This window comes from Cyrtonyx montezumae, unplaced genomic scaffold (genome assembly GCF_038088225.1).
Source record: "Cyrtonyx montezumae isolate F1298 unplaced genomic scaffold, pur_monq_1.0 scaffold_29, whole genome shotgun sequence".
NCBI classification, from domain to species: Eukaryota; Metazoa; Chordata; class Aves; order Galliformes; family Odontophoridae; genus Cyrtonyx; species Cyrtonyx montezumae.
The window spans coordinates 9379998-9452086 of NW_027072033.1; the positions used below are offsets into that span (position 1 = coordinate 9379998).

A 72089-nucleotide genomic window follows, 5' to 3' on the forward strand; every position below is an offset into this window, starting at 1 on the left:
AGTTTTGTCCAGATAATTATTTCTTCGTTGTTTGATCTGCAGACTACTGACATTGTTTACACAGGCCTGAGTTCTGCCAACAACTTTTTGAGATTGTTCCCACCTATCCCTGTCTTTGACCTCCCTCTTCCATCCAGACCACACAGTCAGTGTTCAAATCATCTCATGAATTCTCTCAGATGTTGTTTCTTTGCTAGTTCTTATGCCAATCTCTGACCAATCCAGTTGGATAGCATTTGAACCTTGTGCTTGTACATGATGTTTTCTGTGGCAGGCAGGAATCTTTGTCATCTCCCTTCAGTAAATTCCCAAATCCCTGTTTAAAATTAAGAACTTTAACCACTCTTAGTCGTTTACCACCATTATCTATAAACAAGCAGTGCAACACAACAACTGCTTTCAGGATTACAGGTTTGCTTTTCTCCTGCTGCTGTTCCCAGTTGACAGTACTCTGTAGCACTGAAACAGGCTGCCTGTAGGTGGTGGAATCTCCTCTGGAGATACTAAAAATCTGCCTGGATGTGATCCTGTGTGATGTATTCTGAGTGACTCTTATTGACCAGGAGGTTGAACTAGACGATCTCCAGAGGTCCCTTCCAACCTTAGTCATTCTCCCTGTGTATGTCTTATTTTTGTCCTGCAGAATCAGCTACAAAATATGGTTAGACTGGCCTTCACATAATAAATAACTACTTTGCAATGCTGCATTTGATCTAGCTCACACTCTCACCTAATCAACGAGTCTAAAAAATGTTCTGCTGCTTCCACTTCTTCCTTATGGACCTGACACTTGCCTGTCAATCGGATGAAAAACCAACAAGGTTGTCTGTGCAGAAGAAATAATGCCAGTGTGTGGGAAGAATTGCCCCATCTGTCAAGATGGTCACTGTGCTTGGGATGGGCTAGAGGGCAGCTTGCAGTGAAGGGAAACTACTTTTCCTTCCTTTTTGTATCAGGGATCTAATTCTAATTCTGTAGCTGTTACTCAAGACCCCAGGCACAGAAACGCAGAATCACAGAATTGTAGGGGTTGGAAGAGACCTCTAGAGATCATCAAGTCCAACCCCCTGCCAAAGCAGTCTCTCTATGCACAGCTAAGCGTCTAGGCAGGTCTTGTACATCTCCAGAGAAGGAGACTCCACAACCTCTCTGTGCAGCCTGTGCCAGTGCTCCATCACCCTCACTGTGAAGAAGTTCTAATGCTCATTTGTGTGAAACTTCCTATCCTTCAGTTTGTGGCCATTTCCTCTCATTTCATCACCACGCACCACTAAAAAGAGTCCAGCCTCTTCCCTTTGCCTCCCACACCTTAAATCAGATTCCCAATGAGTCTTCTTTTTTCAAGGCTGAGTACAACCTTGTCACTCAGGTCACTCAGCCTTTCCTCATAAGAGAGGTGCTCTAGGCCCTTTATTACCTTTGTGGCCCTTGCTGGACTCCTTCCAGGAGATCCCTGTCTATTTTTTTTTTTTTTTACTGGGGAGCCCAGAAATAAATTTGTTATGTAGAACACAATTCTGATGTAGCCTTTTCAGACTTGACAGCTATCATGCTGCAGAAACACTCACATTAGCACATTAAAGAAAACTCTAGCCACTGTGAAATCAGGTTAGAATTTACAGTGTACATAACAAAGAGAATATTCAGATAATGCAGGTAATTAGATAACATAGGAAGAACAAACTGCATGCTTTTAAAAAGGAAAGATCCCTTTGTTGTAAATAGAATACAAAGCCTTTAAAACATCTTCCTATAAATAACTACTAAGGACTTGATTTCCCTTGTCAAATCATCCATGCTTGATTCTTGAGATTGTAACAGTAACTCCTGCTAGGTTCCCTACAAAGTTTAATCATATGGAATTTACCATTTTCAGCATTTGAGTGCACAAGACAGTCAAAGCAATGGTTCAAGAGAAAGCTGTCAGTTTGCAGTCTGAGCAGATTTAGTTTGGCATCAGTTGCATTTAGTCTCTATTTAATGTACAGCAGAATTTCTCCTTCAACAGAAAACATGTTACACCAAACTGATGTGCTTTGTGTAGAAGTTTCTTTGAAAAATAGCAGATTTCATTTTCAGCATCCACCAAGCATTTTGTTTTGAATAAGGAGGTACGTTAAAAAAATTGTCATCCCAAGAACATGCATTTCCTTAGCACACTGACAAGAATATGAGAAAAAAAAAAAGAAGCATTAAAAAGTGGCCTTAATTGTACTGCTGCTAACAAATTGGATAAAAGCTGCAACAATTTTACAACTCATTTCTGAAGGCTAAAGGTTATTTATGCAGAAGGTAACACCAAGGGACTCATGGTCTGCCAGCTCCTCTTCATGCTGTGGGTTGGAACCAAAAGTGGCAAAGGACTACTTAAGAAAATATACAATTACACAATTAAAGAAAATATTTTTGTGAGCAACAGAATTAATAAGCTGTGGATGTCTTTATAATTTGATTCATTTCAAGTTCTTGATTGAAGATTTTCTTGCATTTGGTTACATTGATGCTCCCTGTCTGTTACATCCTTCTACAGGCACAGATGTAACTGTCCCTATGCAAGACTCACAGAATTCCTGTGGTGGGAAGAGGCCTCTAGAGATCATCGAGTCCAACCCCCTGCCAAAGCAGCTCCCTAGCCCAGGTTGCACAGGTAGGTGTCCAGGTGGGTCTTGTACATCTCCAGAGAAGGAGACTCCACCACCTCTCTGTGCAGCCTGTGCCAGTGCTCCATCACTGCACTGTGAAGAAGTTCCCGCATATATCTGTGTGGAACTTCCTGTGCTTCAGTTTGTGGCCATTTCCCCTTGTCCTAACACCATACACTGCAGAGGAGAGTCCAGCCTCTTCCCTTTGCCTCCCACTCCTTAGATATTTATAGACATGGATCAGATCCCCTCTGAGTCTTCTTTTGTTAAGGCTGAACAAGACCTAGGTCTCTCAGCCTTTCCTCATAAGGGAGGTGATTCACTGGTATTTAGTTCATGTTGGAATATTTTTTTAACTGAGGTACTTACAGTACATTTCCTCCCCTAGTTTTATTTTAGTTTAACAGCTAGTAATTTTACTGCCTTTAAGATGCTTTTCCTGCAATAAATGTGCCATAGTCTTCCAATAGGGTCAAAACTTTTGAAAGCTACAAAGGAAGAGGCAAGGTAACAGTGTTCATTTAACTACAACCTCCGCAAGAAAGAATGTAGCTCTACGAAGAATTGTTGAGGCCCTTAAAAAACGAACCCCCCCTCAAAAACAAAGCAAAACAAAAAATTGCAATAAATCCTCTGTGGAAGCAGCTGCTTATTTTAGGTACATCTACAGAGGTAAATAGATGGATAGATCGATCGATAGATATATCGATAGATAGATAGACAGACAGACAGACAGAAATGATCTATTTTGAAAGCAGTGCTGTGGATTTCAAGGGACAATATCCTGAGTACATATAGGCTGCCAACAGCTGTAGTTGCTGGAAAAGGTGTTGAAGTTATGCCATTGTGTGTATGCAGAGAAACATTTTTAGCTTTAAATACAAAACTTCATGTGAAAGACAAAACTAAAACATTAGCCTGTGTAATTAACCACCTAAGTAAGGGAGTATGGGAAATTGCCCTGTTTTTGCCCAGGCTTTAGGCACAAATATTATACAGGCAACCTCTGTATTTCCTCCTGAGGTTGTAAGACAGATGCTTCACCAATCCCACACCTGAACTCTCTTCTGCACATTTTAGCAAGTCTGGTGAAGTCTTCAAACCTCTAGAGTCCTGTAAGCTCCACAGCTACATAGCTCCATGTCCTCTTGCAGTGTAGCATATCTGTCTGAACACAATTGGTGACTTCCTGCTGCATCAAAGGCACTCAGCTGTCTGCCTGACACTTGTAATACACATAGATCAGGTCTCTGTTCTTATCACCAGAAAAACAAATCAGAACAAAGAAGGCTGTTTAAAAGCTGAAATATCTCAAACATTGCTCAGGGAAAGCTGGTCTTCAAAGATGGGAAAGAGGTGAACTTGCTAGTAATCATATTTTACCCCAGTGAAAAGAGCCAGCTAAAATGTTGCTGAATGCAGGCTGCCAAACAAAGGTGAAATATGTCATTGCATGCACTGTAAGGATATATTTAGGGCTAAAAACACTTAAATAAATGTTTATTCTGTATCTTTAAAAAGATTTTGAGGTAGTTGTTGGATTAAGGACAGACAAAAGTACTTACTTGTACCACTAGAACCATAACCAAAACCTGTGTTTTGTAGTGAGAAGGTTCTGTAACTTTTGGACACATTTTTAATATATTTCAGAAATTCTTTCCAATTCTAACAGATCTAGCAAAACTGGAGTTTCAGTTATAACTCCGCTCTAGATGTTCTTCCGTCAGTTATACTGAAGTTCTTATTCACCTAATATCAGACAGGTGTGAATAAGCACCATGAAATTACCTCTGAACCTAACTTTATCCATATGAATGTATCCTTTTGAAAATTGATTTTAATGGGAACTTTCAGATATGGAAATTTCTGCTCATAAGCAGGACCTCATTCTGACTTGTCAGCGTCATTGAGATGTGTCATAATTAAGGATTAGAAAATGAAGAATGGTGAAAGAGAATGATGAGGAGCTCAAAAAAGTCACTCAGGCCTCTCTGCAGTCTGTGTGTGGTGCTGTGTAAGATCCCAGCACCACTGAGTCAGCTCTGCAGATATTAATGCTTTTTTAATACATCTAAATATATGTTAGACAGGTTCAGCTTAGGACAGAAACCTCTGGGATGTTTCAAGCTGTTAGAAGCTTTGCTGGTTTAGTAAGTTCATAAAAAAGGGTTTCTTTTTTTGACAAGGATGAGTAGTTGCTATGTCTTGCTTCAAGGAGTGTCATTCAAGGAGAGCCCAGCATCAGTTCTATGAATTCCAGTGTGAAATGTAAGATATAAGCCAGCTGCTCCATGGGTTGTACCAGGTCTAGCACTGCCAGGAAGGTGGTGACCCGGTCTACTCTGCACTGCTGCAGTCTCACTTCAACTCTACTCTGCACTGCTGCAGTCTCACTACACTGAAGGGTCTGCAGTGCAAGATGTGCGAGTAGTAACTGATGCCCATCAGCATGCTCAGCACTGAGCAGGGCAGGCTGAGGGGAGGCCTGATGGCGGCTGCAGCTCTCACAGGGAACAGGGGGCAACGCTGAGCTCTGCTCTGTGTGACAGCGACAGGGCCCGAGGGAACGGCATGGAGCTGTGACAGGGGAGCTGCGGGTTAGGGACAGGGTCTGCACCACAGGGCTGTGGGCATAGTACGGGCTGCCCAGGGCAGTGAGCATGGACCCGAGCTGCTGGAGCTTTACGAGTGTTTGGACGCTGTTCTCAGACATAGGGCTTAAGTTTTGCGTGGTGTTTCTTCCCCGAAGCAACATTTCCAGCACCAAAAAAGCCGCAGATGATACTTTTATCAGTAAGGTAGCGGGGTGAGGCGGGCAGCAGGGATACAGCAAACAGTCGTGTGTCCGTCCCCCCCCCCCCCCCCAACGAAGGCCTTCAGGCGTGCGCCACCGAACTCAGCGCAAGCCTGCAGCCGCCTCAAGCCACGCCTGGGCCCCGGCAGTTCCGCTTTTGCCGCGGCTCTGCGCTGTGCCTCGCTCAGGCAGGGCCGCGGCCCTGGCGGGGCGGAGCGCTGTGTGAGGGAGGAGCGGGCGGAGCCGCGCGGCCCGGCCCGGGCAGGAAGCGCTTGCGGCGACTGTGCCTTGAGGAGGCAGCTGTGTGGCCGGCCCAAACCGTGCGGGGAGCATGTGCCGGCGGGAGGAGGACGACTGAAGAAGGGTCGCGCCTCTTCGCCTCCTCCGTTGCTGGGCTGTGCTGTCGGAGCTGCGAGAGGAGCCGTGAGGAAGATGGAGCCGTTCCCCAGTGGTGAGTGCGGCCGCCATCCCCGCGAGGGGATGTCTTCGTACTTAGCCTTAGTAGAAGGCCATTCAACTTCAGCTAATTATTATCACAGAGTGGTGACATGTGCTCTGTATTCACTGTAAAGAAACTACGTCTGTAATTGTAATCTTTGTTTAAGTCATCCTGGGGAGCCTTCTCATGTTAGGAGAGGCAGCCGCTGTGCTTGCTGTCACTTCAGCAGTGGTTTGAAATAATGCTTGGTCTGTGTTGTGCAACAAGACATTGAAACTTCTGCTCCTCGTGTGTGAAACTGGAAGAAGTGATGCTGAGGCCCCGGTATGCAATCAGGGCACTTTCTGTTGCTTCTGACCCAGATCCCTGCAGTGAAAACCAGTGCCAGGGGTGGTGGTGAGATGGCTGGGGGAAAGCAGACTTCCTGCAGGAGGGACTGCTCAAGACTGTGTGGAGACCAAAGCAGAGTTATTGCTCCTCTGGTGATCTTCAGGTGTCTCGTACCCAGCTGCTAAAACCTGAAGTGAATTGCAGGCTTGCAGTGTCGGTTTTTAAGTAGAATGTTTCCTGGCTGGTGGTCTGGAAGTGAGTGTCATCTTCATATCTCAAATAAACTGTGTTCCACAGTAACAGTGGTTTTTGGTTTTCACTTATATGGTGGTAATGACTTCTGTTTGTGAATCTGTAGGCTGGTTTCCTGTGCAAGGAGCTGTTTGAGCTCAGAAGATGGCTATCACAGGAAGCTCAGAATAATCTCAAGCTCTCTGGGGCTCTTCCCCATGTAAAACAGAGGGATCAGATTGAATATTAAGGTTTTCAGAGAGTATTTTAGTTGGATTCAGAATGCTGATGCATGTGTGTCAAAGTGATTAGAAGTCTGTTTCTGCTTTTACTTTACAGATGTTGAGCTGTTTTGAGAAGGGCTGCCTATCTTAAAATAGTATTTTAAGGTGGCAGATGCGCTGAAGTGGAAATGATAGATCACTGCTTTCCTAATCCATATATTCTCATTTTTTCCTTCTGTAGTAGTAAAGAAAAACACAGCCATGATTCATCTTAAAAGTAAAGGCAACCCTTGGTCCTTTTGTCTAAATGCTTACAAGATATGCTGAATTTCTCTCATACTGACAGTCTCCCTTGTGGACATACTCAAACAACTTAAAGAAGATACCTGAAGTATTTTTATTTGGATTCACCATGCCGCAGCATTCCACTGGAGACTTATGTCCAGTGCTCTCCAGAGTGGCTGCTCCCTTCCTTCCCTGTTTGCACGAGCTCTGACGTGGGCACGTTGGGATCTGTGGTGCTGGAGGAGCAGTTAAGCATGGATCTGTTCGTGGGCTTGGAATAGCTGAATTGTTTCAGAAATGTTAGAAATTTTCTGAAATTTCAGAAATATTCTGAAATGTATCAGAAGTTGCTGCTAATGGAACTTTATTTTTGAGGCAAATTCTTCTGTTTTACATAACTGTTAAATCTTTGCCAGAAATATGAGTAGTGTTAAAAGTGCAGATAAGACCTATTGTAAGTTTTAGAATTTCTAAGTGCATGATCTCAAATCCCCCCGAATTTGGAGCTGCAAATTAGCTACCAGAATTAGTTAATTCTAACTAGTTATTTGTTACCTAGAATTTTCTCATTCTCGGTGAAAAAATGAAATATTTGCAGTGATAACAAAGGAAATTTTGACTGACGGGAATATGCTATATAATTTGTGGTATGTTCTGAACAATATTTTGCAAGTTTTTGCTTTTACTTTTAGATGGTGTGTATGGTGTTTAGATGGTGTGTGGAAGATCATTTCGCAATTTCCTGTTTAATACAGAGAGCATTAAGCTTCTTTTTTTTTTGCCCATTTGATGTGCAAGGAAAATGCAGAAATGAGTGACTGCAGTGTTTCACACTTGAGACAGGTGATGTGCAAAAACAAGGAAGTGCAGAAGGAATAATCTGATGGTATGTGAAAAGGCAAATAACAATTCCTCTCATTTACTTTTTTGAGTTATTGGAGGCCTTTTTTATGCAGCTCATAGAAGCTCTGAAGTGAAATCTAGTTGCACGGCTGGACTGATAGTGAAAAAAATAAAAAGTTTTTTTTGTTTGTTTGTTTTACTAGTGTAGGTCTAGAAGTGCAGTGAAGAGAATTGCAGCAGCAGCTTCTATGGACATAGCCCAAGTGTGGGGTGTGTGATACTTCCCCTTAACTGTCAGAATCACATCCCCCTTATGTCATTAACTCAGTTGGTTTTTGTGTGTTTTCATCTGCCTTATTTGGTCCTAAACAACTGAGTGAGCAATATTTGGTAGTAGGATGGTGGTTAGTAAAAATCTAAGAGGTTTGTTTTTGGTGTTTGTTTTTTTTCCCGTTTTACATATCCCAACATTTTGCTTTAGTCAAGTATTACTGACAAAAATTTGCTAATTCTGTTTTAAACTTGAATCTTACATTGTCAAAAATGTGTGTTGCTAGATGGTATTTTTCCATGAAGCAGTGTTGTAACATCTGTGGCTTTTGTTTCTGTGTCAACGGTGCTAAACAATAACCTTTTCTCAATGGGATGTGTTTGTTTGCTTTTGCTGCACTTCTGCGAACTCTGTCTAGCACTGAATGCTTTGAAACATGTGCAGTCTGTATAGCAGGGAGAGATCATCCCTGCATCTGTGTATGTACACGAAGACTTGCATGCTCTTTTCTGCAGGGAACATACACTACAAGCTTGGAACAGGATGTACTGTATTAGCAACATAACCTGAACAGACTGTTCCATCACCTGTTACAGGTAGAAAGGTGATGCTGTGGTCAGAATAGCAAGGGGAAGAGAAAGAATTTAATCTGCTTGAAGTGTTCCTTGAAAACAGACATTGCTCCCTGCAAAGTGGCTGCAAGACTCATGCCCTGTTAGTGTCAGAAGATCAGAGTGTAAATGTTCGTTATGGGTCCTGCCAGTACTTTTCCACTGAGGAGATGGGTTCCACTTACAGGATGAATGAAGCCACTAAGCATCTGTGGGATACACCCTGAGACAGAAGTGCTGAAAACTTACTGACCTGTTGTCTGGAAAAGGACTCTCTTCTTGTCTCTTACTAGTGAGATGGTGCATCTGGTGAGATGGTACATGGTGCAGCAGCCTTGTTTGGTCCTTGAGAAGCTGTGTGCGTGTTCACTTGATGAAATCCTTTAATGATAGCTACTGAAAATGTTGAAACTTATGAAAGCTAGAATAAAGCCTGATAATGAACTAAACAAACAGCTTTAAATAAAACCCGTTGATTAGCTAAACAAGCAGCTAATCAGCTTTTTTCGTATTAAATGGCATTATTATAACAAGTATTGACTAAGAAGCCAAATTTACCTCAATTTAGTGCATGTCTGTTTTTCTGTAGTGATGAAGTGAGCTGTATTCAGCGAACCAAAGTTTTCCTCCTTCACACAGCGATCTGAGTGAAGGAAGTTTAGTGAATTTCTACTCTACTGGACAGTAATTTTCTTTATTACGTACAATAGCAGAGATCATATCAAACAAAAATGTTAAGATTTCTTTGAGTAGAAGCAATATTATTCCTCTGGCTGTGAGAGGAATTTGTAAGCAGCTACATAGCATAGACTTCTGTCCAGCAGTACTTTAAAATAAAATAGTAACTTATAAAATGCGAGGATTTTTTGTGATCTGGGATTTATGTATCTCAGAATGGGTTTTAAGAGTTGTATTTAGATGCTAATAGCTGCATTTTTGAGTATTTTTGCTACTGCTTTAAATAGTAGAGGTCTGCTGACCTTAAGCTGTAAGAATTGCAGAAAGATTTTGTTCCTTGTAGCCAGGAAGGATGGAAGAAGGCAGTGGGGAGGGAGCAGCCCTGGAGATGTCATCCATTTTGCCACAGAGGTAGGAATTTCAGAGCATTGCTCTGCCCACCTCCTGGGGCACTGCCAGGGCTGCAGGCCCTGCTGAGCTTTGTCTCAGCCAAGAGGTTCGAATAAGATCTCAGTGCTGCTGCTGCTGGGTAGTTCAGACTTTGTGGTCATATACTGCTTCCCTGGCCTTCACCACAGCCGGGGAGATGATAGCCTGAGTTCAACAGAGATCTGAACTGTTTTTGCTGTTTTTTTTACTGTTTTGCTTGTCACTGGGGAGATGGGGTGTTATATGGTTTTTTGAGTGTTCTTTTTTTTTTTCTCCAAAAAGCTCCGCTGTTCACAGGATTTCGCTCTACTCCAGTGATTGTAATTGCATGCAGAGTTGTTGCTGGGACATTGTTGCTAATTCTTGCTGCAGGAGTTGGTTCTGCAAACACTCTAGCCCATGTATGACATTTCCTTCAGTGCCACTGCCTGCAAAGGGAACCTCTTGTGCTGAACACTAAGAATGTAGCTCATTTACTGACTGTTGTGGGGTCAGATGCTGGGTTCTGCTGAGCCTTTTGTCTGTGTAAAATCTGACACTTGAAAACAATTTCTTTTCTGTTGTAATCATGAATTGTTAATGTATCAACAATTACTTCTGACTGTTTTTCATGTACATGAAGCAGTCTTTCCAGAACAGCCAGGCTTGTATTTGTGGGAGTCCTAAAGCTTCAGAATACTTGAAAGACTTGCTTCAGAGCTGTGAGCTTTGACTGATAAAGACAAAAAAGTAGTTCTCCAGAAAATGGAACTGTGAATATAGAATGTATGAGCTGTCAGTTTTATTACACAATTTTGTCACTGACAGGCATATTAATGAGGCCTTGGTACATGTGAATCTCTTGAATGTACAGATGTGTGTGAGTTCTGTTCTACAAACAGCTGGCAAATAATTGGGAATACTAAAAATAAAAGGGAACACTACAAAATATGCACTGTAGATATTAAAAATAGAAGTGGAAGTAAGAATAGTAATGTTGTTCTGAGTTTGCAAAACTACTAAATAGTGGGAAAAGAAGCAAAACAATTTGAGGAAACAAATCTTCCTTCCTATCTGTCTTCTGTGGTTATGGTGTTGTGATGCTCTTTAACAGTGATCTGCATTGCAGTGCTGGGAAAGCCGTTTTGTTCTGCATTATGTGCCCTGATGGAGCTAGCTCCATCACAGCATCTGACTTGTTGATAACTGCTGGTGGATTTGGCAAAAGTTCAGTTATTGGTATGCTGTGGGTTGGTGCCTGCAATATTGAAGGCTGTCCTAAGTATCAGTATCCAGTATTTTTAAGGATATTTTTACCCATCTGTGTGATTTTTTTTTTCTTTTTTTGTGTATGTGCAAAGCAGAAACAGCCATTAATGTGCAGTATCTGAAAGATATATATATATATATATATATATATCTGAATTGCCAAACATGGACAATTCTCAAAAAAAAAAAAAATAGCAGGCAATAGTATGGTAACATTTCATGTGCAAAAACAGTGGTTGTCTAAGGTCAGTGAAAGGGAAACTTGTAGATCAGAACTGAAATGTTCTTGTAAGTGGATGCATCAATGGCAGAGCTGTGATTTACAGAAATTCTAAATAAAAATGATGATTTAAAGTGTGTTTTTGTCTATAGAGGAACCAAAGATAATCTGTTTTTTTTCTTTTCTCCTCCCTGCCTCCAATTCTTCCTGTCGTGTCTTTCATCTTTCTGTTGGCAGTGGTTTACGTATTTTGAAATGTGTTACGTCCAGTAGTGATGCAGCCAGCAATATTGGTATTTCTGGTCAGAGTAACCCAGAGCAGTAACAAGAGCAGTGTGCCTCCTGGAGGCAGACTGTTGGTTGGAGCACCGGCAGGGCTGGCTGTGGAATGACCTCGCTGATATTTCTGTAGAGACCTTCCACAGACCCTGCAGGCATGCTTACCAGACATGCTGCGCAGTCAGCAGCTCTCCACCTGCTCGATCGACAGAGTTGATTCCTGGTACCTTCACGAAAGTGCCTGACACTGGGGCTGCCCCTCCCCAGCTGTCATGAGACTGATGTTAACCTGATGTGAGTATGTGACAGCTGTGTGACGCTTTGGAGCATTTTAGATCTCAGAATTTCTTGAGCTGCTGTGCGAGCACATGGCCATTTTTTTTTTTTTTGTCTGTTGGAGTGCTTTGTTTCGTGTTAAAATGAGTCTGAAAGAAATTTACTTGCTTATGACTTTAGTACATATACTATGTATTTTAGGAGTTATCAAATGTGTATTAAGTATAAATTGTAAGATGTATATGGTTGTTTTTCTAGAAATTGCTCTAAACCAAGATGATGGTTTAAATGTATTACTTGAAGCCAAAGAACACATAACACAGCAAAAACAAATGAAAGGCACATCAGGTTGTATTCATTCTTAGAATATGCCTAACAATCCATGAGAAGGTTTTCAGAGTTCTCTTAACTGCTGTTCATCAGAACTGATGCTAGCAGAGGAATCTACTGTATCTTTAGCTATGACCAGCCAGGTGTTCATCAGCAATGGCTGCACAGCTGCAGTGTAGGAGGGAGACAGCAGTTCTGACTGGGAGCTTCAGGGGCTCAGGGTATTGTAGGCAACTTCCAATGAGTCTCCAAGACCTGATGCCTTTTTGTTAGATCCCCGTGGTTATATCTTTTTTTTTTCTTGTTGTTTAATTTCAAAATATATGCTTGACTATGTGGAAACAGGAAACTAGGGTTTTATCTTATAAAATTAATGTTTGGTGCTCTCTTTCCCACTGTTTTCCTGAGTTATGTCCAGTCAGTGACTTGAGGATAGTATGCTGACTTGATACTACTGGATTTGTGTAGGATTTTCTCCCTCAGTAGTGCCTAAAGAGCAGTGTCATTTGAAAACACCTCCACATCTTCCCTCACCCCTTCATTGTTGAGTCCTAACTCTTACAGAAATCCAGAAACGTTCAACAAAGTGTGAATGAGCATGAGCATGATAATGCCTATGTTCTATATCAAATTCCAGACCAAGCTTGTACTACAGAGCCTTAAATTCTCTAGTAATCCCCACTGACCTCCAGGGAAAGTTATGAAAAAAGTAACTTAGGGTTCTTCCAGGTTAATAATAGTCAGTGTTCAGTGATAGCCACTCTGTATCTTTCATAACGTTTTATTTTTATTGATGGTGTTGAAATAATAATTTGAAATGACATGCCAGTAATAGTATGTCAGTCCACTTAGATCTTTGTATTGGTAGATGTTGAATTGTAATTGAACCATGTGATTCTTCAGCCTGAAAGCTTGCCAAAGACATTTGTGCTTTCCTTAAAAGCCAGGAAAAGAGTTTGAGGAAACCTTTTAGAAGCACCCAAGACTAATAAACAGTGGCTTAAATAAGATTATACTCTTAGCTCTTGTTTCTTATGGCAATTTAAGATAAGAGAGGGTTTGAAAATATGCAACCATGTATTGTTTTCATTTTCAGCATCCAGCCTTGTTGGCAGAATTTTGCTTAAGGTACGTGCAGGACCTTGCTGTTGAAATATTTGATCTCATATTCCTAAGTGGAATAATAATAATCATACTTTTTGCAGCTTTTTATTCTTCCTTCCAGTACATGCAGGAAGTCCAATAGAGAGAGACCTTGTATGGCTTGGATCTTATGTTCCCTTGCTTATTTTGGTTTGGAAAGTAGCATTTGTCCTCCTTTACAGTACAGGAAAAACAGTTTAAGTTAGTGTGGGTCAAAAACTATGACTTCTGTTTAGAGCTTTTTTTTCTTTTTTTTTTTCATTGTTGCAGGCTGTGAGCCAGCAGTGTGCCCTTGTGGCCAAGAAGGCCAGTGGTATCTTGGGGTGCATTAAAAAGAAGCATAGCCAGCGGGTCAAGGGAAGTGATCCTCTGCTCTGCCCTGGTGAGGACACATCTGGAGTACTGTATTCAGTTATGGGCTCCCCAGATGAAAAAAGGTAGGGATCTCCTAGGAGTCCAGCACAGGGCCACAAAGGTGGCCTGGAGCATCTCCCATGTATGGAAAGACCTCGTTCTCTTTGGCCTGGGGAAGACTGAGGGGATATCTGATTAATGTTAATAAATATCTGAAGGGAGGTGGGAGGCAAACATATGTAGCTTGGCTCTTCTCAGAGCTGTGTAGAGATAGGACAAGAAGCAGTGGCCTAAAACATGAACAGAGCAAATTCCATACTCAAATGCAGAAGGACTTCCTTACAGTAGCGGTGACAGAGCACTGAAACAGGTGGCCCAGAGCAGTTGTGGAGATATTCTATGGAGATATTCAAGATATATCTGGATGCCTACATATGCAACCTATAGTAGGGAACCTGCTTTGGCTGGGGGTTGGACTCAGTGATCACTTCAAGTCCCTACCAACCCTGTGATTGCCTTGTGACCTAATTGAGGCAACAGGAGCATATGTGTAACTGTATATTTTTGTAAGTCTCTGCCAGTTTGATTGTCTCGGAAGCCTTACTTGTCTACCAAAATAAATCCTTTTCACAGTGGCAGTGCTGGGATATACTACCCGTGCTGTGGTCTTGGATAGATTTCCTGTAACACATGTCTTTTGGCAAAAGTCGGCAATAGAATTGTTGGTACTTCAGTTATGGTGCAGCAAAAAGCAACTGAGCCTGTTTCGTTTTTTGTGATTTTGCAAAATGGAAACATCTTTATGTGTGTGAGTGAAGTGTGGTGAAAAATGCTGTGGCAGAAAAATGCTCACATGTCTTCGGAGAAGTTAATTTTATTTTAGTTTTTTACTGTTACTTCTGTCTGTTTGTGTGTGCCATTTTTTTTCCTGTACTCAGTAATTTCAGAAGGACTGCTAAGTATTTTTCTAGGCTCAAAACACAAGTGGCTTTGTTTCTTTTTCTTAAATGACTGTGTTCACTATGTAAAAGTACATACGCTTATGTTTTTCAGCTGTTTGTTTTTGGTGCATTAAATGTATATAGATGTACTCTTGTAGCATCATGGGAGGTAAGGACATGCTGTTAGCCAACATTGCTTCTGTTCAGTCTCCAAAAAGCAGCCAAGGCATATGGATGATACTGGAATTTCTGTAGCAGTACAGTATATTTCCTAATGCTTTATTGCTCTGCTGTCTTATGTTGGACTATTCCCCTCTGCCCTCTGAATTCATTAATCTATGAGGGAAAATAGCCTCACTGGACCTGTAGCAGCCTATCTTGTTTTCATTTCTTTTTTAAGAAAGGTTTTTCTCCTGAAAATAAAATTTAACATATCTAAAATAACTTCAAGTGTATTTTTTTTTACTTAATGCATTGAAATATTTGTAGTTTTCCTTCTTTAGAACTGAAGAATATTTGCCCTATATGTTTTACAAGCAGATAGAAATTCTTCCTAGTGTCTTCCTGCTGTGGTCTGACCTCTCAGGCAGCAAGGCTGCATTTGGCAGTGAGGAACACCCTTCCCACGGTGTGGGCAGCTTGCTGGATGAAGCAGAGCTGCCTGTGCAAGCAGAGCAGAAGGAGGAACTCATTCGCTGCTTCCTTTCAGCAGGCTGGACGTCGGGGTTCATTGTGCAGCATGGTTCCTTGGGAAGATGAATGCCATTGCTCTGAACTATAGAATCATTTAATATCATAAGCTGGAAGGGACTCCATAAGTCCAAGTCCAGCTCCGAGCTTCATACAGCGCCACCCAAAAATACAATGATATGTCTGAGTGCATTGTCCAGAAACTTCTTATACTCTGGTAATGTGCCCCTTTCCTCCTTTACCCCAGCTTTATTGCTGAGTGGTGTGGGACTTCCCCTTGTCCTGGTCATCTGTCATAGCTCTGTTCCCTCCCAGCTCCTTGTGCCCCCGAGCTCCCCCTGCTGACCATGCACTACAAGATGCTGAGATACCGGAACATCCTTGGCTCTGAGCAGCACTGCTCAGCTACAGCTAAAACCTCGGTGTGCTGTCACTGCTGTTGTGCTTCTAAACATGGTCATGGATATAATGAAGAAAACTAATTAAATCCGAGCCAAAACTTTTGCATTTCCAAAATGAAGCTTGCTTCAGAACAGAACAATTTGAAACTGAAAGACTGTTAGGTGGAAGCAGTTGCAAGTTTGCAGTGTAAAATAGTTGCTTTCTCAAGGAGAGTTAAGACTTGAGATTGTGTATGTATGCTGTAACAACCATCAGGGTTACTCCTTAGAGTACTTATTGCATATAGCTCTGACTTCATGGCTTCTGTGTAGGTGCGTAGTAACATGGGGGAGAAGGATCTCTTCCAAATATTGATTAAATCTCTCCTTCTGTAGGCTTTGTCAGTTATGCAAATTTAAGAGAAAAATAAATTACGAACATAACAGTGTGTATGTGAGCTCTCTATTTGGTTGTTCCTGTTCATTGCCAGTTGCTTCTGAGCTGTGCCTGCTGAAAACAAAGAACTTGCTATGCTATTTATGAAGGTTACATTAGTGTCATGTTAAATCTGAGACTGGATTTCAAATGTCAGGAAATTCAGATATGATCTGTTAGGAGTAGTAATGTCATCACTTTTCACTCTGTTGGTGTGTACTCTTTCTCTCTTCTTTTCTCCTTAAATAAAACATAACACGATGTGCAGAGTTTACACTGATGTTCTTTATATTGCTGTGGTACATACTTCTGTCATTCTCAGTGCTCCTTCATTTGTGTTTGGTTTCATACTGACTTTTGACGTTTTTTGTCTCTGATGCTGAAAGCAACATGAAGCAAATCGGTGTGTCTCACAAACTGCTGCAGAACTTTGTTGTTGTTCTGCTAGGAAACTCAGTAAAAAATGCATTAAGTCCTTAAGTGGGAATTCTGTGTGCAGCTGTCATCAGAAGAGACCCCAGAACTGTGAACATCTTCGGTGGGATCTAAAACTTTGCAGCAGTAAAACACATTGTGTTTCAGTTTTGTTTGCTTATTTAACTTTCAGGGTTTTTTAGCAGACTGTCTTGGTGTGACTGTTGGATATTTGTGGTCTTTCTTCCAGAGAGAAGAAATGCTTATTTTGTAGTGGCTTTCAGGAGACTTCATTACGTAGACACAGACCAGTAGGTACATTTGGGCACTCGGCCTGCTATTCTGATACTGGATTTCTGTGGGTCTATCTTATATTACTGTTTTCAGGAGGAACTTGCATTTGTGCTTTGTTGTTTGAACTTTGCACTGTAACTGAACCAATCAGTTTTTGTTGGCTTGGCAGCTCTTAATTGTAGGTATTATTTGCTTTGGAGCCAACTGAAATACTCACGAGAGTCTGGAAAATCATGTAAGGCCCTGTTTTTAGTGAGTAAAATCCATAATCCGTTTTTGAAATGATTCAAGCTCATTCTCCCATGTCCAGTTCTGAATGCTTCCTGTGTCTCTTGCTTCACTGTGCCATGACTGAAAACAACATGGAGCTTGAAAATTCAGAACAGGGCACGTAATGTTTCCATAGATATTTCCATCCAAAGCAAATGTTTACAGTCATGCCTTAGTTCTATTTATAATGAAAAAGCTGGCACGAACCTTTAATAAGCACATGCAGTCTCATGCACAGCACTGGTGCTGATCGTGTTTCTGTCTGAGGATAATTCATCGTTTCTGAAGGAGCTTCAGTTCATGATTTTCTTCCCGCAAGTTGGAAGATGGGAATATAAACCTGCATCCAGGTGAAGAATTGCTGCAAAGCTAGGATATCCATCAGGCATTATCCTGTTCTTTGTGAAGGGGCTGTGGGTTTGGTTTTAGGAACTTGCATATCTGGAGAAAGGTGCTTCACCTAAACTCTAGTTGTGCAGCTGCTGAGCCCTCCAGTTGTACTTGTGGAGCTCTTGGAGGTGCTGGGGACTTCAGCTGCTCTGTGCATGTGAGTGCATGGGGGATATCCGAGTGCTTCTTTTCACACGAACAACTAGTAATGCTGGGAACTGCAATTTTTTGACAGATTGGATTTTCTGATGTGACCTGTATATTTTGGACTGGTTGATTCTGGTTGCGCAAGGTTCTCAGCTGTGCTGTACTGCATGTGATCATGTGATTTTTCTTTTTAAAAAGACTTCATTCTCTTTGCTCTGACTCCAGAGTGGTAGGTGGAATTAATGATGGTGTTATTACAACAAAATGATTTCAAGTAGGATTTCCGATTTTCCCAAATCCCATCACCTCTTTGTCTTGTTTCTAAGCTGCATGACTGTTGTAAGTATATGTTTTCTCACTGTAGAATGTTGATTTCAATTTACATGAATGACATTGTGTGTTTTCCTGTTTTAGTAACAGCAAATAATTGCTCCATATAGCATTAAATTTAAATTCTCCTTGAGCAAAAGATTACAAAGCATGTAACAGTTCCTTAAAAAGGAGGAAAACTTTGGTGAGAATCTAATGTTTGTTGATGCCAGCTGTGTTTGTTGAACAAGCTAGTTTGAAAAGGTCTATTGAACTTCTCCTCTTTGTTTTTGTTTTGTTTTCCATAAACGACAAACACATAATATATATTTAATAGACCAGTTGGAGACAGCTCGAAGCATACAGTGCAGGAGATAGCTTTCATTTTGGAGGAAGCACTAAACTGATGTGATCAGAAGCAATGATAATAAACTGAGATGTAGCTGGTTTGAAGAAGGTTTTAAGGGTTTTACTTCCTGAGAGTGAAGGTGCATTCAGTGTGCCACTGTTAAGGTTTCATTATTTCTTTGTTAGATTAGTGTTACGAGCATGTGGCTATTTTATTTTTATTCATGATCAGTAATAGGAAATTCATCAATAGTTGTCAATGGAGAGATTTCTTTGAAACTGGAATCATAATAGAAATGGCAAAGATTACATCTGTGTTATGATCAAATAATACCACGTATATGACTTCATTTTTCTTTCATAAAAAAGTACTGCAAGACAAAATTGTTTGCTGTATTCCCTGGAAAACCCTATGTATTTAAAAAAGTTTCTTTTTTGAATTGTATTACTTTTTATACTTGATTGATATTTATCCACTAGAAGAAATAATATAATGCAGTATTCAAGTGATGGTGAGAAGTGCCCTTAAGTACTGTTCTTTTGGTGTTCTACACTGAAGCAAGAGAATGGAAAGTGAGTGACTTAATTTTTCACTTGTGCACCACTCCAGTGGTGAAGAATATTGTGTATTTTAAAGTGCAGATTTCATAACAATTATTTTGGTTCATTTCGTGCGTCCGTGCACTCGTTAATATGTACACACAGGGTTCTGGATGTCTTCAGTCTAGGAAGTTACACTTGTCATGTACAGAATGCATACTGCTTAGCACTTCATAGAGCTCTTTGGTACATGTCAGGGCTAGAAATCTCAAGATGGGGAATTAACTTCTGTGCAGGCTGCGAAGATCACCTTTCCTTTTCGGTTGGGGGTTAATCCAGAAATACTATTGCTTGCCTGAGCTACTGAAGCAAGAGGTTTTTGCTAGGATTTTGCATAGATTTCCCATACAACATGATCGTTGCTTGAGAACTTCAGAAGTTGTTCCAGTACCCTTCTCCTGGTGAGCAGCTGTGTCCCAGAGCTGTGTCTGCATTGCACTAGGAATAGCAGCAGGGATTGTTTGCTTACTCTGCTGCAAATCAGTTGTCTGTGGGTCAAATTCAAGAAGTCTTGTACAGCTTTTGTTGGGTGATATTTTAGAAGCAGAAGGAAGCATTCATTCTTTTTTTTTAATTTTAATATGGTTCAAATATATATGTTTTTCTACTTAAACCTTTTTTATTTCTCCCTTTGGAGCCTTGAGGCCTTTATTTCCCCCCTGGGTTTCTCCTAGTAAGAGTTTACATTTCAGTGCTGTCCTGAAGAAAGCACTCTGTTCTTGGTAGTTTCTTTTCCCTGTTTAACAACAACTTCATTACTGACATTCATGCATTTGACAATATAGCATTTTCAGGTAGCACTCAAGGCACCCCACTCCTGATTGATCATTTTTATTTGGTCTAAGAATTTTAATTTGATTCTATATTGGGGGGGGGGGGGGCTATCAGAGGCTATGGTTTTGTTTCACATGTAAATTCAGGTTTACTGACTGTGTTAATACAGCTGAGTTTTTGCTTCTTCCGGTGAGTTGACCAGTGCTATAACTAATAATTGTATGCGTTATGGAATTGTGCAGAAAACACTGAAGGTCTGTTTTGGGGAAATGGACGATGAATTACATTTATCATAGTATTTACTGAACGCTCTGGCAAAACTGGAGCTCCATTGTGTCAGACACGTGTAAGAACCAGCATAACCATGGCCATGCTCTGAGGAGAGGGACCTGTGTGTCCTGGTTGGCCATGAGCCAGCAGTGTGCCCTCGTGGTCAAGACAGTGGCCAAGACAGCCAGGGGGATCTTGAGGTGCAATGCGGACAGCAGGTCAAGGGAAGTGATTCTCCCCCTCTAATCTGCCCTGGTGAGGCCTCATCTGGAGTACTGTGTCCTGTTCTGGGCTTCCCGATACAAAAAAGACAGGGATCTCCTGGAAAGTGTCCAGCAGGACACAAAGATAATAAAGGGCATGGAACACCTCCCTTATGAGGAAAGGCTGAGGGACTTGGGTCTGTTCAGCCTTGAAAAAAGAAGACTCAGAGGGGACCTGATCCACATCTATAAATATCTAAGGAGCAGGAGGCAAAGGGATGAGGCTGAACTCTTCTCAGCAGTGTGGCAATCAGACAAGGGGAAGTGGCCAGAAATTGAAGCACAGGAAGTTCCACACAGATACATGTGGGAACTTCTTCACAGTGCAGTGACGGAGCACTGGCACAGGCTGCACGGAGAGGTGGTGGAGTCTCCTTCTCTGGAGATGTACAAGACCCACCTGGACGCCTACCTGTGCAACCTGGGCTAGGGAGCTGCTTTGGCAGGGGGGTTGGACTCAATGATCTCTAGAGGTCCCTTCCAACTCCTACAATTCTGTGGTTCTGTGTGTAATTGGCTCACAGCTTTGCACTTCTCAGTGTGCAATAGTCTTAGGAGAGTGTGGGCAAAAACCATAGACACAGAGGAACTATATTCCAAACTAGCCGATATGTACGCTGTTTTCCTCTGGATTAGAGTTAATTTTCTTTGTAGTCTTGGGAGTGCCAGTGTGATTTGTGTTTACACATGATGAGAACAGTGATGATATCACAGTGATATTTCAGCTGGATGTTTCAGCTTCTTGTACTTTCCTGCCGTCAAGGAGCTTTTGGGGGGCACTAGGAGCTTTGAGGGGGTGGAGCCAGGAGAGCTGGACAAGGGGATGTTCTGTACCATACAGCGTCATGCAAAAACAAAACAAAAGCCAACTGTGTGTAGTTGGCAGGAAGGGGGGGGACAGCTGTTGGTTGGGACCTAACTGGTTGTTGATTGACAAGTGGTGAGTAACTATATTGTGCATCACTTGTTGTGTTAATATGTATATATATTGTGACTATTATTTTGCTTCCCATTTGGTCTTACTAATCTTGATCTGAATTCACATGTTCTACTTTGTTTTGCTTTCCAAGTTTTTCTCCCCCATCCCACTGGGGAATCAGTGAGTGAGCATGGTGCTGACCTGTTACTGGGTTAAACCACAGCGTTACAGAAAGGAGATTAGAGTCTTTGACTAGCATCCTTTCTATTGGGCCTTTCTGCCTTGTGCTAGCTGTTGGAATTCTTGGAAGCTCTTGAAATGTAGAACTTGTGAGAGAGAAAAGGAAGAAAGTTTCTGACTAAATTTAATAATTCCTTTATTTGATATGAGATTACAGTATCAGTTTTTATACTTGCTCTAATGTTTACATTTGCAAGCATTGTAATTACTGGGAACGCTTTCGTAACAAGGTGTTCGCTATGGTGTGTTTGTATTGCAGGTAGGTATCTCTGAAAGTAATGCCTCCTATTTATTTCCATGGAAACTATAACTGATGCAGAGAGCACATTAGCACTGTTGAGTAGAGCAAATTCTCAACTACAGAACACTGTTCTTCAAAATAGGCACAACCATTAGCTATTCATTTCCACAAGAGCCTACATACTGTAGCTGTAACAATCAGCACCAGTGGAGGTGACCGTCACTGCTGCTGCTGAAATGCACCATATGCTGTTTGGTCTCCAGAAATTTTCAGCAAATGTTAATGAATGTCAGTGGGTGCCTTTTTATCCATGTGGAGGGATTCAGCTACACATTTGTTTCATCTGCACTTCTACTTCAGACACCACTCTGTCAAAGTGCCCCTCTAGTGCCATCAGTTGCATGGCAACAGCATGTAACAGGATATTGGTGGGAAGGTTCAACCCCTACTGAGGTACCACCAACATCTGCCTCTGATGGCATGGGCCAACATCATGTAATAGGAGACACTATTACTTTTGAAGCAGTCCTTGTATATTGAATATATTATTAACAACAGTATCTAAAACGTACAGAAGTCTGTTTAAGAAAAAATAATAGTCTCCACCTAGTCCAAGGACTTTCTTTAGCCCTGTGGTTATTTCTGAAGGGCTTTGAAGCCTTTGGCTTCTCTAGTGACAAGCTTAGGTGACCTTGCAGAGACAGAGCTGAGAGCTAGAGGAGAGGGTTTAGAAGTAAAGGGAAACTCTGCTTAGAAACTAAGGCAAGAGCTAGTTCACTAGTAAGGCAAGAGCTAGTAACTCTTTAACTCCCAATGCACTACATGATGTTGTGATGTGAAATAGTAATACCAAAAATCATAAAACCGTGACATGTGAACAAGCCCTTCAATTGTAGTGCTTCTTTGTTCCCTGGAGGAACCTGATGGGACATATTGATAGATTTGTCCTTGCTATTTCTGCACAGCACTGTGTCTGCACCCTCTCTCCTGTTACTTAAAATGTACCTGAAATGGTTTACCTTCTATGGGTATCAACTTCTGCTCCAGCTGTTAGACCAACTTTGCACAGAGCCATTGGTTTGGTTGTGGGTTTTGCCACAGCTGCCAGTCTGCGACAACAAGCTACCCACTTGTTCGGCATCCAGGTTGTCCAGGATGATGGGAAGTTTCCTTTACTTAACTCTGTGGTAGGAGTTTGGTTTCTGCAAAGTGCCAGGTGTTACTGCCACCATGTTTGAAGTCAGAATATTTATGGTGCATTTCAGTAACTCAGGTCATTGCTTCCTTAGCTGTGAACTACAGTGATCACGTAGGCCATTTTGCTCTTGCAGCCTCTGGTGTGGCAATAGTAGTTTGCTGGATCTGTGTTCCTTCTGTATAAATGAAACTTTTATTTTCCCGCATTGTAACTAGAAACTGAATAAATCTTTTTGTGCCTCTGAATTTGTGCATCTAGTATCTTTTGCAGTTGGAATTTTTACCTTTTGACTATACTTTTAAATAAGGCAGTGGTGAGTGTGATGGTTAAAATATTGTTCTTCAGTCTTCTGCTTACTCTTTATGGATTGTTGTAGATTTTTTATTCTTCTTGTGGGCCTTTTAGCTCAGCATAGTAGCTCGTGAGTTTAAAAGGAAAGGTTATTGATAACTCAGCTATTTTGTTATAAATCCAAGTGAACCGGAACTCAGTGGTTTCCTGAGCATAAGTAGCATGTTTGTCATGGTTCCTCTTCAAAAGAGTAGACTGACCTGTATGCTTCTGTGAGTATGTATGTCAGCATAAGTAACTCTGGTAACCTTCTGATAGTATATTTTGTTTGCCAGCTTTCAAGTAGAGAACAGTAGTCTGGCTACTTCATTACAGTTCTCATATCATAGCCTGTGATCAAGCTGATCGTGCATCATTTTTTATCTCTGCAGAACATCAAGGTTTTGATTTGAATTTTTGCAAAAAACTCCTTAGAAATTGAATTTACTATTGTTTTCCCTAGAAATTATCTCAACTGTTGAAGCTGTGAATTCCTAGTTTTTCTTAGTTTCTCTTTCATATTTTTCATATTTTTGGTCTCAAGAGTTACTAGAACTTGCATGCAACTTTGAAAGTATTAGGGTAGTTGACTTTAAAGGGAACCTGTTGGAAAATAAGCTCTTTAAAAAGCAGAGTTGATGAAGCCTACTCTCTGCTAGATTTATGTTCTGTGTCTTTCTCCTCCTTCCCTCTGCATTGCCTCCCCTGTCCTCTATTTCTCTTGCTGGCCATGCAGCATCTCATGCCATGGCTGAGATTGGAGCAGTTCTCTGAGTGGCTGCTACCTTTGGGACTGGTTAAGATGTGAGTCCTAATACTTGCCTTTCCTATTTAGCAGATGTTAATTTGGGTGTCTTCTGTTAGCAGCTGGATGTTTTGGGACAGGGTTGGGTTGGGACTTGGAGGAATTTGAATATGCTTCAGTCTCATTTCAGATATGATTGAAGATATCCAGATTTGTAAAGTAACAAAAAACTTTGCGAGAAGTAGATTGTGGAGTTCTTGATGAGCTCTCTTCATGTGGAAAAACTCTGAAAGAGCTTCCATTACACAATACTTTTCCATCCACCTTTTCTTTTCCACAGATTTGCCTGTGTTCTCTCAAAGTCTAGCCTTCTGTGCTCTGTGAGTATACAGACTTCAGCACAGGAACAGTAGTGTTGGGCTGCTGAAGTGAACCAAGATGTTGAAGGCTTGAACATGAGTATTATAATGAGAAGTGCTATGAGCTACCTTTGCCTAGAGGTTAGAGCAGATGACCTCGTGAGGTCCCTTCCCGCCTCATTTGTCCTGTGCCCTTGTGATCTTATTCATAGTCAGGACAACACATTTGCACTGGGGTGAAGTATGAGCAGGTGTATCTGAACTCTGACAAACTCTCTGCTTTCATCCATCTCCATATTGCTTGTTAAGCTGACCAATATGCATTCCTCTTATTGGTTTATATGAGGTAGTATTTTCCCCCCAACAGCCCTAACCCTTCTCAATTTTTTTTATAGCCTTTTCAGTCAATTTCTGAAGCTGTTACTTATTTTCAAGGTATCTGAATAGTTTGTCAGTTAAATACTGAAAGAAGCATCAGAAAAGTATAGAGTCACAGAAATAATCACCTCTTCTGTGAAGAAAGGCTGAAAGATTTGGGGTTCGTCATTGCAGAAGAGAAGGCTTGGGGGAGATGTCATTGTAGCCTTCCAGTATTAAGAGTGAGTTACAAGAAAGTGAGAGACATTTTACCATCACCTGTAGTGTCAGGACAAGCTGAAGGAGAGTAGATTCAGATTCGGGTATTAATAAGAAATTTTTTACTTGGAGTGTGATTAAGCACTGGCACAGGCTGCTCAGAGAAGCTATGGGTGCCCTATTCCTGGAGACATTCAAGACCAAGTTGGATGGCGCCTTGGGCAGCCTAATCTGGTGGACAGGAGCCCTGCCCATGGCAAAATCCCTTCCAACCCAAGCTATCTATGATTAACTGCAAATATTGAACAGGACCTTACCAACATACATCAAAACTGTAATGTATTGCAGGTATGCTGATATTCTGGCTATGTATGTATCAGCAATGAGTATATTCTTGACAGAAAGTAGTAGAAGTTAACCTACTTTTTTTTTTTTTTTATGTTTATGGATTCGAAGAAGATCATCTTACTCATTCTAAAAGCAGTCTGGGGGATAGAGATGTGACTGTTTGTTCAACCAGCTGTAGACCCTCATATGTGAAGCCTTAGAGTTTGACAGTTTTGCTTAGTCTCTTTGAAGCTGTGAATGGGGACTAATTAATATTAACTGGATTGCAAGGACCTGAAAAGTTAATGGGTTTTCTTGCACATTCTGTATGAGAAATCTCCACACAGGAGTCTTTCCCAATTGAAGTGTTTTGTTTTCCAGACAGCTTTGCAATGCCCTAAGAGAAAAAAACAAATGATCAACTCCCTTCTGGGTTGCTTATAATATTCTAGATGAAACATATTATGGAAAAACAAAACAAAACAAACTTGCTGATATAGCAACTTTTGTGTCTCTGTATGCAACATCCTGTATACACTTCTTCCCATCACTGTTTCTAACTTCTCCATTCTTCACTATGTAGGTTAGCTGAGAGATAACTTTTTACATGAGATAACATTTTACAGACATAATCAAAAGTTTGATTAAAATAAAACTATATGTGAAATATGAAGGTATCTGATACTAGTAAAACTTGAAGTTGATTTGAATTTTTGGTTTATATTCTGTGACCTTTTAGGTCTTGTGGAAAAAAAAAATATGGATGCAAACTGTCTTATTGGCTCTGATTTAACTTCTTGCCTACTCAGACAGTTTCAAGGGTTGTATGAGCTAGATATTAAATTGTCAATTTGAATGGTCATATTTCCATTGCCATGTAAGAAATACAAGGTGTGTATAAGAAATTAATTCTGAAAGTGTAAAATGGATTTGTGTAGTTGCTAATATATCAGCAGGTCTTCTCTGAGAAGAATTTAGTAACTAGAATCCTAGAAACACCATTAGAACTGTTCTGGTTGCCTGTTCTTCATCCTGCAACATAGAGACTATTCCATCTTACCTAATCTAGCTGAATAAAAGGGGAATTATTCAGGTAGAGGAAATGCAACCAAGACAAGTATATCAGTGAGCTGGAAGTACTATTCAGAGATGTGGCTGATCCCTGGTTACGATACAAGATTTGAATGAGTATGCATGACAGAAGCATCTCTTGAAATTCAGAAAGGGGGAAGATACTGAAGCAAGAACTACAGGAGGCAGAAAAACATAGCTATGTTTAGTGAAAACAAATTAGGAAAATAGTATGTGTCGTGAAAGCTTTTCCTGTTCCTCAGTAATCTGTCCTTTGAAGTATTATGTCTTGTCTGTTGTTTATGATGTAAAATATACTGTTTTCTTTTTCAGATCAGATTCAGTTACCCAGAAACATGATTGAGAACAGTATGTTTGAGGAAGAGCCTGATGTGGTGGACTTGGCAAAAGAGCCTTGTTTACACCCCCTGGAACCTGATGAAGTTGAATATGAACCAAGAAGTTCACGGCTCTTGGTGCGTGGCCTTGGGGAGCATGAAATGGATGATGATGAAGAGGATTATGAGTCATCTGCAAAACTGCTGGGGATGTCCTTCATTAACAGAAGCTCAGGTTTCCGGAATAACATGTCTGCCTATAGACAAAGTCCTGATGGTTCTTGCTCAGTGCCCTCTATGAAGACCATGCTTGTTTGCACTGTTGTTCTTGTGATTGCAGTTTCAGTGATAATGGTGATTTATCTTCTTCCCAAATGTACTTTTACCAAAGAAGGCTGCCATAAAAAAAATCGTACGATGGAACTAATATACCCTTTGGCTACCAATGGAAAGCTGTTTCCATGGGCAAAAATAAGACTTCCTTCCGATGTTGTACCACTGCATTATGATCTTGACTTGCAGCCAAACCTAACTACTCTGAAATTTACAGGCTCTGTAAAGATAGTGGTTAATGTCACCCAGGTAACTCAGAAGATCGTTCTCCACAGCTCAGGACTAAATATCACCAAGGCAACTATTACTTCAACAGGAGATCAAGAAAAGCCAATTGAATTGCTGGAATATCCATTGCATGACCAGATTGCAGTCATGGCTCCTGAGTCTCTCCTTGCGGGACAGAATTACACTGTCAACTTAGAATTTTCATCTAATTTATCAGATACTTATTATGGCTTTTACAAAATTTCTTACAAGGATGAGAATTATAAGCAAAGGTAGGTGCACAAGTGCTGCTTTTCTCTTATGTTCCTTCTAGATTGTGCTTTGATAGAGAAATAACAAGAATAGCTTTTTCTGTTGAACGTTTTATGTAACTGGTTCCTACTGAATAAAATGAAAAGTGTTCTGAGATTTCTAGAGATTTTTTTTAAATATCAAATTTCTTCTTATACTGTTTATCACTTTATCAGAACAGCTCAGGGGACAGATTTTAACAGTGGCTAAAATCAGCATTGCCTGAAAACTGTCTTTCATGGGTGAGTTCATTATATCAGGGCAACTTCTTCCTCAGTTCAATGTAGTTTCCTACAAGCCCCAGTTGGCACTTGATTTTTGTTTTATTTTTGATTTCTTTCTTTGTCAATGTACTTAGCTAGTTGATGGAACCACTGTTGTAGACAATGAGTGCTTTTTACCAAGAATATTAGAGAATGTAGCCAACCACCACCACCCATTTCAAATGGTTCTTGTGCCTTTGTTTCATAATAATCCATGCATGTTTTCTAGAAAGAAGAGAGTGGTATAGGTCAGTTCTGTTGACAGGAAAGTTGTTATATAGAACACATAAAACAGCTGTCAGATAAAATAAAGATATGAAACCCTTAGCAGCTTGTGATAAAAATTCCCAAGACCTGAAGAAGAAAAAAAAGTGACATGAGACTTAAGGGGAAAGGCAAGAATACGATGTCATCAATGCTACAAATCTTTGCATCAGGGGAGAATTTGCTTTTGTTTGAGAATTTCTTCAGAAGAACATCAAATTCTAATAGATTTTGTCTCTTGAAAGGGGAAGACCAACTTTATACACCACTGAAATTATCAGTGGTGGAGAAAAATCAGATTAGATTTTATTCATTTTTACTGACTTTAAGACCACTCATTGAGCTGTTACTATCTTTTTGAGTGAGATTCCTTGAAGACTATGACAGAAAAGTATTAAAATTTTGTTACAAACTTTCCAGTGAGATGTACTTAATATCTGTGTGCTGCTAATGTTTGAATTACTGAAGTCCCTCAAGGATTGCTCATCTTTAATAAATAATAAAATGTCTCGATGTAAAGGTGATTCCATAGGAATATAAGGAAGATGTATTACTTTTTATTCTTTAAATAAATAAAAACATTATGTTTTCTTTCAGATTCAGCAGGTATATCTAAGCACTCACAAAGTGTTTAAACCAAAACTTACTTATTTTTTGCGAAGTTTACTTACAATTAGCTAGATCGTAGTGGAGCTAAGACATACTGCTAAAATGTACAAGAAAATAGGTTTTCTGCAGCAGTTGTCTTCAAATACATGCAGAACTGCTGCATTCAGAGTAATTGTTCTTGATTGGCATCTGAGGTGAGGCAGAAATTCTCCTCCCTCCTGTGTGTTCCTGCTGATTCTCACTTGATGTTGTCTTGGAGACCTTCTTGAAGAGGTCAAGAATTTGAAGATGGAGAGGTAGGCAGAAAGGTTACTTATCTGATGTTTTTCAGAGATACGAACGTTAGATCATGGAGGTAACATGCTGTCAGTAAGCGTCTTAGCAAAGTGCTGCTCCTGAGCATGTGCTAAACACGTAATAGCATATGTGTCATGAGTACAGAGAATAGAATCTGATGCTTCCTGGGAAAATGCGGCTGTGTCTGAATCCTAAAGCATTATAAGGAAAATGCCAAAAGCAGTCTTTCTATGGAGGAATGCTTTTGGTAATAAGGAATCACACAAAGGCTTTACTTTGCATTGGAAAAACATAACCGCAAGATGAAATGAAATAGATGTAAGTAACTCACCACAAACATTGAAATATATGCATTGCTATAAAATGCAGAGTGAAGTATAAGTACAGTAAGAGTCTTACAGTGAGATGATAGAAAGCAGAAATGACATGAAAAGCTGTAATTCGCTTTTTGAATTTCTATGTTTTACAGTCTGACCTATTTGAAACTCTTTCTCCTTGTGTTTACAATAATAGAAAGAGGATTTATGAATATTTGACGAGAAAAAAGGACTATCTATAAGTATGTTTTGGGGATTTTTTTCCCCTTCAGTCTAGCGCTCCCTGCTTTTGTTCAGGGGAAGGATGCTTTAATTTGTGTATTTTTCAGTAAATCTTTTCCAGCTAACTTACTGATACAGTCATTTCACTTGCCTTGCGTACCTCTGTTTCCAAGAGATTTGTCTTTGTATGTTTAATACCACTGTTTTTAGAGATATAGGCTATTTTGACAACATCCATGTTTCTTGCATTTTCAATATAAAATTCAGCCTACTGCAAGACAATTTATTTTCATATAAGTTTTTTTTCTTTTGAAGATGAAAGCATTATGTTTGTCAATGAAAGCACTATGCAGTGTCAAAAAGTAGCTATAGCCAGATGCAAATTAAAAAGCAAAAACAAAAAGCCACCATGAACAGATTGTATCCTAGGGAAAAAAGGGAGGGGGGGAAAAAGAAATGAAGTTTCCTGTACCAACATCAAGATGCTGTTTGAAAAGAAAGAGGAGAGTAAGAAGTTGAAAGCAGCCATAGAGAGAAGTCTTACTGGCAGCAATGTGCCCCTTAGAAGAGGGTAGGGCTGCAAGGAGTTGTAGGGAAGAAAAAATGTCACTCTGAAAATTTGCAGGAAGTTGGTAGGAGGTTTTAAGTAGGAAAAAAAAAAGAGCAGTTGTAAACAGTGTTCTCCATTCTGTTCATCTCCGGTAAATGGATGACAAATCGGTGAAGTCTGTTTTGAGCTTTCATCTGCAGGAACAAAACTGAATCAGACATCCTCTCTAGTAGGAGTTGCAGTTTTTGCAGCTAGTTAATACTGATGTGCTTGGGAAAGAATGTAGTCCACTGAGAGATTCTCACATGATAAGACATGTATTACAGGCAAGACAGTGCTTGAATTTACATAGCATCCAGTAGCCAGAGAAGGGAGCAGGAAGACAGATCATAGATGAGCTGTGTCTGAGGAGTGTCTGCTGCTGAGGTTTCAAAACTATCACATAGTGTGCTTGATCATTAATTGAATTCTTCAGAATTTTTTTTGTTTAATTCACTCTTACTGGAAATTGACATATTTTGGTAATTATTCTGTAGTTATATTATTCTAGGTATAGGATAAGAAAACAAAAAACATCCAAGGAGGTTAGGCCTCCATTAGATATATTTCTTTGATTTCTAAGAGCTCTTCTCAATCCCAAGGAAACATTTATTCTAGCTGAGCTATCCATGTCAGTTAGATTGGAAAACTTCTCCTATGGCAAGCAGCTACAAGGTTTGGGGAGGAAAAGTGGCTGTGTTCTATCATAATTAGACAGCCTTGCTCCTTTTTGTAATTTTTTATTTGCTCTTCTTTTTTCACTAGGTGGTTTGCAGCAACTCAGTTTGAGCCTCTTGCTGCAAGGTCTGCTTTTCCATGCTTTGATGAACCAGCACTTAAAGCTACTTTTTCAATCAGGATCAAGAGAGATGAGAAACTTTCTACTCTGTCGAATATGCCAAAGGTACTTAGTTTTGCATGGGAATTTTAGTAGAGCTATCCTCCAGGTTATCAGCTTAAGTGCTTACGTTGTATTTGTTGCATTCAAGTCCAGGGGGTTAACCTAAAATTCAGGAACTTACATGTTGGAATTTGAGAAGGTAAACTGCATATTTTGTGATTTTATATAATTAAAATGTTTCTGTTCCTCAAAGACTTGAACTAAATAATTTTATAAAGTAAAGTAGATTGTTCAATACACTGCATAATGTAAGAATATGTAGGGACATATAGAGGGCTATGAGCTGTGACCTAGCTGAAGAGAAGAAGCCAGAGAGTTGTGGGCATTTGCTGGAGGCCTTTATTTAGTGGGTTCCCTCAAGAGTTGGTACTGGGCCCAGTACTATTCAGTATATTCATCAGTGACTTGAATGAGGAAATATAATGCGCTGTCAGCAAGTTTGCTGATGACATAAAACTAGGAGGAGTGGCTGACATGCCAGAAAGCTGTGTTGCCATCCAGCATGACCTAGACAGGCTGGAGAGTTGGGGGTGGTGGTGGAGGGAGGGGGAGAAAATGAAATAAAACAAGAGCAAGTAGAGTCTTGCATCTGGGCAAGAGAAACCCCAGGTACCAGTATAGGCTGGGGTCTGACTTGTTGTAGAGCAGCATAGCAATGTGGGACCTGGGGGTCGTGTTGGACAACAGGATGATCATGACTGTCAATGGTTTACGGGCAGGTTCGGCCCGGTTCCATGATGATTGGTGCGGGGGACCCACTGACCCACACCCCAGGAAAGGTGAAGGGGGAAAGGGAAAAAGAAAAAGGGAGATGGGCCTAGGAACAAAACAGCAGCAACGATCTGAGGAGGAAAGCTAATTTACTAAATAGATATCGGAAAGCAAAATAACACAATATAATGCAATATAATTGGAATTAAAGCTAATAAATCAAATAAAATGAGCAAGAGAGAGTGTCCGATAAACCAAAGGCCTTACACTAACGCTGAAGGCGGACGGCAGCGAGCACCCACTGCTGAGTCCATCCCAAAGGAAAGAGAGTGTCCCGTGACCGCAGACAGTTTTTATCTTTCCCTCTGAGCGTAAACACGTAAGAACACAAAGCATCGCAAAGTCCTCTGGGGAATGGAGTTCTTCTTCCCTTCTGAGACAGGTATACCTGGAACTATCAATGATCCACAGAGCTGGAGCATTAACTCTTTAACTCTAAATGCACTACATGATGTTATGATGTGGAATACCAGTACCAAAAATCATAAAACCGTGACAATGACCTAGTACTGTGCCCTTGTGGCCAAGAAGGCCATGGCATCCTGGAGTGTATTAGAAAGGGTGTGGCTAGTAGGCTGAGAGGGGTTCTTCTCCTCTGCTCTGGTGAGACCACATCTAGAATATTGTGTCCAATTCTTGGGTCATTCAGTTCAGGAAGGACAGGGAACTGCTTGAGAGAGTCCAGCAGAGAGCTTCAGAGATGATTAAGGGAGTGGAATGTCTCCTTCACCAAGAAAGACTAAGGGTGCTGGGTTTCTTCAGCTTGGAGGAGACTGAGTGATCTCATTAATGTTTATAAATAAGTAAAGAGTGAGTGTCAGGAAGATAAAGCTAGGCTCTTGTCAGTGACATCCAATAATAGAACAAGAGGCAATGGGTGCAAGCTGGAGCATAGGAGTTCCACATAAATTTGAGAAGAAACTTCTTCACAGTGAGGGTAACAGAACACTGGCACAAGATGCCCAGGGAGGTTGTAGGGTTTTCTTCTCTGCAGACATTCAGAACCCTCCTGGACACGTTCCTGGATGACCTAATCTAGGTGTTCCTGCTTTGGCAGAGGGATTGGCCTAGATGATCTTTTGAATCCCTGACATTCTTTGATTCTTTGATTCTGTGACAGCTGAATGGCTATGGGAGCGATTAGCGGGCTGTATGTGTGGTAGGTGGACAATTTGACTAAGTCAACTTAGAGGTCTTTTCCAACCTTGGCAATTCTGTGGTTCTTGCTCAGTGTTAATAAGCCATCATATTGCAGGAGTTTTGTCAACGGAAACAATCTCAATAGCCTTAAGATTCCCTTAGAGGTTTCCAGGTTTGCTGATATTGCACATCTGCAAAATGTTGGAATGTCTTCATCATAATTTGTGTAACTAGGAACAGTCCTTGTGAAAGATATGCCTGATGTGGAAGGCTGGGTTTTTGAGCCTGAGCAAAGGGAAATAGGCTGTGAAGCTTCAGCTCCAGAATTGAAATAAGGGTCTGAAACTCCTCCATTTAGATCCTTTCAGTTAAAATTTTATATGAGCGTATCTGAATTTTATGGTGATGATTTATGCCATTAAGTGTTTGGAGAAAATGTTATAGAAGTGTAATTCATTCAGACAGCCCATCAAGACTGACATTACCTAGTCTGTCTCTGAATGAAGTTGTCTCTCTTCAAAAACATCATCATTTATCACTCAGTAGAAACTCATTAATATTGACATTAATTTGAGCAGTAATTAAAAAAAATTACACCTTTGATGCTGATGAAACCTACATGTATGCTGTGTGGTTTAGTTTCCAGAAGGCTATTGAAGGCTCACATGCTGATTTAGCCCTTTATTTTAAACCAAACTAATAATTATGCCTTTGTGAAATATTATCTTGCTCATATCGGGTGAATTTTTATTTTTCATGCATATGTGGTGATGCTCAAACTTCTCTTTAATAGAATTGAAAGCACTGTGGTTTATACCAGGCTTAATAATACTTTATTGGCTGTTCTTTACTGAAAGATTCATTGTTCAGTCTCTTCGGGACAATTTTCCTGTTTGGTGTCAACAAGAAAGGGTGCTTGCTCTCTTTCCTCTGCAAGAACTGGACAAGTGGCTAAGGCAACTTTGATAAACAGCTTCTGTAACTGTTTATGTAGAAACAGTAAACTGTTGTTTGCTGTTGCTGCTTGTGTTGTGATTTACCAAGCAAACAGCATAGGTCTTATCTGTTTCACTGAAACACAGCTAAAATATAAATATATTCTACAAGCTTGCTTAAAATTTCTGGCCACTTGGAAGTAATTCTTTAACACTGACTCCTTGCATATTTCAGTATTCTTTTCTTTGTGTTAATATTTTTATTTTATTTGCAGAAAGCCACTACTCCTATTACACAGGGAATTGTTCAAGATGAATTTTTTGTGAGTATGAAGATGAGCACCTACCTGGTAGCTTTTGTTGTTGCGGACTTGAAAAACATCAGTATGGAAACAAATGGGAGTCTGGTACGTTTATTTTATTTTTAAGTCACCCTTCACCCTCTCCCAGTCCAGGCACATAAAACTATTAACAGGTAGAAAAGTCAGTGAGCAAACAAGAACTTTCCACAGTACCTAGTTACTCTCTCCCTCTCCCCCTCCCCCATATATTTATTTGGTTTCATGCTTATCACAAGTGGTAGACAATTACTGTATGCTGCAGATTGGACTGATTTTTGGGCTTATGTCAGATTGAGAAGACTTCTACAGCATGGAGCTCAACATTATAGCAGCATATTCTCAGAAAATGTAAAATTCCTTGAAGCTTTCTTAATTGGAAGCTTTAAATGTTTAGTATTAATGGTTGATCAATGAGAGATTTGTGTCATACAACTATGAGTTGTTCAGAGGATGAACAGAAACAGTGCGGTTCCTAAAGAAAGCCTGCATGCTCTTTGCTTTTGTAGGCATGACAGTTTTTACAATGAGTGCAATTTAAGTAACTAAAGAACATGTACTTGGAAATGTTCCTTCATTAGTCCAGGAGTTTCATTTAAACAGTAATTTTCATGACTGTAGCAGGAGCTCCCCTTTTGTGATGTCAGCACCTACTCAGTGCCAAGGTGGAGCAGTGTCATACAGGGAGCAGTACCTCTGTGGTGGGTTAAGAGGCCCTTTTCAAAAGCAGCACAAAGAATTGTTACCTTGTAGGCCAGTGAAGCAATGTCATGATCTCGTATTTCACTTCTCTAATATACAGAAGTAAAACACGTTGTTCAGTAGAATTTTATTCTTATTTGGACATTTCTAACTATATCTTAGTAGGACTTTGTTGTAGCTTGAAAAGTTTCTTTTTTCTTCTTTTTTTTTTCCCTTGTGATTTCTATTCAGCTCTGTAGTTGAGATTTGTTTTGGTGAATGTAGCTAGTTCTTTACCAGGGAGGAAGCTGATCACTACACTCAATGTTTCATGTTTTCAGGGAGCCTGAAACAACCATATGTGGTATGCTTTCCTTTCTTTGTAATAGATTTTAGCATAGATTATCAATATTTTAGAAGTACTTTATGGTACACTAAGGCGTGTGGGAGAGGAGAAAGAACGAGTGATGTATTCTGACAGAGGGTGATTCTTCTCTGTGTTTAGTCTGATTCTGACCAAGCTAGATTTAACCAAGGTAATGAAGTCTAGAAGAGCTTTAGAAGACACTACACTGAGTATAGCAATATACAGTACTTACCAGATTAATGAGGGAAAGCATAAAAATAGTAATACCAGGTCTGGTAGAGTGCAACTGGTGAGTTAATTCTATTGGCAAGATTGCCTAATGAAACAAAGAAGACTGTAAGAAAGAAAAATACTGTCAACACCTTTTGTGTTACTGTATGCAAGAGCATCCTAAACCAGGATGAATCTGTATCCTAATGGAAGTTATTTTGTTGATGGAACCACTTTGACATGAATGGGAGGCTATAACCAGTCAATTTTCATGTATGTTTTCTGCACCATATTTAAAGTAGCCATACCTGAGATGTGGCAGTGGATGAATTTTGTGCCAATTATTATCTATTGAGAACATTTCTTGTGTATGATTCTAGTGTTTTCATACTGATAGCTTAGCATATTAATGGAAGTATGCAAGGAGGATCAGTTAATATGAGAGAATAAAAGGGGAAAATGAAATAAATTGTACAGACTTCCTGAATATCTTCCTTAAAGGTGTCATCTGTGGATTTTTCTTGTTTACACATCAGTCATTTGAATAGTCTGTATATATTTTGACTAGTGAATAAACTAGCAAAAAAATCTTTCTCCAAGTACAGCTTTATAACTACTTAATCTAACTTGTATCTATACTGCCCTAACTGTGTCATAATTATTTCAGAAAGTTCTGCTCACTCTTACTTCTGTAAGTTTCTTTTGTAACTAAGTTTCAAAATCTTTATTCTTTTCTGTTTGGTCCAGGTATCTGTCTATGCCGTACAGCAGCATATAAACCAAGTAGAGTATGCTCTAAACACAACAGTAAAACTTCTAGAATTTTATGAAAAGTACTTTTTAATAAATTACCCTCTTGAAAAATTAGGTAAGTTCTTTTTAACTATTTTAAGCATAAAAAGAAATCCTAATCAATTCTAAAAAATATAGAGGAACATTATTTCCTCTCAGATACTTATTATTAATTGATCTCAAATATTTTTCCTTTAAGAAATGTTATAAAATATCTCTGAAATAAGGTTTAAAAATTCACTATATAGTTTACAGAGTGCAAACACTGAGTTGCAAGCCGGAAAATATTTGTAATCTTTTGACACTGGGTAACTTACAGTATTGTGTAACATTAAAGTAGTAATTCAATGTACATTTAACATAATGAGCTTTGCTAGGAAGATGAAAGACTCTTAGGTTCTGAATCATGTTACTCCAGTAGCATCTGCTGTGTTTCCTGTTTGCTTGCATGTATACAGTATCTATCGTCAGTGGCTGTGTAGTGCTTTAAGTTGTATTAAGTACTGCTAAAGAAACATGGTTATGAATCCATGGGGCCTCTGGTCTTAAAATGCAAGTGCATGCTCACACCACAGAATTTAAATAATGTTTTTTTTTTTTTTTTATGGATTGTGAAATAAAAGAGACAGACTTGAAATAGAGAGCTGCTTTAACTCTAGCTGTTTCAACAGTTTCTTTCAAATCTATTCCAGATCTGGTAGCAATTCCTGATTTTCAGTCTGGTGCAATGGAAAACTGGGGCTTGATCACCTTCCGAGAAACAACACTCTTGTTTGACAATAAAGCTTCTTCGACAAGGGATAAAAAGCTAATAACTGCAGTGATAGCTCATGAGCTTGCCCATCAGGTAGATTTCAGACGTCATTATTTAGATATGGTTGGGTTTTCTTGTGATATATATATTCAAAGTTGTTCATGCAGAAGCATAACTGATATTTTGAAGAAACTTATTTTTACCACGAAATAAAGTTGAGGATGGGTGGAGTGCCACTATACTCATTGGATTTTATTTCAGAAAAAGCATTATGCTTTTGGTCTTCCATAGTGGTTTGGCAATCTGGTAACTATGAAGTGGTGGAATGATCTCTGGCTGAATGAAGGATTTGCTACTTTCATGGAGTATTTTGCCATGCAGGAGATTTTTCCAGAATTACATTCAGTAAGTACCTTAAGTAACTAAACTTAATATACCTTCACTAAGTTATACTTCTTTAATGCTGACCATAAAAGAGTGATAATTTGAAGTTAACTTTGAGTACCACTTCTATCTTCTATTTCACACTGTATTTCTTCTGCATAGACCCTTTCATTATATTAGAGGTGTTTTAGCTGTTGTCTCTTTTTGTTATGTGGGCCTTTTTTTTTATTTTGGTACTAGTGTACATGAGTTATATGTAGGTTAAAAATGTTCTGCAAAATAGTGGCTGTTAAAGGGAGTAGATACCTTTAACATGTATATGTATCAAATACTAATTTACAGTATTTATACTAAAGATATGTTGCTGGCCAGTATTGTTTTCCCTGGCAGCACCGGAGCTTTTGATTGCTAAATGTCTAGCATCACTCCTGTCTTACTGTCATTACGATAATTGTCTGTGTCTGGATTGGTTTGAGATTCACAAATCAAGGCATTTGGCTTAAAAGTATGTTGTGGTCCCACCCAGTGGATTCAAATAACGTTGCATTATGCACCAGTAGTACAGAGCACTGCTTCTAGAGGCATTTCTCTACATGAATGGCCAAAGGAGAAGGAATCTTTTTGGTGTAATATCGTGGTGGTTATTTACCAGCTTGCTCAGGAACCAAGTGACATAATTTCTGAGCCTCTGGAAAACGTGATGGATTTAATCTTTCCTCAATGAGGAGAGGACAGAAGCTACATGAGTAAAGCATCCCTGTCACTGAATGCAGTCAGAGAAGGGAAGACTGATGGAACTGGAATGGCCAGTTGAGAAACTCCTCATCCTGAGCAAGGGTATTTCTGAGGAAAGAAGATGTCTGGGCTTCAGATTTCACTTCCAGGAGTGCTTTTGTAATTTGCATTAGTCAGAGAATTAAAAATGTGACTGGCACCGATTGTTTTCTACTTGCAGAGTTGTGTCCTTGCCAGCATCCTGTGACTAGGAGTGAGTTCTGTGTACTTAATTCACCACTGTTAATGCATTAAGAAGCCTGTGTTGCTAACTTGGTTCAGTAGATTAATGTCTTGGAACTGAGTTTTAATTTTTTTTTTTCATTTGTCCTAGCTTGGTTGTTTTGTTTGTTGACCACTAAAAGTATGTTTGCGAAGCCATTCTGCTTTTGGGGCATGTAAGTGGTGAAAGAAAGGCAAAAAAAACAACCACCCCAAAAAGTAGGCTTCTCTTCGACATGATCGCATGTACCATTGGAGTAGCTTTTTCTGAGAAGTACCTGACAAGGTGCCTTTGCCCACATTGTTCCACCACTTGGTGGTGCCAAAAAGGGTTTTGTTGAACGCAAAAAAAAAACCACTCCAAATTCTCCATTCAAAGAGAATTGCTTCAAATGTTCAACCATAAAGGACATTTTGATTATCTCATTATACAGGTCTGTTTTTCCAGTAAGCCATTAAAATCCACTCCTAACTGTACGAAGAATTGTTTGATGAAGTCTCAAAGAAATGAAATGGACAAATATGAATGCAGTCAGCTTCTGTAAAAAAAAGTTTAAATGTTAGTGTTTGTGGTTGTTCCATTATAGTAACAATGTATTATATTTGATTAAAATTCATCTAGAAGGAAAGAAAGAAGAGACTTTAGTACTAGGATCCTATGATAAAACGTTTACATTACAGCATAATTGTTCTTCATAATGTTATTAGACTGCAGGCTTTAACATTAAAATATTCTACAGAAGTAGTGTTTTCGCATTCCCTGATTCCGATAAATGAACTGAAAACATTGTTGATCTAAATCTGAAACTGAGCACATACTTGTTTATAAGGTACATTTGTTTTCAGTATTGCTGGATATACATTACTGAGTGCTTAAGGGTCTGGGTGATAATTTAATGGAGGAGACAGATTTTACTGCTGAAATGTGGTAGAAAAGGAGCAGATTTCTTGAATGCAGATTCTGATAAATCTTTTATTGCCTCAACTGGAAGAAAGCTATGCAGTGGTATATCAGACTAATGAAAGACTGAGGCAAAGATGAGTTTTACTATTCTACTTGTGTATGTTCCAGCTTCTCAGGCAGTAAATATAGTTTATCTTCTAGGATGAAGATTTCCTAAATCTAATATTCAAGGCTATGATGAAGGATTCCTTGAATTCTTCACACCCAGTCTCTTCTACTGTCCAGTCATCAGAGCAAATTGAAGAAATGTTTGATTCACTCTCTTACATCAAGGTAACATCAAAAATATGTAGAAATAATTAGAAAATGATGTATTAGCTATTGTAAGCATGAGTATAGGATTGTGTATCACTAGGCATGTATGGGCAATTATTTGGGGTTACCTCTAGTATCTTTCAGTATTGTTTATAAGCAGCTACATAGCTTTTAATAAGGAAAAAAATTGAATTTTTTGTGCTTACTTAGCATGCTTCTATATGGTGCTTGTTTCAGTACAAAGTTCTGAAAACAAGAACTTTGAAAATAAGTAAGAAGGGACCTAATGGGTAAGACAGTGGAGCAGCTGCACATATATCTTGTTTCTGATAGCAGATATAAACAGACTTTATAGAAAAGAGTGAAAAAAACACCTCCAGTCTTTCCTTTTCTTTTACAACTTGCTTTTTAAAAACAATATTTTAGGGACGTATTGAACTGGAGATTTGATTTTATGTGTTATCCTGCTTTTCTTCAATTAGATTATATCCATTTCTAATCTGTAGCGAGACGTATCTGAGAAGTGTTCTGTTTGTCTGTAACAATGCTTTACTTGGAGATAGCAAATGCCTTTGCTGGACTTTTACTTCCTATGTCTTAGATAATCTTAGGTTTTATATATTGTGTCACTTATACTAGTATTACAGGTGGAATGCTTTGTATCTCTTTTGGATTAGCTGTCATTATTTCAATACTACATATCTTTGTGTGCTTGTACATTTGTCTAATAAGAAACCAGAACGACACTATTGCTCACTAGTAGATAGTCTTTCTATTCCAGTGCTCTTGGCCCTGTGCCTTTCTTGGAATAACGAGATGTTTGCAGTGTTATAGTTTCCAACCTTATGGGTGTGTCTGTTACTGTGTTACAGAACTTGCTTTGTTTTACTGTACTGCTGTACTGCAGTCTGACACAGATGAATTATGGTGTCTGAAGTAGAAATTGATGTGCAGAGTTATTTCATCCTGGATATTTTACAGACTATGAATAATGTGTCAGGGTGGGACAGAAGTCCACCCGCAACAACAGAGTGCTTGTAGCTGTTAGACAGTAAAACAAACAAAGAAGTAGAACTTTGGATTGTTACAAGAGGCAAAATAATGACCGTGTTTCCAAAACCTGTAGTAATGGGTATTCCTACCGTTCAGTGAATAATTAGATCAACAGAGTTCAGGAAACCATCACTTTCATGCAAGATGTTACTTAAATTCCCAGACTACTATTTATAGCATGTGAGAACTGTATATGTCCTCAAGAAAACTTACCTTTTAATATTAGTTGATCCTTACTCTAAAATAGTACCGATAATGTACCGTTACCTTTTCATAATGTATGGCTGCTAATCTACATTTAGTAGTCCAGTATACAAGTCTTCAAGTAATTATTCATTAGTGGTAGTGATGTGTCAAAAATAAAAAAAAACACCTTTCCATCTAACATTCTTGTCTTCTTGGAAACTGGAACTACTCAGTTCTCGGAGTTTTTGATACGGATGAAAATCTTAGAAATGTCAAACACTGTCTTACAAGTGCAGTTTAGTAACTGTGCAGAAGAGTATTACTAATGAAGTACATTAGCATGCAGAGACTTGTCAGTTAGAAAATGGTATTTTGTAGATGTAGTGAATTGAAGGGGGGAGGGTAAAATAAGTCAAGTGCTACTATCCTGTTTTTTATCTACACAGAAATACTTACTTTTCCAAAGTAACAGAGAAAAGAATTCAAATGACATTAGCCATTTTTGTGACTGTTTTGAAGTTTATGAAATATTAACAAGTATTTTTCAGAGCACCTGGCTGCTAAGGTAAATATTCTGATGATAAATAAATTTTGGGGTTAAATGAAAAATCAAATCTGGGTTAAAACTGAGAGTTTGTTTTGTGCTGTGAGTACAAAATTCCAATAAGCTATGTAACTGTAATTTACCAGGTTTTTTTTTCCTCTCCAAGGGGGCTTCTCTTCTGATGATGCTGAAGCATTATCTCACTAAAGATGTTTTTCAAGCTGGCATTGAGGTATATTTGCATAATCACAAATATGGTTCTGCCCAGAGTGATGACTTGTGGGACAGCATGAATGAGGTATTCATCTTTATTACTCTGCTTTTGCGTTTTTTTTTTTACTTCTTACATTTTGTTGTGCATTTTGGGTTATTTCTTTATGAAAGAAATACGACAATATGCTGCATGTAAATAGTCTTGCTTATAATAGTTCTGGCTGGTGGTGCTTCAAGATGAAGCCTTGTCCAAAGGCACTACCCTGCTCACTGCTGGGCTGGTATGCTGGGCCCAGCAATCAGCTGTGTGGTTCACATGAGTAATTGCCCCTGAAAATTTTGCTTGTGCTTACAGGGTTCAACTCCTTCCTACCTCCCCCGTGCTCACTGCACTTTGTGGGTTACAGCTGCTGTCTGCAGAGGCCTTTCTTGTCCACTTTCCAGCAGCACATAGGAAGGCTGTGCTTATACACACAGACTAAAATCAGATCAAGACATGCAGCACACTGTGGTCATATAAATACAGAAAATGCTGTAGCCTTACGGACTCAATTTACTCGTATCCCAGAGAAGTGTTGTGAGGGAATATGCACTGCCATATCCACCCTGTGGAAAACTTAGCTTCTTGTACGTATGTATCCTCTCTAGAGCTACATTGTTAGTGTGTTATAGCCAGACTAATACTAGTCATCTTAAATGCAGGACAAAACTTCTCTTTCATAAAGGAGATGAATTCTAAGTCTGTCTGTAAATACTTGCATCTTGGAATGTGTAACTCTGTGTTGGTGGCAGTGTCTGTTTCTGTAAGCAGAGCTGGGGCTGCAGGAAAGCAGATTGTTGGATAGCCCAGTGCTGCCACTCTGAAACTGGAGGCCAGGTTTCAGAGTGAGAGAGTTTCAGGTTTCAGAGGGAGAGAGGGCCTGGTAAGGGAGAGTTGGGGAGTTGCGGCTGCAGAAGGAGGGATCCCAACAGGGGCAAGCTGCTGGGTATCCTTGCTTCAAGATGCTCAGATACAGGAAAGGGGAACAGAGCTCTCTAAGAGCGTCTGTTACACATGGTGGAGAATGAAGCCTCTGACCAACACTCATCAGTCATGTGTTTGCAGAGAGTGCCCTGTGAGGTGGGCAGTAGTACCCACAGCATGGGGTGACCTCCACAGATGCTTTGCATCTGATCTGAGTCAGGGATTCACTGCTTTTCCAGCATGGAAAAAAGGCCATTCTCAAGATGTCAGATTACTTTCTTAGTCTCTATCTGTGCTTCCAAAAATAACTCTGTTTTAGTCTTTGTTTTGTTGTAGCCCTGCTGTTTGTCTTTGCAATTTTAGCTTTTCTGTGAACTCAGCAGGCCTTGTTTTACAATTCGCTGGAACTCAATCGTAATCTTTGGGAGTCAAAAGTAATTATTTAGAATGCTGGGATTGCTTTATCTACCTCTATTAATATTGTTAAGTCAATTGCCTCCAACCAACTTAGTAACATCTAACCTCAGAACTCAAGAGTGTATTTCTTATTTAAATGACAGACATACCTTTCTTATCTGGGACTTACTTAATACTTAGGAATTCCTGCCAACAGGTTTATCTGGCAGAAGGTGCCTTTCTCTGATGTGGCTACAGCATTCCTCTTTTTCTTTATGTCCATTTCTGGTTGCACATCATTTTTTTTGCCTGAGTCTCTGGGGTTCTTGTGGTCTTGTGTTTTGTGTGTGCTTGTGTTCTGTTGTGTTTTTTTTGTTGTTGTTTTTTCCTTTTTTTATTTTAAGTGTTAATACTTGTGTTTTGACTTAGCCCACACTAAATATACATTCACTTGTATTCCTCTTTTTGAAAGGCTCAGGGTTTAGCTTGTCTGGTCTGGCATTTGAATGACTTTGTTTACATTTGGGCCTTGGATCTGTTGCTTCCCCGAGGAAATACCAGCTACCTTATACTTTATTTCCACTGCTTTTCACTTGTTGCCTCTTTTAATTTACTCAAATGTGCTGGCCCTGTATCCATTTTTCACTGTTATGGTGTTCTGTTTGTCTTCATATTATGATTTCTGCAGCTTGAATTGTGATTTTCTCTTACTTTTTTAGATAGTCTTTCACTTTCAGATTCTCAGACAGTTGGGTAACAGTAGAATCTAGACAGGCTGCAACACTCAGTGCTTTTACACACTGGCTGAGGTTGGCAGGGAGCTCTGGGTCTGTCTACTCCTATCCCTGCTCCAGCAGGGACACCCAGAACAGGTTGCCCCCGACCATGTCTAGGTGGCTCTTGAAGATCTGCAAGTAGAAGACTCAACCACCTCTTTGGGTAACCTCTGCCAGTGCTGTGCCACCTGCATAGCACAGAAGTGCTGCTTCATGTTTAGAGGAGAGCTTCTGTGTGCCAGTTTATGTCCATTGGTCTGGCTCTGGGCCCCACAGAAAAGGGCCTGACTTTGTCCTCTTAACACTCTCCCTTCAAGGATTTGTAGACATTGAAGTTCCTCCTCAGTCTCTTCTTTTCCAGCTTACAACAAGAAAAATCTGAATGTTGGCTTGAATAGACAGCTTGAATCCATAAGGTGAGCAGTAAGATGTTGATGAGGGTACCCAGAAAAAAAGACAGCATGAGTTGGTGAAAGGTATATGATGCTTCTATAACGATACACTGATTTTCTTACGTTCCTTGTAGCTCCACCTGTAAAATGTACATTTTACGTTAGAGGTCATATTGTCTTTTTCAGGTTGGATGATCATCTCTTCTAGCTGAGAAGCATCAATATGTAGATATTATGAAGTATTTGTTCCTCTGTGGTGATGTTATGGTACAAACAGATGTTGAAAGTTTAGAATAGGTTGTGAGGATATACAAAGATTGGTGTCATGTTTTATGATTTTTTTGTTACTGGTATTCCACATCATAACACCATGTGGAGCACTGGGATTTAAAGAGTTAATGCTCCAGTTCTGTGGATCATTGATAGTTCTGGGTATACCTGCATCAAAAGAGAAGAACAACTACATAACCCAGAAGATTTTCCTTTTCCGTTTTCTGTTCAGAGGGAAAGATAAAACTATTCACAGGTCATGAGACTGCTATCTCTTTTCTGCTCATCCTGGTGTGTGTTCCCTAGCTGTCTTGCCTTTAGCATTAAACTAAGGCCTTCAGTTTTTGGATACACTCTCTCTCATTTTATTTAATTTGTTGGCTTCAATTCCTATTGTATTGTATTGTGTTATTTTGCATTCCAATATCTTATTTAGTAAATTAATTATCCTCCTCAGATTGTTGTTGCTGTTTTGTGTTTAGGCTCGTCCCCTATCCTTTTCTCCTTTTCCCCTTTCCCTTTCCTGGGTCATGGGTCCATGCGTACCTCCACCTCAGTTGTCATGGAACCAGGCTGAATCAGCCTGTAAACAACTGACAGCTGGTTAAGTGGGATACTAGAGAGAGAGAGAAAAAAAAATTCCTACAGGAGAGTGCTTAATATAAAGAATAAGTTTATCATTTTGTAATACAAATGTTATCACATTAATTCAATTTCTAATATTCATTTCAGAATTTTGAAAAGGTCTTTAGCCTGAAAAACGTACAAAGTACTGTAATATCAGTAGTGTCAGGGAAAGTGGGGACAGCAAGTTAGATCTGGGGAGCTTCCATAACTTTCTTTTCTGTAAGGTTCTTGTCTCTGTTTTCTCAATATGCCAGTTTATCCTATCTGAAGCTTTCAATTTCTCTTTTCACTACTTGCCTAGGGTATCCTCTACTTCGAAAAATAAAATACATTTTCTCACCTAGATTGTGGCTTGTGAAATTTACACAGTGTCAAAGCATTATAGAATAGTGCAACTACTTACTTGTTAAGTTAAGCAGAGAGATTTGAAAACTTGTGTACCTTTTTTTGCCATGTTCTCATTATGATTATTTGTTTTACAGATCACCAATGGAACGTTAGATGTAAAAAAGTTAATGAAAACTTGGGTTCTGCATAAAGGATTTCCTTTAGTGACTATTAACCGAAAAGGAAAGATCATCTCATTACATCAGGAAAAATTTTTATATCGTGTGGAACTGGATAACTGGACATCAGATGCAAGGTAATCACCTTCTTACTACTTTCTATCCATTAAAATCTTTTATCTTGAACCTTTCTCATTAGTGTTTTTGGGCTCTATGTTTTTACTACTTGCATTCAGAGAAAATATAATTTGGGTTGTAAGGGACCTTTAAGATTATCTAGTTCAAACCTCCATACTATAGAAAAGGACACCTCCCACTAGACAAGTTGCTCAAAGCCCCATACAGCCTGGCCTTGAATGCCTCCAGGGAGAGGGCATCCACAACCTTTGGGCAACCTGTTCCAGTGTCTCACTACCCTCACAGTAAAGAATTTATTCCTAATATCTAGGCTAAATCTGCCCTCTTCCAGTTAAAGCCTTTTCCCCTTGTCTTGTCATGACGTGCTCTTAAAAAAAGTCCCTCCCGGCTTTCTGGAAGGCCATTATAAAGTCCCCCTGGAGCCTTCTCTTCTCCAGGCTGAAGAGCACCAACTCCTTCAGCCTGTCCTCATAGAGGAGATGCTCCAGCCCTCTGGTCATCATTGAGGTGCTTCTCTGGGACCTTCTCCAACATCTTGAGTCCTTCTTATGTTGAGAGCCCCAGAACTGCATGCAGTACTCTTGAGTTGGATCTCACAAGAGTAGAGTAGAGGGTCACACATCCCTCAGCTTGATGGTCACACTCCTCTTGATGTAACCCAGGATATGATTGGCCTTCCAGGCTCCAAGTGCTGGTTCATGTTGAGTCATCCATCAACCAACACCCCCAAATCCTTCCTCTCAGAGCTGTTGTGAAGCCATTCTCCACCCAACCTGTATCTGTGCTTGGGATTGGCCTGACCCAGGTGCAGGACCTTGTTCTTGACCTTGTTGATTTTCTTCAGATTAGTATGGGTCCATCTCTCAAGTCTGTCCAGGTCCCTCTGGATGGCAGTCCTTCCCTATAGCATGTCAGCTTGACTACTCAGCTTAGTGTCATCTGCAAACTTGATGAGAGTGCACTCAATCCCACTGTCCATATCACCTAGAAGATGTTAAATAACACAGGTCCCAGCACCGATCCCCAAGGAAAGCCGCTCATCATCTGCCTCCACTTGGACACTGAGCCGTTGACCACAACCCTCTGAGCATGACTACCATTTCCTTATTCAGCAAGTGGTCCATCCATCAGATCTGTTTTTCTCCACTTTGGCTACCAGGATGTCTTGTGGGACAGTGTCAAATGCTTTGCACAAGTCTAGGTGGATGACATCAATTGCTCTTCCTTTATCCACTGACTCAGTAACTCTGCCATAAAAGGCTACCAAGGTTATCAGGCACAACTTAGCCTTGGTGAAGCTGTGTTTGTTACCCCCTATTACTTCCAACTTTTTTTTCCATTTGCTATAGTAGGTCTTCAGGAGGATCTGCTCCATGATCTTGCTGGATTCAAAAGTGAGACTGACTGGCCTGTAGTTCCCCAGGTTCCCCATGACATTTCAAATACGTTGGGTAGTGGCTTGGCAACTTCATCTGCCAGTTCCCTCTGAACCTGTGGCTGTATCTCATCGAATCCCATGGACTGTGCACCTTCAGGTTCTTTAGATGGTCCTGATCTTTACTTACACCAGGCAAACTTCCTTCTCCCAATTCTTACCTTTGCTTTTTACAACTTGAGTCATGCAGCTAGAGCCTTTACTGGTGAAGGTGGTGGCAAAGAAGTCATGGAGCACTTGAACTTTCTCTGTATCCCTCGTGACCAGGTCTCCAGTTTCTTTCTGGAGAGGGCCCACATCTTCCCTGGCCTTCCTTTTATCACTGATACTCCTGTAGTATTTTTTCTTGTTCCCATTTATGTCCCTGGCTAGATATAATTCTGTCTGGGTTTTAGCTTTTCTGACCTGATCCCTTGCTGTTCGGACAGCTTTTTTGTAGTCCTCCCAGGTAACTTGTTCCTCCTTCCTCTCCCTTTCTTTTTGCACTGAAGTCCAGGAGTTCCTAGTTGATCCATGGAGGCCTCCTGGCATTTTTATCCACATTAATAATAACATAGTAATGATAATAATTAATAATAAGATAATTGATGATCCATGCCTATTTCTACTCAAGCAACTGCTAATATTCTGTGGGCTTCCTTTGTAAGCTGTTTATTATTTTCTGAAGCTTTTAAGTATAACTTGATTACTTGTGGTAAGTGTAAATTCACCAAAGCCTAACCTCACAGGTAAGTATATCTTTTAATTTCAGAAGGGTGTGTGTGCTTAATGAGAAGCTGAAAAAGGCTGCATTGTAGAAGTCTGTGGAAGTCGCTGATTGCCATTTTTTAGAGATGTAGAGCTTCTCCTTTTCTGTCAGTATTCAGTGTGAATCTTGCACCTTGTCACAGCAAAGTATAAAACCCAGAATCAAAGCTTCCTTAATTTAAAATTTTTTAAGATGGCACTAGTACTTGACAGCAGATGGCCAAATAGAATACAGGCAATATTAATTGTATCAAAAGATAAAAGGAAGTATGTATATAAATTCCGAAGAACAAAGGTGAGCCACCTGTTAATTGTAAAAGAGAATTTATTGCAAATATGTTTTATATTATGAAATTTAACTGTAATTTGTAGCACAATGAAGTATGTAAGCTTGAATCACAGAATGGGCTGGGTTGGAAGGGAGTGCAAGGATCATGAATCTCCAAGCCCCCTGCTACAGGCAGGGCCACCAACCTCCCCATTTAATACTAGACCAGGCTGCCCAGGACCCATCCAATCTGGCCTTGAGCACCTCTAGTGACAGGGCATCCACAACCACTCCAGGCAGCCTATTCCAGGACCTCACCTCTGTCATTGTAAAGAACTTCCCTTTGACATCCAACCTAAACCTTCCCTCCCTCAACTTAAAACCATTTCCCCTTGTCCTGCTGTTATCTACCCTTTCAAAGAGTTGACTCTCCTGTTTGTAGGCTCCCTTTAGGTACTGAAAGGCTGCAATTAGGTCACCCCAGCCTTCTTTTCTTTTCTTTTTCTATTTTCATGGGAGGTGCTCCAGCCCCCTGATCATCTTCGTGGCCTTCGTCTGTACCCTCTGTCTTTCTTGTACTGGGGTCTCCAGGCCTGGATACAGTACTCTAGATGGAGCCTCAGTTTTCCAGATTTTCTTGGTTTTATGCAGTTATGTGAAGTCTTAATAAGAACTAAATCCTTTGAATCTTCTTCCACACTCAGGCCCATGGAAGGAATTTGTCCCTTGAGATGCTGCAAGTTGAAGGCTGTGTTTAGTTTTTTTTCAGAGAGAAGGAAGGAAAATAGTTTATGGTTTAATGGAATAAATGTTCATTCCCTTTAAACCATAAACTATTTTCCTTCCTTCTCTCTGATTGTGAGGCTCAATTATTATTCTATGTCTGGCAGATCACATAATCAGAGAATTGTAGGGGTTGGAAGGGACCTCTATGGATCATCTAGTCCAACTCCTTTGCCAAAGCAGGCTCCCTAGACCAGGTTGCACAGGTAGGCACCCAGGCGGTCTTCTTATCAGTTTGGGAAGTTCATGGGAAGTTTTTGAAGAGTGAGTGACTGTGTGAGTCATTCACAGAAAGGCCCCCTGACAAACTGGAGTGCATATCCATTATTTGTTTTGCATCACTTAAAGTTATATTTTATCTAAATAAACACGTCCTTATCATTATGAAGGAAGTTAACATTTATTCATCCAGTTTGCAGTTCACTTCTGTCAATACCAGTAGTGTGCAGTCAGATATGGTTTCTATTACCATGATTTGAAATTTGAGACTTGTACTTGAATAAACCTAAATTGTGGGTTTTTTTTTTTTTTTGTTTGATTGTTTGATTGATTGATTGTTTTTAATGAAACAGATAGAAAGAGAACACTAGACTGAACTGACAATAATACTGGCTGAATTTCTGATGCAGCCATATATTTCCTATCTGCATGACTTTGTACAGGGTACTTAGCATGCTGGAACTAAGAAATAAGTACTAGGATATCTTCTCACGATAGGAACAATAATTAAAAAAAGCTATACATGCTTTTTTCAGTCATATTTGGATTATATTAGTATTTTTTATGTAATTTTAATGTATTAAATGCTTAAATTAAAAACCTGAACACAGCCACATAGACATAATAAGACATAATCTTTGCTTCTCTTTGTAGTTATCTCTGGGATATTCCTCTAACCTACACAACTAATAGGTGCAACTTTACCCATTGCATTAATGCCTATTTACTGGACCAGAAATCAGGTATGTGATTGGAAGCAATTTAAGTATTGCAAACTACTGATCTTTCTGAGTATAAAATGTGAAGATAAAGAACAGAGTACAAAATAGTTGCAAATGCAGTGAGTTCTGTCATCAAACTGTGTTGATAGAGTGTTGACAGCAGCATAGACAGAAGCACAGGTCTGGAATTCGTTAAATCCTGTTCTCTTCTCATCCTAATGCATGCCCAAACTGTCTTGAATCCTTCAGGGAGTACTGAATTCAATTAGAATTGCTCTGCCAGTGTACTGAAATTTGAAGAAGTTACTTTCAGCTCAGATATTACTTATTTTGTTTCTTGTTATAAGAATGTATTCCATCTGGAACAGATTCCGGTTTTACAATACCTTTCTCAAAAACTTAGTCTATGATTTTTTTTTCAGATAAGCTTCCTCTTTTGCTACATTAACTAGTTTGAATCTCACATTGCAAGTCTGTGTGTTTGTTTTTAATTCAGTCCTGTTTTTCTCTGTACCATGAGAATAGTTGCTTTACAGTTTCATGTAGTATTGTACTAAAAACAGTTTGGATATCTCCCCCTTTGTTCCACTGACATGAATATTTTCTAGCATATTTAAGTGGAACTTCCTTACTGCTTACACAGTCTTCATGAATAAATGTTTTTTCTTCATGAAATTTTCCACACAGCGTATTTAACTTGCAGTTACATTTAATTCATAAATCTATCTCTGATTCTACTGTTTAAGACTGTAGAAAATCAAAATCAGACATGTAGAGCTGATCTTGACGTGATTGCTATTTACTATATTTTACAAATTTCCCTCAGCCCTCAGAAATGTCAGCCCTCAGAAAAGTGACTCAGAGAGAGTCACTTTTCAAAGAAAATCAGCCCTCAGAAGTGACTTTAAAAATAGTATAAGTACTATAAATAAGAATATTGTTATTGTCATTCTAATGTTGCCTGTACAAAATCATTTCCTCATTTATTACTAAGCTTTGTAATTTGATCTGGATATTTAGAAATAATCTTTGTGAGTTATCAGAATGGAAAAACAAAGTTGTTTAATTGAATGTGTGTTTGATCTTATTATAATTAATGGATAAGTAGCCTGATTTCAAATAATTGTGTCAATAGTAGAATATATAATAACTCACAAGCCCTGACTATGGAGTGGTAGCGTTAATTTTACTCACTGTCTTGTCAAGCCTGAGGCTTGATTTAGCATATTTAAATACTTGTCCTGATGTCAGAATAATAGGGTGTGCCCTGTTACCTATCACACACAGTCATCTTGAGTGAAAAGTGTTCCTATTTCTGCTGCTGGATTGGAGAGCTTCACTTATTTAACACTGTTCACAGTTCTGTGGCAACAGTTCTGCGGCAGTTATGTGCCATGTTGTTTTTCATTTGTTGTATTTTAGCATGCATAGATGCAGTTGGAGGCAGATTGTTATGTTGTTCATTCAGATGTAGCTCGAAAAGATGAAGAAGTACAGCCCAGTATTTTGGAGCCTTCACTTGGAATATTTTTGCTAGCTGTCCCCCCTCATAGTGGGGGGTACTAATGAGTGGAAGATGAATTGTTAACTCTAGAACTACTACTTCATACATTTGGATTTGAAAGATCGGATGCTATGTCTTAGTGTCTGCTGCTAACTGGGTCTTTCCATTAGGTGTCATTGAACTTCCAGAAGAGGTGGAATGGATAAAATTCAATGTGGACATGAATGGTTATTACATAGTAAATTATGATGAAGACTGGAAAACACTGATTGATCTGTTGAAAAAAAACCACACTGCTTTAAGTGCTAAAGACAGAGCCAATTTGATCAACAATATTTTCAACCTTGCAAGGTAAGATTTTTGTATTATAAAGTGTAATTAATATGAATTTCAGGTTTTTTTCAAATTGAAGAATCAGATCTGGATTTGGTGATGGCTACTTTAAAGAAATTTTTATTCAGTCTTCATTAGCTTCATAAAACTGTTCACTAATTGTTTTTGTTAGTTATTAATTATTTAATTCATGCTTACATATTGGTTTGAGATGTCATCTTGCTGTTTTGTTTTTTTTTTTGTCGTTTCTTTTCTTAGAGCAGCATCCGTTTATTTACATTCCAGAGGTACATGATAGCTTCCTTTGCTGGAAGACATTATTTTCTTTAATTTTCTGACTGTTCATTTGTGTATTCTGTTGAAGAATACTTCTCCTTAGACAAGCAAGTGGTTTGCCTTTCAAGTTTTTACTGGATGCTCCCCTGCTCTTTCACTGTTGGCACCACCTGAAGTGAGGCTGAAGGATATAGAAGGCCTCTTGGACAGCACTTTCCTGTAGTAGTACTACTACATGTACCATCATTTATGATAAATATTTTTGGATGTCATTTTGACACCCTTCTAGCTATTTCAGTTCAATGTTTGGAAACCTATTCAATAACTACCTTCTTGCTAATGTTATAATTCAAAAACATTTACATCTAAAGCATTTCTTATTACTCTGTTCACCTATCTCTCTGTTAGTTTAATGGAGATTATTGTAACTTGGGTAAGACTGATGTTGTCGCTGAAACCATTTCAATGTTCATTGACCTGCAGTCTAGGAAAAGAATCTCTGAAAAAGGCCTTTGAGCTGATTGATTACCTTAAGGAAGAGAGCAGCACTGCACCGCTCACTCAAGCTTTGTTTCAGCTGGGTCTTATTTTCAGCCTTCTAGAGAAAAGGGGTGAACAACAGCTGGCAGCTCGTGTCATGGTATGTCTTAGTTTTCTGTTACTTGTAGTTTGAAATAATAGTTCTTTGTAGTGTTTACAGTTAAATTAGAGTTGCCTGTTGAATTTGTCATTCAGTGACATCATCAGTTCAAACTAGGATTCTAGGTAGTTGTCAATCATAACAACTCTTGTGAGGTAGCAATAATATACTGGAGTGCTAAATTTTTTGAGGTGACTTTCCTATTTTTTGTAGGACTGGTAAGGTAGTGGAATTTGGAGATTTACAACAGGGGCTATTAAAGTCAAGATAGTGCTCAGTCTATGACATTTTCTACTACAGAAGGGCTATTTCCAAAATTGTTGTAGCTAGAGATCACAGATCAAATGTATTTGTATAGAAGCTGCAGGGGAAAAAAAAGTAGTGCTATTTCCTGTAAAAATACAAATGTGCTAATGGTTATCATTCCCTCATTTCAGCCGAGAGAGAGGTTAGCATGATGCAATGCTACAAACCTAGCAATAAAATAAAGAGTGTAGGCTCAGTTCTTGTTACAGAAATGTCTTAGATCTTCCTTCTTACTTAAAAGTTTCCTTTTTGTACTCAAGCACAAGTTTAAAATGATCCTTGGAAACTATTATAGCAGTTGCTTTTTTAGTTTCTGTCAATCTTTCCTCATCGAGTTTTTGTTCAGAGATTTTGCTGTCATTATCTGCTCTGAAAAACAGCCTACAGTATCTATTAGATTATAATGGTAGCTTGGTATCTCAGCTGATAAGGTTTGCTGGGGTACCTAGCTGATGCTACAAAACTAGAAACGTGGAAGGTTTATGCTATAGATAAAGCTTTATTATGCTAAACTAAGGAGCAGTACTGTCACTTGATGGAGTTAAAAGCAGTTAAACATTCAGAAGCTGTAATTTAGTTGAGATCATAATCTGGCTATGTGTTTAAACTGTAGTAGCTTGAGGAATAGTCTTCAATGTGCATATGCAATATTAGGTGTAGACCTAGATTGTCTATGAATCTATGTCGTATCTAATGTATTTGAGGAAAAACTACTATGCTTAATGTCCACAGTTATAAAACTTTTTATTTATTAATTAACTGGTTTTGTTAGAAAATCCTTCTGGTAAGAATTAGCTACTGCTAATAATTTTTCCTCCTTCAGTACAGAATAGAACTCCTGCTTGGAAATAAAATTGATCAACAGCACTGGACAGATGATGGGACATTATCTGAACGAGAACTCCGGTCAATGCTGCTAACTTTTGCATGCACCCATGGTATAAGAAACTGTAGAACATCTGCGTCTAAGATGTTTGATGACTGGATGAAATCCAATGGAACAATGAGGTACTAAAACCCCTGGGCTTTCACTGTTTTACCTACCTCTTCTTGTTATCCTGCCATTTGAGGGCATTTCATTCTGTCATTCACTGTTGCTAGTCTAAAAGTAGTTGCAGTTTTAAGGTGAGAGGGAAAACCGGGCTAGATATTAACATTTCATCTGCAGTCTTACTAAGGGTAACTGCAAAATCATCTGCAGATTGAATCCATGTATGTTTCCTAAGCTGAATACTCAAAGAGAATTAGTTACTTAGCACGGTTAAAGTATACCTTTTTATCTTGCAGAACTCATTCTACTCTGGGTTTTTGTGTATTTTGTGCCATAGAAAATGACTCTGATTTTTTACCACTTGCTGTGCTATCATACAGTTTTTTCAAGTGAGTTGAAGTACTAGAATGGCGCAAATTCTTGTGTCCAGCAAGAATACAAGTGCTATGGAAATACACTGTAGAAATGAAAGGGATCTCTTTGAAGCTAATCTTTTCATTTTGTAACTTTTCTTCCTTTTCTCAGATGAGCATTTTTTGTCCTCCCTTTTTTTGTTTTGTTTTGTTTTTTTCCCTGTAGTCTTCCTAATGATCTTATGAAAGCCATATTTATAACTGGAGCCAAAACTAATGATGGCTGGGAATTCCTCCTGAAGATGTACTCCTCTTCAGTTTCTGAAGCAGAGAAAAGCAAAATGATTGAAGCCTTGGCCAGCACAGAAGATGTCAGAAAGATGATGTGGTATGAAATAGACAGAAAGTTCTGTGTTGTGTAAATTTAGTGTTAAAACCTGTTCTTTTTTTCTTAAATATGATATTTGTGCTTTCACTGAAAAAATGTGCATATTTAATAAAGTCTAGCTAGATGTTTTCTACAGGATTCCATAAACAGCAGAACCTATTATAATTCTCATCAAAATAATTTATATGATGGTGTAGATCAAGGTGAAATATATACTGAGAAAATAATTGAACTTAAGTGCTTTGTAGCAGCAGTAAAGAAAATTTAAGGCTTTGTGGTAACAGTAACACAAATGTCAGCTTGCTCTATTTACATCTTCTTAACCAATGCAGTAACTAGTTGTTTGGTTTTTTTTTGTATGTGTGTCAGCGTATATCATTTTTTTTGTTTGTTTTATTGTTCTTTCTTCTTTCTTTGGCCTTATGCTATGCTTCCATGCCTCTTCAAGTTTAAATCTTGATATTACGTGATTGACACAATAACCATCCTGGCAGGTGACTTCATTTACAGATTTTATCTTTACTTATCAATGAGTTATGTTTTATTTTACAAGTTGTGAGAATTTACTCCATCTCAACACTAGTGAAAACTCAGGTACTTGGATTATTCTAAGGTCATTCTGTTTGTGAAAACTCAAGTAAAATGAATGTGGTACATATAAAATGTAGTATCAGTATACTCCAGATGTCAGAAATTGCTTGTTATTTTTTCTGTTATACAATCTTGTCTGTCAAATTCAGGAGTATCAGGAGAACCATGTGAAAATATAAATAAGAAAGATTTCTTTTCCTGCCCCTTTTCATATACTTTGTCTTTTAGGTTAATGCAGAACAGCCTTGAGGGAGAGGTCATCAGGACACAGGAGCTTTCACATATCATAGCAACTATTAGCCACAGTTTGCCTGGACATTTGCTGGCCTGGGACTTCGTCAAAGAGAACTGGGAAAAACTTACACGAAAGTAAGACTGATGTAGCTGAAGTGCACACTCCCATTGGCAAACAGATCACTTTTATCATGTCCCAGTGAATAAGTAGTTTGCTTCATGTAGGAATGATTATATTGAAATTTCAATTCCTGTTTTAAAATCTGACTTTACAAAAACACTTGTAAAATTATCTTTTAATCTTGCCAGTGGTTGATGGGACTTCAGAGACTCCTGAAGCCTATTAATTATTCTAGAAAATCTTGATTTGAATTTCTTTTAAAAGTATGCCCTCTGAGATGATTACGTAGGACGTTTATGAGATGAAAAATATTCAGAAGTAGACACCAGGGAATTAATTCATCATTTATTTTTTCTGTCTTTCTGTAGTAATCTCAAAACCAAATAACCAAAAAATACCACTTGTTTTAGAAATATATGTTCTCCATAACAGACCTTTAAAGCGTACCCAGCTGACGAGCTGATCTTCAAATCTTTGATAAGCTGATAGTTACATGGAAAATGATATTTCTGTGTTCTAGTTTTGATCTGGAACATTTTCATGTTGCTGAAAAGGCTTCTCCCAGATAAAGATTTATGCTTCAGCAAGTTGAATTAATTAATAATCAGTAACTGCTTGGTTCAAAATTAGTCCTGTAGGCAAACTTGATTATTTTTGAATGCATACCACAAATACAGACATAGTTGTTCAACATGCAGTGTCTTCAGCTTTTACTGTTCATAGAAGTTTGAAAATTTTCCATATCTTTGTCTTTGAATTTCAGTTTTTGGATGTTTTAAATGTTCTGAGGATTATATTTCTAAGACCTTGTATCTGTTTTAGAAAAACAGGTATGTAAACTTAAATCTAAACGCTTCTAGTGATTTCTAGTGAAACCAACCAACTGAAATGAACAAGAACATGTGCATATGCAGAACCTGTATGTTAAAGTGGCTTCTAATTTTTTCTTCTTTGTATTTCAGGTTTCACCTAGGCTCCTATACTATCCAGAATATCATTAGTTCATCAACTTCCCAGTTTGCAACAAAGGTGCATCTACTTGAGGTTGGTGACTAAATGAAATAGGAAGTATTTACTAGTGCCAGTGTTGGTTTTGGTTACATGGAGAATGAGGAAAGCATGTATTATTTATTTATGTGATTAATTAACACATTATTTATTGTGATTAATGAATGCCCTTTGCAGGGATATACAGGTATTCCTATCCCTCTGTCACACATAAGAGATATATACAGAAACATGCTAAAAATTACATATTTAATCTGTGGCAGTTGGCATACAGTACAGCTGTTTGTTTATATTGCTTTGGTTTCCTGTTCATCTGAACGCTCTGTCTCTCAAAACAGTGATGGAAAAAATTTATCATAGAATCATAGAATCCTTAGGGTTGGAAGGGACCTTTGAGGGACATCTAGTCCCAACTCCTCTGCAATGAACTGAGACACCACAGCTAGAAAGGTTGCACAGGGCCTTATCCAGCCTCGCCTTGGAAGTCTCCAGGGATGGGCTATCCACCACAACACTAGGTAACCTGTTCCAGTGCCTTACCACTCTCTCTGTTTTCCTTATATCTAGCCTTAATTTACTGTGCTTGAGCTCAAAGCCGTTCTACTTGTTCTGTCACCACAGACCCTGCCAAAGAGTTTGTGCCCTCTTCTTTCCTGTAGCTGCCCTTTAGAGATACTAAAAGGCTGCTATCATGTCACGTTGCAGCTTTCTCCAGGCTGAACAGCCCCAGCTCTCTCAGCTTGTCCTCCTAGGAGAGGATTTAGCTGTCAGCAGTTACACAGAACTGTCTTGGATGTTCAGTATCAGTTCAGATCCAATTAATATTCATGAGAAATCTCTGAGTCTTCCCTAACAGGGCCCTGAAGTTCATGTGTTAAAAGTGGTTTAAGGTCTGGTCTAATGTTTTCATTCAGAAAATTGGATGGAGATAGCTGCTTATGATTTGAACTGTCATATTTCAATTATTTCAACTATTGATAGCTATAATATTGAATGGGAGTGGGGGTCATTCCGGAGGACTGAAGTGAGTCTCTAAAAACAAATCTTTTTTAGAAAACAGAATATTATTCCAGAACTGAGAGTGCTTTGTGATTGCTCAGCACTTAGTGTGACGAGTGAATATCTATTTATTGGTAAACTTATTGAAACCAAACAGCAACCCTGCCATGATAGGTAGTTGGATCTAGATGATCTTTAAGGACCCTGCCAACTCAGGCCATTCTGTAATTCTGTTTGCTGCAGTTCCTGTAAAGTATGTTCTCCTTTCTATTTTGGAAAGTCAGCTCTGAGAATTTGGCTTGATACAAGGCTTTGCTTCTGAATCTGGCTGTTTGGACAGTGTTGAATTTAATTAAGACTTTCTTTTCTCTTGTTATGCAGGTGAGAACATTTTTTGAGTCAAAATCAGAAGAGAGCTCTAAACTGCGTTGTGTAAAAGAGGCAATTGAAACAATTCAACTCAATATCCAGTGGATGGAGACGAACTTAGCAAAGCTACAAGAATGGCTGTAGTGCACATCATGTTCTAGTGTGCCAGCCATTTAGGAAATCTGTGGACATTTGCTCCATTTCTTTCACAAAAGCCAGGATGAAACCAGGCATCGCTGCAACATTGTTTGCACTATTAGAGAGTCTAGATAGCTCAGGGCATGTCTCACATAAAATTTGATTTCCCTTGAAGCATTTATGTGCAGGATTTAAGTATTTATCGTGGAATGGTTTTCATCTGTAGACCAAACATCTCCAGAAGTGATGGCAGATAATTTTTATATTTGACACTTAACATCTTTAATTTGGAGTAATGTTCTAGTTTCTCATCAGTGGAATTAATAAGTTTTTAAATGCAAAAAATACAGGTAGTTTACACAGAAACTACAGAAGCTATTGTGCAACAAAATCATACTTAAGATACTGTTAGTGGATTGAACTATAACTGATGTTGCTATGTTGTCTGTAAGCAACTGCACAAAACTACCATTAGACGTGGCTACAGGCTAGTTCATCTGTCAAAATGACTACTGATTTCTCCACTTTGGACTATTTAATTTCATAATTTGTTTCAGAGGTTCTGCAATTAGTCAGTATGTATCAGCTACTTCATTTGGATAATTTTATGCTTTTTTCCCTTGCTTTTTACCTCCTATATTACAGGACAAGTTGTGTACACTGTTTTCTGTTTTAATGTAGTTTTAGAAATCTTCTCTTTTAGGTTTTAATGGTCATGAAAAACCTTGTGAGACAAATCTGCAAATTCTTTAAAAGAAGGGGATCTAAAAGCAGAGATGTACCACATTGGAAAGGCAACATACCAATTATGCATTCTGTCAGTCTTTCAAAAGCAGTGAAAAAGGTCATTTTTGAGGCATTGCATATGCATATAACACATAGAAGAGTAAGCATACTTGTTTATGTGAATATGTGATGATGTTTTCAAATGTTCATTTCACTATTGATGCACCTTTTGTGGAATCTTGCAAGCAGATTTGCCTGTTGTCTTATTACAAGCCAATTACACGATCTGTGTAATTGAAGTGTTAATAGAGGTTGAATTTTTTGGACTAAACAAATTTAATTTGCCAGTAAATTCTGGAGAAGATAACTCTTTGAATTTGTCACAGGTAATTCAAACTGAAGGCTTTAATTTATGAAATTGCAGCATTGTCTATACAGTTAATTAGCAGAAATGGTAAGCTACAATTGCTTAAACCATGCTGTACTTTTCAGAATGGAAGGTTCTTTCCTAGAAAAGAAATTTCTCATTTTTTTCATCAACTCACATTAAAAATAACATTTGCAGTTCTAATCTTGAAGTTATCAGAAGGAGTGTTAGCTTTGAGAGTGCACAAACATTTATTTGCCCAGAAGGCCCAGAAATGAATGGTTTTCACAGGTACTTAAGAAGGAATTGGTGGTGTAAGCACTGAAAGTAGGTCGTACTATCCTACTTCCATACAAATTATGCAATTAGAATTGTAACTACATTCTTTGTTGTTTTTTTTTTAAGCCAACTGTCATGTCTTGTGGTTTTATTTCTTCATGTATTTTAAACCTTTGTGCTCTTGGCATAAATATTATCTCTATATTTGTATGCTTGTGTGTAAATAGTTATCAGTTTTATTTTGCAGTCCCTTCTCAATGTTAAATGAGAAAACAGTAGTATGCTTTCACTTTCCTATCCTGTCAAACTTATTTTTCTTCAGCTCTGACTGGTACTGAGGCATATAAAATTTCAAATGGAAATTGTGGAGGAAGATCTCCTCTTCCTCCTCTGATTTCTGCTGCAGGACTTAAATATTTTATTCAGATGCTTTACTGATAGTCAGCTCTTTGCAAGGAAATTGCATGCAGCTAATCTTCAGATTGTGAACTGCACACAAAGTCTGGAAGATCAGAATGATTTTTGAGGGATTTCTGAATTTTTTTTCAGTTTACTATTTTTTTTTTTAATAAACAATACTTTCAGTATTGTCAATATTGTCAGTATGACAGTTTTAGAGGATTTTATATCATTTTCTGTCATGTAGTTTATAACTTCATTAAAAGTAGTGCTGGAGTCTTTGTTTCAAGTGAAATTCATACTCATCTGGTTTTGAGATTATTGGGAACTGATGAGATTTAGAGTTGCAAAAGCATGAGCAGTGAATTGTCCTTTAGAGTCACATCTGTCATGCCTTACTGCAGAGAATGAAATTTTACTAGTTCTTTCAGTTTTCTTTGGCTTCTAACCAGCAGCAAAACGTTACTACATATCCTCACTATTTTCTAGTTAAAATTGCAGAGTTAATGTTTTTTGTGCATTTTAGAGCACTCTTATTTTAAAATAGAAGATCTTTACAGTGTGAAGCTGTGCTGAGACTGTATAATCTCCTGCAATGTGAAATGATGGTGTTTAATACAGTAGAACTGTACAGTTTATATTTGGGTGGACTGCATCAATTACTGTTCTCAAAGCTGGTATGCACTGGTTGTTTTGTTAGTTGCCAATATCCTCAGTTCATAATGAGTGCGCTTGTATTTTTAAGAATTAATTGCGCTGAAAATCAAGTATGCGTGCAAATAGTTTTTGTTTTTAACAGTAAAACTAAGTAAATCCTTTTCTGATGTAAAATTTGCCTATCAGGAGAAGTGCAAGCAAGCAGTTGAGCGCTGGAGAAAGGTTTGATATGTCTGTCAGCTCACCCTTTTTTTTTTTTTTTTTAATTTAGAGATGGAAAAAGTGCAAATAGCGTAGGACTTCTAATGAAAAGGTGGTAACATATGGAATGAGGAAGTTCAGAGTAGTTTTTTCTGTGTAACTGATCATAGAGATGATCCTTGTGCCTTATGGCTTGTAATTGAAGCAATATGTCAGACAACGTGTCAGCATAAACACCCTGTTTTCCTTCAGGAGTCAGCTGAGGTCTTAGAGGCTGAGCACAGTTCTGCTCTGAGCTGACAGAGAAGCAGAATAGTATTGCTGAGGGTGCTTTCTTGTCATGCAGATTGTTTCTTGGGTAAGTGAGGCGTATGGAGGGAGAATAACTGAGCAGTGTTGGCTTTTGTTGTGTCCTGTAAATATGATTAAAAACTATACTTCAGCACACAGATTTTCCAGTTGTGGAACTGCCATATACATAAACATTTAAAAAATAATGCTGTGGCAACTCCCAGTGAATATATTTCTGTCGAGCTCATTCTGTTTCAGTTTAAGTCTGAAACTTCCTTCTTATCCACTCATCTGTGGAAATCCCTCACTTGATAAGAGAGCCAGCTTGCTTGGGCTGTGAAGTCTGTATTAACTGTTGGGCTTGGCACTGAGAAGGTGTAAAGAGATGCTATCTACTGCAGAGAGGAGAAATTTCATATCCTGAAACTTTTGAGACAGATTGCATGCACACTGTAAGAGTGAGCTATGAGAAAACAGATGGTGGGAGTAATTACTTCATCTTGGTGGCCAACAGGCAGTGCAAGTGAACGTTTGAAATTTTTTTTAAGCAAACAGTTTGAGTCTACCACCTGTTCTCCCCTTGGTAGAACATTCCATTTTCTGACAGACTGTACCACCCTTCCTTAGCTTTCCTGGAAGACAGTATCTTTCTTTGCACTCTGAGCTATTAATGCTGCCTCAGTGACCATTCTCACTTGTATGCACTTCCTGCGTTCGGTCGTGCACATTTTACCTTCTTGTGTAACTCTGATCTTGTGTCATGTAGTACACTCCGTTCACCACACAGTCAACACTTACTGTTTGACATTTATAATAAAGTGCATACATAAAATTATTTTGAATAGTAATATTGTTTATGCTCATCACTTTCATCAAGATGCTACTAAATGTTCAAAGATTTTTGTTACTTTTTTAAGGCGTGGAGTCACAGTGGGTTCTAGAAAAAAATATATTTATCATATTAAACTCAGGTCATATTGCTAAAGAATTTAAATCTTTAATTTTGCTGTGCTACTTAAACCTGCTGTTGCAATAGAGATGTTGATTTTTATATTTGATAATTTAACTTTTGATCCAGAATAGGAGACAGGCATCTTTTTTGAATTAATAATGGTGGCACTGAACAAATTCTAAGACAATCTTAAACATACAGCTTTTAAAAAACATACTAGCTTGAGTGGATTTAAACTGTTATTTAAATAAGAGTTCTTAAAAATGAAGTATAGATTTTCTATTCCAAGATTCAGAGACTGGAAGAATTTGATTATATGGCCTAAAACAACTTTCTACTATGGGGCATCCTGTCCTCGTTAAGTCAAAGTTAAGTTAGTTATCCCTGAAAAAAACATTATGAGTTCATTTCAAAATGCTGTGTAGTGTAGGTACTTGTAAAGGGTTGCTCTTTGTATTTTAAGCACTGTAGAAATACACAAGACAGTGTCAAATCACAGGTGTCTGAACTGTGAGTGGTAAAACTGCGGGTTCTGAAATACCTGCCTTCAAATGGGGATTCAAGTATTGTATGTGTGTGTGTATGTACGTATAGATATATATAAAATATGCAAAGTTGTTTGTTTCATTTGTAAAGGGAGGAAAAGCTTATTTTCTTCATATTTCAGAGAAATGTTTTTGCATATTATCAGCACTGATTTGAAAGGCATGTGTACTGCAAACACTATCGCTTTTTGTGAGATAGAAATAAAGTATTTCAGTATAATCTTTTCTTTGTGATGGTTTGTTTGTTTGGTTTTTTGTGATACCTTCTGCGAGGGCTCTCTGTGGGCTGCAGCTTCCTGCTACCAGAACCTTGCCTTGTGTGCCCAGTACACTGGATGGTGTTTGTACTGATTCTGAATGCATTGCAGAGCTGGTCAGTTGTCACGGTCACTTAGGCAAGGCTTAAGTGGTACAGTAGTGAGAGTTGTAAGTTCATCTCTGCTGGTGGAAAAGTGAAGATGCACTGCCATGCATCTTGGTCCCTTTTCATCACCTGCTGAAGTTTGGCAACCAAAGAGGAACTCAGCTGCTGAGAGTGCATTGGTTCCAGTTTTGACCCACACACGGGGAAATTTGGGTAGATCCCAGGGTTGTTGTTGTTGTCACGTGATTTTGTTGTGCTGAGCTGATGCCACCAGGTTCTTAATGAAAGCCAACTCCTAGTTGTTCCAATGGAAAACCTGATGTAGAGGTTTTGCATTCTGTATAGTGAGGTGACTGATATCCCCTGTCTTAAAAAAAGTAAATAAAAATATTAGAGCAAGAAAATTGAATGGTGTAAGTCTCTGCCCAGAACGGAAATTCAGAAAATGGATGGATGTGAAACTACAACTACAATGGTATGTCTAATATGTAAACTGATGACAAGTAATGTGCTTTTTAAAAAATGTTAGGAACTTCTCTGATGTCTCTTCTGTGGCTTGATAACCGCTATGTGTCAAAAGTAAACTGGGAACAACACAGTCAGATTTAAGTTCTCTGTGGTAAAACATAACAAGACTACAATGGCATACATTGGCACAAGCTGCTCTGTGGGAGCCACTGGATTGCACTGCAGCAGCAACTTCATCATGCAGCTCATCAGGGAGATGAGAACATCCAGGGTTCTATAGGCCTGGACATTTATCAGCACAAAGCAGGTAGGCTGGAAGCTTCCAAGGACAGGCGGAGGGAAGTCCCGACAACCCAGAGGCCCATGGGAATGTAGGCCTGGCCTGTGTTCTTGTAAAGGTGTGTGTGCTCTTGAGGAGTCAGAGAGAAATCAGCGTCAGTTAATCTCATTTCCAGGCTTTATGACAAAGCTGGAGGGAAAATGCTTCAAGTTACAATGAAGAACATCTCCTTAACTCTCAAAATATGGATGTTACCTTTTTTGTGGTGTTTAGAAAAGCTCTTTGAGCCAGTACAAGCAAAACATGTTTCTATGCTTGGCTCTTCCCCAGTTCCTACTAGCCAGACTGCCAATTAATGTGGTGTAAAATCCTCAGCTTCTGTCCTGTCCTTCAGAGGTGCTGGAGGCACCTGTGAGAGAGGAGAGGAGTCCCATTAACTGACTTTCTCAATCATTTACTTTTCTGAATGGCTTTTGTAAAAATCCCGTGGTCAGATGCTGCATTCTACTGTTCCTACAAAACATAAAAAGATTTTAAAAAAAACTAAAGTATAAATAATTGAGTTTCATTCTTGCTGTCCTGCTAGCAACCTCTAATTGTTCCCTCAAGACTCAAGGATGCATCCCATCATGACGTATAGACTTGCTTTCAGGTTACTCAAGTATTCCTAACCTGATCCACCAAGGAAAGGCCTGTCCTGGCCTTTCTCCATGGCCTCTGGGAGCTGGGATTTCTGAGAAGCAATCTTCCTAGTAAAGGCTGAGGCAAAGAAGTTGTTTTATACCTCGGCCTTTTCCATACCCTGTGAACCAGAACTCCCATTTTGCTGAGTAGAGGAGATGCACATGGCCTGGTTATATGATACCAGTGTCCTTACAGAAGACCTTCTTGTTGCCCTTGACATGTCAGGCCAAATTCAATTCCAAAGTTAGCTTTCCTAACTTTGTCCCTGGGTGCTGCATTCTTCCAATGGTACGTGTTAGTATTCTGTATCTTTATGTTTGAGCGTGACTAGAGATCTTTGTTTATTCTCTCAGGCCTCCTAGCATTATCGTCTGGTTTTCTTTAATGGTGTGAGTGTCTCTCAAGCTTGGAGGAGGAGGGGATCCTTGACCAGTTAGGACTGCCTCTGTAGCTGCAAGTTTAGCAAGCTGATATATTCATAGATAATTTGCTAGTTCTTCAGCCTGATGTATAATGGAATTACATGTAGAAATGACAGAACTGAACATCAAAGACTGTTTTTCAGCAAAATTGTACCTAACTTGCCTACAGTGTCATAGCCGTACCAAACTGACATGAATGTAAGTGGTTTATCCTTTGTACTTTAGTTTCTTGTCATCTGTTTTATGTAGACCAAGTTTGGCATAGTTTGTTCTAGAATCTTTCTAACTTCTTGTTAGGAGGACTGTGTGATTCTCAGTTACAGAGCCAAAGTGTACATTGTTTCTACCTTAATCAGACAAACCTATGGCAGAATGAAGCAGGCGGATTCCTGCTTCAGACAAGTTGTCTGAGTTTTATGAGCAAATCCCTGTATGGCTCAGGCAGAAACAGATGATAGAATATCAGAAATAACTGAATCAGATGTGGAAAAATTTGTTGTGGGAAATGGTCAGAAAAATATGTGTGGGAACTTGCACCTATAGAGAAGATCAGCTTCCTTTCATAACTAGTCTTGTCTGCAGGCACCTAGTCATTATTTCAGCAGGATTATAAGGTGCACCAGTGCTCTGTATTCTAAGAAACAATCAGAACCTACCAAACTATATCAGAATACTTACTGTTCTACAAAAACCCTTTTTTCTCTAAATGCTAGCATCTCATCTCACAGCTTTTACCTTCAGAACTTACAGGTACCATGGTGATCTATTTTCGTCATCACAACTTCAAACAGTTCTAGTGGTTTAAAATATCTTGCAGTGTCTGAGGCAGATACATTTGACCATCCATGATAAAAGCAAGACTGCATGAACTGTGTTGGTGGCATGAATTATTTTCACCAACTGCATAGGTTGCCAATTCATGCCATTCATGCATTGGCTGCAAAAAGTGTGAGTTGTAAAGTGAGTTCTTCCTGTCTCCTTCTTTTCATTTGTTCTCCATTAGATGGAATATTCCTTCCTCTGATGGGATGGATTTTTCCAGTGCTGGAAGGTGTTAACTTTCATTGCAGTCTGAAATTTCAATTAATGCTGTCCCACTGACCATATATTTTGCATGCATTTCACGCATCCCAGAGTTCCTGTATCCTCTTTCACACGGTTACTTGGTTCCACCACACAGTAAATTTTAGTTTCACATCTGGCTACAGATATACAGATACACAGAAGGATACCTGTGTTTGTAATTGCTCTTACATTACACTATTTTTTGTATTTGCTGGTTCTTATGGAGATGCTACTTAGGAGGAGTGGAAAACACAATTTACAGCAATCTTGAGGTCTTGAACATTAGGGCTATAATGGTGGGGGAAACATGTAAGTGTCTGCGGAATAGTGTTGCTTGTATCTATGGATGGAGCAGAAATCCACAGATATGCCCGCTTGGTTCTGTAAGAATAATGTAATCTGTTCAGCTTGTTGTAGCAGTAATTTAATCAAATGCTCCACAAAAACAAATAACTTTGTCAGAATTATACTGTACAGTAACTATTTGTCATAAGGTAGCTTTTTATGAATAGCTTAATTCCACTATTATCTTGGCTCTGGGTTTGTATTAAATGCTGCTGTCTTCAGAGTATGCTTTACTTTTCTCAGTCCATGTGCTTTTCTATACAAAAGAGGAGGAAAAGAGAATTTTTATTTGAGCAACTCAAAGCAAAATTGTAGTTGTATGAACCTCTCACTGTCAAGAAACATGCTCAGTGTGTACATTTAAGCAAATGTTAAATTCCACAGACTTTTCTCAAAGTCGGAAAATCTTTCTCTGCTGTAAAAATTCTAATGTGTCATGATGCAGTGGATGAAACTGTGAAAGAATATTCAGAATTTATTGTCTGCCTGTACTCTACTGTAAGAGCTGCAATAATGCTATTAGTGATAGTTAACTAATAATTATACCATTTATTAAAAGTGATTAATAACAGGTAAAATGATAATGTGCAATGAGTGATAGGTATTCTTTCTACTTCTTAAGTAGTGATGTTGACAGTTGAAATGTCATTGTCTGAGACTGGTAAGGACTGTATCAAATCAACATGAAGCTATCAACACTGCTTTGTAGAAAGTTTTACAGTTGAAAGCATTTCTTCAGAGCTGTATTCCTTCAAAAGAGTGTGCTCAGGAGTGTTTACTGAAGACTTGGCCTGTGAGTAAATAACTCATAATAAAAAGATAAGGGAGATTGGAAGATGATAGCATTGTATCCTGTGGAGAATTGTTGTTGTTAGTTGTTAAGAAAGCACTCAATATATTAATGTGCATTATTCTTCTGAGTCTTGGATGACCCCTTCCTGACTAGGGGAGGCACAACTCAGGAGAAAAGATTCACCTCCCTCAAAACCCAATGAATGACAAAAAGAGGATGGGCATAACCTGTCAGATAAGTTACCACTTGCTTATACATTTGCTCCAGGTCCACTTTAAAATAAAAAAGGCCATTCCTGCTTTTCCTTCATGATCTGCAGGAAAGGAAGTGAAGTAAGAACATTACAAAAAAGAAATAATGGTGGACTGACAGTTACAATAATCTTCTGAGTTTCAGTACAATGACAGGATTACATTTTGAGTTTTATCCAGTATTACAAATTTCAGAGATCACTCACATGGTGAGTTAAATAACAGTGCTATAAAAAGAGTAGGAGTAAAATGGACAACCATTGTGGAGTACCATGATCAACATTAATCAGTGTATGAGGACAAATAACAAATTTGTTCCCCTCTCAAAAGCAGAGTGCTGATGAGCTTTCCTGGATTAGTCAGATGTACGTTCTCTTCACTTTTAGCCTTTCTCTCTTGCTGCTGTGTCCTCTCAAAACCGTGGATCTGAATGTTGTCAACAAAAAGAAAGATTACATGCCTTAATCCATTTGAGTGGAAAGACAGTAGGTCTGTGAGGAAGAGAAAAATAGGTAAAATATAAGAGAAATACAATTCAGCAATAAAAAACCCTTCACATTTTAACTACTGTTTAAGTAGTAACAGCTAACCTTTTTCTCTTTTGTATCTGTTTTTTTTCCTGATGCTACAGTTTCTGTGATTTGTGATTTGTGTCCCATAAACTGGCTCAGCCATTTCTTGAGAATCAGGAGGTAAATGCTGTGTGTGAAATGAGAGGCGCTCATATTTTTTATTCTGATTTTCAGTCAGTATTCTTCAATATGATTTTTCTTGTTTTGTGGCTTTCAACTGGTGGGAAATGACATCTTTTTCACATTTTAATCTTACCATTGTGTAAGGGTTTGACCTTGGCTGAAGGCTGAGTATCCAGGTCTCCTCTCGCTTACTCCCCTCTCCCACATGACAGGGAAAAGTTGAAAGAAAGTGAGAAGATTCACACCAAGATAATGGTAGTTAAGCAGGGACAGTTAAAGGTATGTGCACAAGCAAAGCCAAAAGCAGAACTCATTTGCTCCTTCCCACTGGTAGGTAAAAGACAAGCTAAGCAGTGCTGTGTTATCAACACTGTTCCAGCCACAAAGGCAAACCACAGCACCACACAAGTTGCTAGGAAGAAATTCATCTCCTTGTTGATCAGATCTGCTCTACAGTCTTAGAAGACATCAGCATTTATAGGAATCAGGCCCAAATACCCTCATGAAAATTAACTAAAAAGATTCTTCTTAATAAAGAAAATAACATAATTTGTTTTCATTAATTTATTTCCCTTCTTTTACTTGTTATTACTGCTTTGTGACTCATGTAGTCACCTCTACACACAAAGTGACTATAAACACACAGAGTAATTTTGTCTATTCAGACTTCTATTATATGTTTCTTCTTCTTGACTAAACAGTTCTCATCCATTGATTCTGAGATCACTAGTACAGTTTTTTTTATCACCTCAAAGTGCATAGAGCAAATAGTCCCTCTAGTCCCTCTTCCTACACCTTACTGAATTTCTAGTGATGCGTCTCAACTTTAGCAGCTCGCTGCTTAGTTAACAAGCCAGTGTATCCAAAAGAACAGCTGTCTGACCAAGGCAGTAAATCCACATTTGGGTTCATAACTTCAGAAGTTCTGAGAAAAACTCTGAAGAATTTTCAGTAATGTGACAAACATCATTGCTTTCATTTTAGAGTAAATTACAGGAGTTTTAATACAATTCTTCTTCCTCAGAAACCAAGGAGATATAATGTTGGATATCCTCTAATGCATATCACACTTTGAAAATAGGTATTATCAAGAGATAGTAGATACATGATAAGCATTTTGATGACAGTTACAGTCAGGCAACATATTTGATAAAGTAAATAAAGGAGCATTAAAAAAAGCACTTAATGTCTCTCCAAAATATCCCATCTGATCCACCAGTCCTCCCCGTGGATCTCCCAGGCAATCATCTGAATACGTAAACTTCTTTAAAAAACACAGATCACTTTTCCTTCATATTTAGAGACTCTGTCACACTGTCATTTTTGCACACTGTTCTGTGAGCCTATCCAAGGATCTCCTAAGTTCTTTTGGTGTCAGCACTGCAATGGCTAATAACAGTCTGTCTTACGTCAAAATTCCTCTTGCTTCTGCGAGAATGAAGATGAATAGTTTATGTTGCTATAGCACAGTATCACAACAGTAAGGTCCTTAAAAAAAGATCCTGGAAGTATCTGTATTACCACTGTGTCCTATTATAAGGCATACTTACCTTTTTTAACTTTCTCACACCAACCGTGCTTATTTCTAATTGGTTCATCTTTCTGGAAATCATACTTGATTAAATCAAACGGGAAAAAAAGCTGAAAATGGGAAAAAAGGTCTGCAGTTATTCATCTAGACAGTGACATCTGGTGGCAGCAAGAAAACCTTTAGTCTTGCTCATCTCAAAGAACACCGTTTCATCTGAAGCTGAAAATACTCGGTCTGTAAACGAACACATTGTCCTGGAGGTAACTGGATAGTTCTCATCCATCCCTTCTGAGTTCACTTGTACCATTTTTTATCATCTGAAAGTGCATGGAGCACAAACATTTTTGTGATCTTGTAACTTTCAGAACTACTTGGTGAAGTTACAGAATTGTACTGCTCATTTTCTTACCAATGAGCAGTGGGACGCACATATCAGTAGCACAGATGGATCAGAGTAGTAGAAGCATATGTGAAATCTTGTGCAGATACAAAAAGGCTTCTTGGGGTATCTTGCTGTCTAAAACAACAGGGAATGCTGATCCAAAGAACAAGGTTGCAGTGTGCAAAATGAACCCCAGAAATCAGATACTTTTTCAAGAAAGCTGAGGGTTTTTTTTTGTTTGTTTGTTGTTTTTTTGTATAACACCGTACTATAGCTCTTAAATTCTTGAATTTGATAAATGCTACCGAATTTATTAAAGTAATTTCAAGGTAACTGCTTTATTCTTGATTGGTAGAATGGGAGGTATTCCTCACAAATAGAAGATTTTTTTGCTTTTTCTCGGAAGCTTTTATTTGGATTTCTGCATTTAGTTGCTGTTCTTATTCACTTCTTTTTTGCACTGATATGTACTACTTCAATAGGTTTCATATGACAAAAAAAAATGCAATGAATGATATAAATAAGAATGAAATAGAATGATATATTATTCTGATATTTGTGTTTGTTTAGAACAGCAGCACACCCTCTTCATGTTCACTTTCATTTATCTACTCCTTCTGAGTACAGTATGAGAAATAAGTTTCTGTATCTCTATTGGTCTGTTTGATATATTATGTTGTTGTGAATGCTCAGAAGCTTTAAGGTAGTACTTGAGATCATCTAATGATCTGATCTAATGATGATTGAGATTTTTACTCTTTATGCTGCTGTATACACCTCTTAATGCTTTCTACTCCAAAACATTAACTATGCCTATTCCAGTTAGATTGTTGAAAGCAGTCGTGCAAATACACAATTAAAAGGAGAAAACAGAACATAATAGACATTAAACATTCAAAATGAAAGTATATGCCAATACATTTTCAATGCAAACAGCTATCTCTGTACAGAAAAATTTCTCTTCACATTAAATAATAGAAAATGAAGGCTCCAGAGCAAAGCATTTAGTCTGGTTACTGGCCTACATTTCTTTTATCTCATTCAAAATGTACTGGAAAAGAGCCTGAAATGCTGAAGCATTACAATATTATTTTCACAGAGTAGTGGATGCAGCACTCATCATTTTAATCTGCATATTATTCTCTAGAATATTATGTAAATGGGTCAACCAAAAATCACTATTCATCTTGCTGAAACTTCAAATGAGTTAAGCTGCAACACCCTATGTATATTGTTAAAAATAGGTTGGCAACATGAGTGTTTACATATTGTTTTGGAAACAGTTTGAAATTTCTACAGTCTCAATCTGTACACAATGAAACAAAGGAAGCTAAAACTCAGAAACTCAACACAGACTGTATTTGGTACTAAGTGAAAGCAGAAGCAACAATTAATTTTAATTAATTTTAACAGTCTTTTCCATCCATTAGTCAGTGAAATTCCAGGAGCATGTGTCAAAGTGAATACAGTTTTCCAGGATGTTAAGACATGGTTAAACATGACTTTGTTTTTAAACTAAAAATTGCCTTTTCTGCCATGTAGTTCTATGTCTGTAGGAAAAAAATCATAATACCAATTCAGCATTGCTGTTTTCAATATGATGTTTTAAATGTTGAAATGATTCTAAATTTGTTATCAACTTCTCTTTTCCATTAAATATGACTTAAGTGTATCTCTGCTTAGAGATGATTATCATCCAAACAATTTTGAGTCAGAAATTCAGAATTGTACAATAGTTGGAGACTTTATAATACATTTATAAATTATATTGGAATAATCTTTCAAAGTTGTCATGGATTATTTTTTGTTTTTACTACAAGCTCCTTTGGATTTCATCAGTTCCATTCCCTCCATTGCATATTCTATGCTGTCACTCAGAACATACTTCAGTGCAAGACTTAGATTTACATACATATTTGATAGTTGTCGAGAGTGTAGCTTTCTCCCATAAAAAATTTCTGCAAATATATATGTCATAGTACATTTAAACTTGTAATATCATTAATCAGAAACATAGCTAGATAGAGATGTGAGTCAAGTGTAAATTTCAGACAGTGATTTGCTACATCACTAGTGTAATCATCAATACACTATCTTCTCTGTAAAAAACTTCATGACTTATCATCTAAAATGCTAGCCAGAGTTTTCTACTACTCTGCTCACTGCGTCTGTAGTTACATGAGGAATATCCATATCTAGGAAAGTGTTTAGGGATCAGTTGATGGGCTGAGCTTCTCTTCCCCCTTCGTACATTTATCTGCTGGGTGAGATGCACATAGCTGGTTATACTGAGCGCTTCTCTGGGAAACTCAGAAATTCCAGTGAAGTTATTCAGTAATGTAGTGCATTTGCTCTTGGCTGTGCTATTCACATTCTAGTTACTCACACACGTTCTGCAGACAACATATTTACCGCTGGCAGTCTGAAAGAACCTGCACTTCTTCAGCTTTGTCAAAGTGCACTATTCATTAATCTGTCTATCTGTGAGCTCTCACTGAGCTGTG

General features: G+C 38.7%; 1 protein-coding gene across 1 annotated transcript; it reads left to right on the forward strand.

Annotated features, from left to right (window-relative positions):
* The first annotated feature begins 5706 nt into the window (after positions 1-5706).
* LNPEP (leucyl and cystinyl aminopeptidase) lies at positions 5707-58898 on the forward strand. Its single transcript, XM_065740656.1, has 18 exons — positions 5707-5887; positions 26493-27330; positions 30676-30814; positions 33933-34064; positions 36001-36121; positions 36738-36892; positions 37091-37204; positions 39285-39416; positions 41348-41479; positions 45302-45462; positions 49570-49658; positions 51312-51492; positions 52234-52390; positions 53520-53704; positions 54267-54428; positions 55248-55388; positions 56337-56418; positions 57763-58898. Exons 1-18 carry the CDS (start codon positions 5869-5871, stop codon positions 57892-57894), a joined length of 3072 nt encoding a protein of 1023 aa, XP_065596728.1. The 5' UTR covers positions 5707-5868; the 3' UTR covers positions 57895-58898.
* Positions 58899-72089: the final 13191 nt, after the last annotated feature.

Excerpts from the sequence above, each read along its gene's own strand:
- LNPEP (XM_065740656.1), top strand. Across the intron at positions 45,463-49,569 it reads AACTGGACATCAGATGCAAG|TTATCTCTGGGATATTCCTC; the intron begins GTAATCACCTTC and ends TTCTCTTTGTAG. Across the intron at positions 49,659-51,311 it reads TTTACTGGACCAGAAATCAG|GTGTCATTGAACTTCCAGAA; the intron begins GTATGTGATTGG and ends TCTTTCCATTAG.